This window comes from Sciurus carolinensis, chromosome 1 (assembly GCF_902686445.1).
Source record: "Sciurus carolinensis chromosome 1, mSciCar1.2, whole genome shotgun sequence".
NCBI lineage: Eukaryota > Metazoa > Chordata > Mammalia > Rodentia > Sciuridae > Sciurus > Sciurus carolinensis.
In genome coordinates this window covers 106,038,150-106,110,238 of record NC_062213.1, presented here as the reverse complement: position 1 = coordinate 106,110,238, position 72,089 = coordinate 106,038,150, and the positions used below count along the sequence as shown (strand labels likewise).

Here is a 72,089-nt window from a genome sequence, read left to right as displayed (position 1 = left end):
TGCAGGGACCTCCCTTCAGGGAAGAAGGGAGTTGCCATTTAGCTGCAAGGAGTGCCCTTAGCCAAATTCCTTCAACCCCAGTACCTTCAAGATCTGCCTCAGCTTTAGCTTAAATTGTGCGTTTCTGGGATAGCACCTATTAATGGGTGAGCATGGCAAGGGTCCTGGGGCCTTGTCCTTTGTGCCCAATGTGGGCAATCTTTGTCCCAGAGTTCCTTGTTCAGCTAAGACCATAAGATCTCCTTCACCATTTGGCAATCTCCCTGATCAATCTTTCTTCCTTTTCTCAGGTGTCTGCGGCATTGTAGTCAAAGCTTTTCACGTCTCTTTTTGCTTTTCCCATACACACCCTTTTAATTGTTTATAGGAGTTAAATCTAAACAATTTGCACTTCAAGCTCCGTTTCAGGATCTGCTTTCTGGTAGACTTGACTGATATAATCAAGGATTTCCCCAGGCATGTAAACTTTCTCAAACTTCCAGGTTTGCATATACCTCAGAATGGCTGAGTGGGCGCATGTAGGCATATCACATGACAAAGTCACAGAAACCCCAGCGAAGAGATTTGCAAGCTAGGCATTCAAAGCTAGGCATGTGCAATGCAGCTGTGGCCAGGTGCTATCCATTTATACCTGTGCCCGCTGGTTGCCTTAACAATGAGTTGTTGGGCTGAGAAGACGTGAAGTCAGAGATGAGGTGTCTGATACAACCAACCAGCCTTTGCACCACTCAGATTCAAGCCTGTCTCAAGTCCAAGCTGTTTCAGAGCTTTCCATGTGTGGTCTGAAATCACATAGAGTGTAATGTGCACTGCTACAGCTGGTGGCAAAGCTGTGGTCCCTATTCCTCATGCTTCTTCACCACTCCTAGGCTTCCCTTGGGCTCTATCTGGACCCTTGAGTAGGTCCAGGTGGCCTGCCTGGCGTGATGTGATGCTTCAGAACTTCTTCTCAGAGGGACATTTGCTGAGCCAAGAAAAGGACATCCCCTGTTTCCTGATGTGCTTCCATTGTGTCCCAGCAACTGAAGCCCTTCATGGTAACTAGGGCAATCACCCCACCAATATTGCAACCCCTTTCTTTGCCTGCTGCTCCACTGGCACGAGGATCCTGAAAAGACCAAGTAGGAGTTGTCGCCTCAATTTTAGTGGAGCCCTCACCATGTCACCTGGGGGAACACATATAACCCCGCTGCACCTTCTTAGTGAATAGAATTCCACACTAGAAAAATTTCTGCCTTCCCCCACCCACCCACATGTAAAGTACTTGACACTCATTTTCTAAGAATGACATTCTTTGGGCTCTTCATATCTCACTTGTCAGTAGGTTATGGCCCCACGTAGGGAAGGGCAGGAGGAACTGTGGCATTTCCCACTCCTGTTGGTTCCCTTGTAGGATCTCCTTCCTTCTTCACTGATCCACTGCTTTTTGTTTGTAGACCCATGGTGGATGGGGATCTCTGGACCGATTTGGCCACCCCTTAGTGCCAGGATAGATTCAACACCTTTCTTTAGAATGAGCTAGTATTTTTCATCTATTGGGTTTTTTTTTTTTTTTTTTTTTTTTTTTTTAGTTCCAAACTTTCAGCAGAAATCCTGAGATGACAAGAAATGTTCAGTTCAAAATGAAGAGATTCAACCTTTAGTAGTTATAGAAACAATAAAATATCACTTTTGACCCATAAGATTGGAAGAAATTAATAACAGCAATAATAATCTGTACCTAGAGCAATTCTGCAAGGGGTTCATGAGAATAGGGTTATAATTTTTTCTTTTTTTTTTTTTGTCCTATGGGAAATGGTGGCTTTCATACCTGTAAAGTATCAATTATAGTTCATTTTTCAAATCTAACACACAATATATTAAAGTTTTAATTTTTAAAACCTAGGTTTTCTTAAGCCTTTATGTTCAACCTACAAATCATCCTGTTCTACTTAAAAAACTAGCAGTTAAAAAGGATTCTAAAAATTATTTCTACTTGTTCTTTGATCAATGCTCAGCTAACTTAAGTTTAACAGACAAAATCCTTCCTAAATGTTTACTCCACTTATTTTTTAATTAATCACATTTCCTGAGACATTTAAAACTATAATACAAATTTAATATATCAGATTCTTCCAGGCAATTGAAATTCCTGTTGTGGCAGGCTTAAACAGCAAAATTATTCTCAGCAGTTATGCACTTTTGTTAATTAATAAATTGATCTTGTAAATGTGGTAAATCAGATCCTCTTATTTCAGAAATCTTAAAAACAGAAAAGCAAACAAAGCATATACAAAGTCACACAATGATTTAATAGTTTCAAGGCTTATTACAATCCCATTTAGTACAACCCAAAGGAAAGAATTCTGCATCCATTTTCTTTCATTATTTCTATACTTATTTACATACACATCCAGGATTATAAATTGCTCTCACGATCAAGGGGGAAAATCCACATTCTCATCAGAATGAACCTATCCTGGATGGAGGTTGGAAAGGTGCCAACTCTCTCTGAGGTGTGTCTGCATCCTCTCTCCACATTTCCTGCTTACATGTCTCATCGTCCTCTCAACAGTACTGTGTTAACACAGGCAGAGGTGATGAGTCTACCTGGGGTAGTAATATGAGCTAGCCAGGCCTCCTTCATAACCATGGTCTCGTGGGTTACACATCTTGAATTCAGAGTTAGAGCCTACACTTCTTCCACACCAAAGATGTAAGGGAAAATGACATGCTAGCCTACCCTCTAGAGTGCATCTGCTCACATACATGAATGTACTCCCATGAGAAGCTTTCTTCTTCATACAATTTCACTCGTAGTTCCAAAACAATGTTTTTATACCCCATCAGAGAGTAGCAGGGTAGTGATAATGTTAGGTAGTAATTAGTGATGAGCACTGAAATGCAAACCAAGAGTGTGGTAGGGTCACAAGTTTTCTATAAATTACTTTTAAGGCAAATGAATAATTGAGAAATTTATAGCAAAATAACAGGTGCATAAACCCTGAGAATAAACAGGAAGAAACAAAGGGAGCCCATTAAGAAAGACCAATGAGGTTAACTCCTGACAAGGTGTATTGAGGTTATCGTAAAGTTAGGATTTATGGCCATAGGTTTCTCAATGTATTTTAAAAGAGAAATTTACTCCAATCAGAATGCCAATTATCAAGAATACAAGCAACAATAAATGTTGAGCGAGGATGTGGGGGAAAAGGTTCATTCATACATCGCTGGTGGGGCTGCAAATTGGTGCAACCACTATAAAAAGCACTATGGAGATTCCTCAGAAAACTTGGAACGGAACCACCATTTGACCCAGTTATCCCATTCCTTGGCCTATACCCAAAGGATTTAAAATCAGCATACTACCATGCAGCCACATCAATGTTTATAGCAGCTCAATTCACAATAGCTAAACTCTGAAATCAACCTAGGTACCCTTCAATAGATGAATGGGTGAAGAAAATGTGGTATATATACACAATGCAAAACTACTCAGCCTTAAAGAAGAATGAAATTATGGCATTTTCTGGTAAATGGATAGAACTGCAGAATATTATGCTAAGCAAAATAAGTCAATCCCAAAGAACTAAAGGCCAAATGTGTTCTCTGATATGTGGACACTAATTCACAATAAGGTGGGAGGCTAGGAAAGAATAGAGGTACTTCGGATTAGACAGAGGAGGGTGAAAGGAGGGGAGGAGAGACGGGGACAGGAAGGAGAGTAGAATAAATCAGACATTATTACCCTTTGTGCATATATGATTACACAACTGGTATAACTCTACATCATGCCCAACCAGAAGAATGAAAAATTATACTCCATTTATATATGGTGTGTCAAAATGCATTTTATTGTCATGTATAAAAAATTTTAAAGAGGGAAATTTATTTAGGCACATTAAGGTAAAGTATGTTCAACCACTGACCCCAATATCCACATTAACATAGGATTGGCCTGTAGACAAAGCCCCTCTGAGTAGGACGGCCATCATGACAGTTCTGGAGAAGACCAAACTAGGGTCAAAAACTCAACCCCCAGATGTGAAGGAAGTGTTGAGCATCAGACTGGTAAAGAGTGCAGAAGGGAGACCCCAGTTCTCAAGGCAACCATAAAATAGCAATGAGTTTAGAAGTAGCACTGTTTTCTTTGTTGGTCTCTGCCTGGAGATGACCAATTCTCTTTCTTGACAGTGCACTCTGCTTGATCCTTACTATTCTTTCATTTATAATAAAATTCTCTTGCTTGTTTTTTTTGTGTCTGACTTTACATTTACTTTCATTGGAACATAAGAAGTAAGATTTGGAGCTTCGGCTGCCTGCTCTCCTGTGACAATAACACTCCTTTTAATGAATCCTCTGGAAACAAAGCCCTTTTGTGTCAGTTAGCCTTGGTTAAAATATGCACCCACTTCATAAATTATGTTGGCATACCATATAATTTAGGATGTTAGCTTATCATATAGTTTAGAAGTAGAATTTTCAGTTTCTACTTTTCCATTCATCCTAAATGGAGTCTTGAATATCCTCCTCCTGCCTCTACCTCTTCCTGTTCCTCCAATATCCTGTCTGCCATTGGAGGGTCTAAGCATATCTTGTATACATGGACTCAATACTTGAACACTAAAGGTGAGCCTACATAGACTCAATTAGCAACCTGATCCTACTGCTTCATTGCTGGCTTGCCTGAAGTTCTAGACTTTAGTGTCTACTGTCAGCAAAACACTGTTCTAAAACTAAAACCCTCCTCAAACCCTCAGCCTCCTTGACTGAGACCCTTCCCTCCTGTACCAGTGTTTCTTCAAGGGTGATCAATCAAACAGAATCACCTGAGGTGCTTGTTAAAATGCAGAATCCCAGGTTGCATTCTAGACACGCTGAATCTGGAGATAAATATAGCAATCTGCAGTTTTAAAAGGTGATTCTTAGACAAACAAGAGTCTGAGACCCATACCCTTAATCATTCTTATTTGTACCTTCCCTTGGACCAACACAGGTGGTGTGCTATTCCTGCTATAAATGTCCTGGGGCTAGAATTCACTATGGGTATAACTTTCCTACATAACTCACAGTGAACAACTTATTGGGTATAATTCGTAACCATTTTTACTGAAATCCCAGCATGCCCTGTATCCACAGCTTGCTTTACATTCTTGCTTAATTTGACTTTCCTGCTTTTGGTTTGTTAGTTATTCTGTAAGTCCCCCCTTTTGACAATTTGAAATTCCAGCAACATTCCTTGGTTTCTTTCTTGGTCAAATGAAGTTTCTACCTTATTGGAACACTGAAGTGCTCATGGTTCTTCAGGAAAAAACAGAATCAATGGGATATACATAGATGCTTAAGAGGAGATTTATTACGAGAATTTGTTCCTATAAATATGGAGGCCAGGAAGTCCTATGATGTGCTATCTGCATGCTAGAGAAGCAGAAAAGTCAGAGGTATGCTTCAAACTAAATCTGAAGGCCTGAGAACTGGGGAAGAAGGTTGTGGAGTGGGATAGAGAATGAGGAGTAAAAAAGGGCAGATGGATAGGAATGGGTAGGGGTTAAATCCTGGAGTCTGAAGGTCCAAGGGACAACACCTCTAATGTCTAAGGGTAGGAGATGAATGCCTTAGCTAAAAAAGAGAGAATTTTCTCTTCCTTTTCCCTTCTGTTCAGTGGAACCCTCAAGGAATTGGATGAGAGTGATCTTTGTTCAAACTAATCTTTTCTGGAAATACCCTCAAAGAAAAAAACCAGAAATAATGTCTTACCAACTATCTGGGCATCTCTTAGCCCAATCAAGTGGACACACAAAAGTAACCATTATGGTTACTCTTGAGGGGCTTCCAGTCAGATTGCTGGCTTTCCAGTCAAAGAACTATTTCCCTCAATTTGTCACAAAACTAGAAGCCTATACTGAATTCTGCAACAGTGGATGTGTTCGACATCCGTATTGGGATATAGCTCCAACTAGGAAAGGCAATGAATTCTCTTGGGAATATAGAGCTCTTAGGTTTGAGTTGATAAACAAAAAAAAAACTCCACATCTGCTGATGACCAAGTTCTTACACAGCCAGCCTGGGAAGCTGATTCTCAGAGAAGCCCTGGGAAGCCCATCTTTTGCCCTGCTTCCATTCTGAATAGCAAGACCCACATCCTTCCAGATGGATCCTCACTTACCCCACTTTAACATCTGCCTTTGTAAGGTCTAGCTCTCAGGATCTTCCCCATGCTTCCCCTTGGACAACTGACTAACAAATTCACACAAGTGATTGCTAGTTTGATGTTTTACCTCTTTTTCTAAGTATATCTGGATCTTCATGAGATTCCCACAGAACTATAGTATGTTCAACCTTAGAAGATCTTGTCCAATCCCTTCTCTGTGGACAAAGAAATGGGCTCAAAGTAGGGAAGTCAACAGGTGGAGTCCAAAGGAAAAAACAGAGCTCACAGCCCTGCACCTCATTTCCAGAGCCTTCTGTGTACTGCCTAACATTATACGTAAATGGCAAAAGAATGTATAGTCCCCCAAATACTGTCCTACCTCACCTCTCTGTTTTTAGTTGCAACCCTTCCCTCCACTCTGCATGGGGGACTCATCCGTCTGCATGGTGGTTCTTCTTGGGTGTCAAATCTAACATCCAAAATGAACAGGAATCTCGGCCCTCCCCAAACTTGCCCCGCTCACAGTCTTCCTCACTGAAGTAGAGGGCAAATCTGCTAGTTGCTCAAGCCAAATGTCCATCAGCACCTCTGTCAGCTCCATGTTCTATCTTGAATCTGATCTCTTCTCACTGCCTGATAGCGTTCATTTCCTTTATTGCTATAACTTCCTAAACAGTTTCCCTGTTTCGACACCATACTCTCCCTCCATGCCTTTATCCTCTCGCTCTACAGCACGGGCCCCTTGCCATGATCCTCTTCATACAGTTGTCTCATAAGAACATTCCTCCCCTGTACATCAGAAGCATTCTGAGGCAAAGAGAAGAGCACTGGATGTGCTTTCAGAACACCTGAATTCAAGTTCTTCTCTACAGCATACTCACAGAGACAAGATATGACACTCCTCTGAGCCCAGCCTTGCTTCTCCATTTCATAGGGTGGTGATGAGGCTCAAACAAGCACACTTGGCGAAATACTTGGCCAAGTGTTATCCCAGTTTGGGCTGTCACTCTTTCTCTGCTGTGATAACTGTCTGGCTGATAGCTAGACACTTTCGTCTTACCTAAAACATCAGTGCTGAGAGATGAGCTGCCTCTCTCCAAGGCTGCTCTGTCATTGCAATAAAATCAGCACTTCAGTTGTGTCTGGCTCTCCTCTCCTTTGATTGTCCTCTAACCCTGCTACTCATGCCTCTCCCATTCTTTCATTTCATACACATGATGCACATACATGCATGCACACACATACACTTACTTTCTCCCACTTCCTTAGCTTTGGGCTGGCAGCACCTTCCAGAGAGGGCAGCTTTCACCGAGAACATACCTCAGAGAAAGTCATCAAGGGCAGGAGAGAGAGGCATGTGTTGTAGAAATGGCTATTAGCCCAGGGTGTGTGCATTATGGATGGTGGGGTGGAAAGGGTCCAGGGAGTGCTGGGTACATACTGCTGTATAGGTAGGTAGAGGTGGTGGTATCCATCCTTGATCCTAATAGCCCTGGGAATTGGGTGGATGATTTCCTCAGTCATCCTAGTTCTCCTTCCCCACCCTGGCTGGGGCAATTCCTGATTAGTAATATCTTAGAAAACCACCCAGGCAGGCTTTTTGTTCTTGTTGGTTTCTGCATTAGTACTTTGAGAGAGATGTGAGTACTTGTGACCTCCCACCCCAAGTCTTTGTCTTCCCCTCACACACCCCAGTGAAGGTCTCACAGATCCTATTGCTTAGGAACCTGGCTTCATCACCTATCAGTCAAGGAAAATAACCTTTCCAAAAACTTAGTTTCCTGCATGTAAAATGGGGAACTAGTCACTTCCAGTCATTGAGAAAAAAGAATCCAGTGTTAAAAAACGAGTTCTCCTCTCAGGGTGAAGAAAGCTGGAAAGAATGTTGTTTTCACCCTAAAAAGGAGGAAAAGCCGGATACACTACAAAATTCTACATTTTATGGAGCCCCTGGGACAGCTGAGGTCACAAGGCTACCTATGTAAAGTGAATTGCAAGGAGAGACAGTGCCCTCAAAGGCTGGGCTGGAGACAAGTACATGTGTCTCCTCCAGCAGGGCATGGAGAAAGACATGGCCACCAAACAAGCAGGCAAGCTAAGTGTTGACAAACCCCAGAGGCCAAGGGTGGACCAGCATGTCAGTTTGGAATAACTAAGGGCCCCAGACACAGGAGAACTTTCTGCTCACTGGCAAGCTCTTCTTTCATGAGCCCCAAAAACTCAGTACAAGAAGGAAAATCAAAGAGAGTCACTTTGCTGGCACAGGAGGGAAAAAAGGAATGGATGCTGAGGGGGATAAAAAAAAGTTGTCCATCCAGAATTTTATAATTACAATAAATTAAATACCATTTAAATATATCTTACAAATGAAGGCAAGATAATAACTTCCTTAGACAAACAAAAGCTAGGAAAATAAATTTTTGGTAGACCTGTTCTACAAGAAATGTCCAAATTTAAATGTTTTATGTGAAAGGAATATGATACCAAATAGAAACTTAAATATAATCAAGGAATAGAAAAACACATAAAAGATAAATATCAAGATAAATATAAAACAGTATTCTACTTATTCTGAATTATCTGACTAAAGAAAAAAAGAATAACAATGCATTGATACAATTTGTAAAATATATTAAAGTAAAATGTATGATGAAATTTTTAAAAAGATTTAAGGGAGAAGATTGTAAGTATATTATAAGTTTCCTGTGCTCTCTATGAAATGGTATGATACCATTTAAGATGGATATAAGATAAAGATCTGTACTGTCAACCCAAGGCCAACTACTGAAAAAAATTAAGGAGTATAATTAAAGAACTAATAATAGGTTCAAAAATAAATGGCAAAGGAATAATTAATACAAATGAAGGCATGGAAAGAACAAGTCAAACAGAAAATAACAGCAACATGATAGATGTAAAACAAACCACATCAATAATTAAATTAAATGTAAATGATCTAGAACTTCTGCTTTTAACTTAGAGGGAATAACAGCGACCAGATTTACCTTCCTGCTTGAAACCAAGAGACTGGACAAAATACACAGAGTGATGGTCTTCCTGACACTGAATATGAGGCAACAGAGGACAGCAATCCCTGAGAGATATGGAAAAAACATGGTGAGACTTAGGTGAGATTGCCAGGCTACAACTCTGAGAAAGCAAATCTAGGAAAACACTAAGAGACTATCTGCTGAGTAGGTACAGCTAAGAGCCCAGGGAAACTACAATAGCTAGGGTTTCAGGAAAAAACTTCACAATCCATGGCCCACTGGGTCAAGTACTCAGAAAGTAGCCATCAGTGTCTAGAAGTCATTAGTCCTAGACTAAATACAACTGTAGTCTCCTCTAACATATCTTAAAAACAGTCCCTAGAAGGATCAAATTGTTGCCAAGTAATTTAACCCTATCCCAAAACAAAACTCAAAAAATCCAGCATCTAATAAGGTAAAACTCACAATGTTTAACATGCAATAAAAATTACCAGGCATGCAAAGAGACAGGAAAACCTGATCCACAATGAGAGAAAAAAATAATTATTTGAAAATGACACAGAATTGATGTGAATGTTCAAATTAACTGACAAGGACATTAAAATAGTTACTATGACTATAACCAATGTTTTCAAATATTTAAGTAGAAAAATGGATAATACAAAAGAGTCCCACATAAAATTTTAAGGATGGAAACTACAATGTCTACAATGGAAAAATACACTGATAGGGATTAACAACAACTTAGTCATTGCAGAAGAAAAGATTAGTGATCTTGCTGGTGACTAATTCTTTCAAATTGGGAAAATCTGAAAATTTCTATATTTTCTCTTCATTTTTGTTTTAGTCAGTTTTTTTGCCACTGTGACTAAATGACCTGAGCAGGACAACTATAGAGGAGTAAAGGTTTATTTGGGGGCTCACCATTTCAGAAGTCTCAATCCATAGACAGCAGGCTCCATTCCTCTGGGCTCAAGGTGAGGCTGAACATCACGTTGGCAGAAGAGTGTGGCAGAGGGAAGCAACTCACATCATGATCAGGAAGCAGAGAGAGAATCTTCACTCTCTGGGTACAAAATAAATACCCCAAAGTCACACCCCAATTCCTACCTCCTCCAGACACACCCTATGACTTCAATTACCACTCAGTTAATCCCTATCAGGGATTAATTCACCAATTAGGTTAAAGTTATAGCCCAGTCATTTCTCCTCCAAACCTTCTTGCATTGTCTCACATGTGAGCTTTTTGGGGAACAACATCTGAACCATAGTAAATTTTAAAGATATTTTTATTTGATATAGAAGTATATAGTTGTACAGAATTATAAGTTAACAATTTTTTCTTTCAGTGCTTTAAAGGTGTTCTTCCATTATTTTCATGTTTGCATTGTTTCTGATGATAGATTTGCTGTTATTCTTATCCTAGTTCTTCTGTATGTAAAGTATGTCCTTTTCCCCTGTTTGGCTGCATTTTCCTTTGCTACTGGTTTTAAGCAGTTTGATTTTGATGGGTCTCAGTGTAACTTTCTTTATGTTTCTTGTACTTGTAGTTTATTGGGCTCCATGGATCTAATAGTGTATACTTTTCATCATATTGGGGATTTTAGAAGTCATTATTTCTTCATTTATTTTCTTTTCTTTTGGGGAGGTAGCAGGGATTGAACTCAGGGGCACTCAACCACCGAGCCACATCCTCAGGCTGGTTCTGAACTAGTGATCCTCCTGCCTCAGTCTCCCAAGTCGCTGGGATTACAGTTGTGCCTGGCTTCTTCATTTATTTTCTCTGTTCCTCTCCAGGGACTGCCAGTATATGTACCTTACACCACTGGAAGTTGTCCATGACTTAACTGAGGCTCTATTTACTTTTTATTTTGATTCTTTTTTCTCTTTCTGTTTCATTCTACATAAGTCTTATTGCTAAATCTTCAAGTTTACTAATCTATTTTTGGAAGTGTCTTATTTATTAATTTAATCTGGTATAATTTTTATTTCAGAAATTGTAACTTTCACCATTAGAAGCTCTATTTGCCTTTCTTTTATATCTCCCATTTCTCCACTTATCATGTTTAATGTTTTCTCTGGCATTTTGAACATCTGAAACACAATTAAAATGACCAGTTTAGCATGTTTTTCTACTAATTCTATCACCTGTGTTAGTTCTGGTGAGTTTCAAGTGATATATTTTCCTCTTCATTATGGGTCTTGTTCTTCTGCTTCTTTACCTGTTTGGTAATTTAGTAAGATTCCATTCAGTGTATATTTATTTGTTGGATGCTAGGAATTTGTGTATTCCATAAATACTCTGAAATATCCTTCTGTAATACAAAGTTTCCTGGGAAGATTTTGTCACTTTCAGGTCTTGCGTCTAAGCTTTGTTTGGCACAACCAGAGCAGCATTTAATCTAGGGCTTTTTTGTCCTACTACTGAGGCAAGACCTTTCTGATTATACCACTCAATGCCCCATGGATTATGAGGTTTTTCAACCTGGCTGATGATAATCACTAGGTACTATTTAATGTCCTGTGTGAGTTTCTAGGTATTTTTCTCTCTTGTCTATTCAGGGGATACTTTCCTCTCATACTTGCATTGAGCAGTACTTGGTTGAATTCTTGAGGTGAGCTCTATAGGTTTCTAGGGTTCTCATTCCCTGAAGATATCTTCCCTGTCACTCTACCCTGCAGATTCTAGTGTCCTAGGCCTCCTTGGAGTCCTCATCCCATCTCTTCAACACAGGGGGGCCACCAGGCTCTGCTTGGATGGGTGTGCCCCCGCTGCAGCACAGCCTGAAAACTCTAGCAGCAAGCTGGGACAGCTGTAGGGATTACCTCATTTGCTCCTGTCTCAGGGATTGCTGTCTTCTGTTGCCTAATGTTCAATGACTGAATCCTATTGTTTTCTATATTTTGTCCTATCTTGTAGTTATTTCAGATGGGAGGGTGAATCTGGCCCTGTTACTCTTATCTTGGCCCGGTGTTTAAAGAACACTTAAAACACATATCTGAAGACTTTATTATTGAACTTAAAATGTAAAAGTAGCCATAACTTTAGAATTTAAAGTCTTTTATAATCAAAAAAGTTTTGTCATATCCTGGAATTTATAGTTTATTTGTCTTTCAGATTTTTCTCAGGATGGGCATGCATAGCTTTGCAAAGAAATGATTTATTTATTTATTTGAAGAAAGGAAAAGTAGAAGGAAAGAAAGAGATGGTGGGGAGGGGTAGGATAAGCAGTGATTACTGATTAGGGAAGTAATAGGTAAGAATAGAGTTACTTTATATTAGGTAGAGGGGAGTAAAGGGAGGGAAGGAACACTAGTCGAGTGAAACAGACATTATTACCTCACTTACATACATGACTGTGTGACCAATATGATCCTACAAAATGTATAATCAGAAAAATGAGAGATTACCATCCAATTATGTATTATCTATCAAAATGTATAAATGCAGTCTGTCATGTACAACTAATTAAGAACAGATAAAAAAATTAAAATAAAATAAAATCAGACTAAGGTAGAAAAAAACAACAATAACTAACTGATCTGTATTAGTTATCTATAACCTGTGTGGCAGGAAAGTTCTGGGCTTTGAATCAGAAAACCTGAGTTCAGCCTCAGCCTTATAACACTGTGAAAATTATGACCTATTCGAGATTTTGTAAACTATCTACTTGATGGTGTTTTCAGGAAAATGCTATTAAAATAGATAACATAAAAGATGGTCATTACAATGCCTGAAACATTGTAAGAACACAATAAATACTCACCTCCTCTCTCTGGCCAATTGGATAGTTCACAAATCAGCAAAGATTTGATGGAAACCCTATTTTGTTTTTAAGTTTCTCTTTTTTATTTATTTTTTAATTTGTTCTTTTTAGTTATGCATGAGAGTAGAGTGTATTTTGACATGTCATACATACATGGATACAACTTCCCATTTTTGTGGTTGTATATGAGGTGGAGTTAATATCATGTCTGATTCATTCTACCATCTTTTCCATTCCCATCTCCCCTATTTTAAAATGTAAATGTTATTATTACTCATAAATGGTGAAGCCAACAGATCAAGGGACAACGGCCATTGAAAAGATAGTCTGATACTCACAGTTCCCAAGAAAAGGAGGCATGCCATGCCATGAGGGCCACGTGGGGGAAGTCCCAGGGCTGGCAGGAGGCAGAGGCAGCAGAAGGAAAATGTGGGCAAGAAACTGTACTGTGGTATCTGTGGGAAGGGTCTAGTGAGGCGGGGTAGGACTAGCTAGTAGAAATGACTTCAGCAGGCTCTGGGGGTAGATACTGCATCTACTTGTCTGGTACCTGGCACTGGGATGATCAAGACAGGGGGATAATGTGCTCAGAGTGCATGGGCCCCACAAGAGCCCAATAAAAGAGGAATTGGGGTGTGGGCTTTTGCCTGGTTAATTTGTACATGGAAATTATGCTCACAGATATCTTTAATATTTCTAGGAATTAGCTTCCCCTGGGAGGGGCTGTCCAGGGTTAGCAAGGTGCCGATGTCAAAGAATCAGAAATATGGAAAATAAAAAGGCAGGATTAATACCGAGCCTGATTGCTAAGATGAGCTATTAGTGTTGACTTACCATGCCCAGACTCAGTGGTCTTCTCCTACAGCTTCCAGGAGACCATCTGTGACCCAGGGGAGAGAGTGGATCTGTTTGTAGGCCAGGGGCCCAGGCCTTCCTTCCATGCCTGCCTCTGCTTCACAGCCAGGAGTCTGAACCTGGGCCAGGAGATTCAGAGGCTGATTCACCCTTGGAAAACGATGCCACCTGGTGTTAGTCCAAATAGTTAGTTTAGTACCATATGTGGTGTGTTATTCAAGTGTTTCTCATAAATAGTTAATGAATTACTGGTGATGATGCCACAGATTAAAAAACAACATTAAAGGAGAAACTTCCAGTTCCCAGAAGGTATCATTAGCATAGTCCAGCTCTGCCCACAATCAGCTCTGAGTACCATCCTTTGCACTCCCCAGCAAGTGGAATCATTTTGGGATTACCGAGGAGCCCAAGGTCATGTGCGCTGACTAGTGTCTTTATTGGGCGCTCTGCCTGGCAGCTTAGCTTATATCCCTTTCACTGATAACAAGGCTGCCCAAGTGCAGGGCTTGATTGGAGGCTTGGCAGGATCCTGAGATCTGCGCTCTCTACTACCTGCCTGCCTGCCTGCTTGCCCCAGTCTGCAGAAAATTGTGGGGGGAGACCCCAGGGACTGGCCCATCTGGGGAATTAATGTACTTGGTCCGTAGTCCATGACTGCTTATTTAGGCCTCCAGGAGCCTGGTGACACAGAGCACACTCATGTCCAGTCCCCAAAACGTACTTCCAAGCTCCCAGAATGTACTTCCAAGCCCAGGTTAAGCTATTTAATGGAAAATATGACCATTTCAACTGCCTTTTTCAAGTTACCACTTGGATATCCCACCTTTATCCTAACTCACAGAAGATAAAATTCTTAGACATAGAAGATACTTTAGAGAGCACTGTGCCTGGAATCCTTGGGAGGACCTCAGGGTCTTTGGGCCCATTCAAATTGCTTGCAAAAAATTGACAATTGTGTAGTTGAGAATCTGGCAATCAGATTCTCAAAGGATCCTTGGGAGTCACCAGACATATCTCCTCACCTGGCCTGACTCCATCTCCCGGGCTCCCTGGTTCCATCAGATCCATTGACTTCCTAATGCACGGAGAATGCTGAGGCTCCTGATCTGCTGCCTAGTAGGCTGCACCTGTGCAATCCTAGACTTTCCACCTGTGCACGTCTTTTTTTTCTTTTTATTTGTTCTAATTATTTGTACCTGACAGTGGAACGCATTTACACATTTTGATAGATCATACATAAATGGCATATAATCTCTCATTTTTCTGATTATACATATTATAGGGTCACATCGTCTTGGAGTTGTATATGTACATGAGGTAATAATGTCTGTTTCACTCTACTGTCTTTTCTAACCCCCATACCCCTTCCCCTCCCTTCACTCCCCTCTATCTAATATAAAGTAACTCTATTCTTCCATATCCCCTACCCCTTATTGTGAATTAGCATCTGCATATCAGAGAAAACATTTGACCTTTGGTTTTTTGGGTTTGGCTTATTTTGCTTAGCAAGATATTCTCCAACTCCATCCATTTACCAGCAAATGCCATAATTTCATTCTTTTTTAAAACTGAGTAATATTTCATCATATACACATATACCACATATTCTTTATCTACTCATCTGTTGAAGGGCATCTAGGTTGGTTCCATATTTTAGCTATGGTGAATTGAGCTGCTATAAACATTGATGTGACTGCGTCCCTGTAGTATGTTGATTTTAAGTCCTTAGGGTATAAACCTAGGAGTGGGATAACTGGGTCAAATGGTGGTTCCATTCCAAGTTTTCTGAGGATTCTCCATACTACTTTCCATAATGGTTGCACCATTTTGTATTCTCACCAGCAATGTATGAGGGTACCTTTTGATCACATGTCCTCCGTGTCCTCCAAATTACTATTTTTTTCTAAAACTTTGGACTTCTCTATGGTTATTTCTCCCTTCTCTATAAGAAGGCTTAGGACTTCCTATCTTGAAACAAAATGACAACTGTCTCACCTCCACATGTCCCTACCTTATCTCTCTGCTTCATATAATCTGTGTTTGTGTCCTCTCCGCTTTTCTGTACTGCATTGCCAGCTATGTGGAATATCCAAAACCTATATTCACTATTGTCAGCCTATCTCATCCTGAGTTCTAAACCCACTGCCAAAAGACAGAATAGCTTATGAATTAAACATGAGGAATTTGTGCTCAGTTAACTTGGGGTTCAAAGCCTGGTGCCACCAGATAGCAGTGTGTGATCTTAGGCAAATTATCTAACTTTCCTTCTCTGTAGAATATAGATGATATAATAGCTACTTAATGGTTGTATCAAGAAATAAATAAGACCTGTAAAATACTTAGCATGGTGCCTGACATACTACAAATGCTCAATAAATGTAAACTACTATTCTTTGCAACTGCACAGGTACTTCATACTCTACATACCTCAAACTGAACTTACCTTTCTTCCTTGAACTTCTTCCTCATTTGTGATTGAGGTTTGCCTGCAATGGCTGCATTAACTCAAGCCCATTCATCACCTTGGGCTTCTTCTGTTTCATGTAACCCTCCCAGCAAACCACCTGCCACCTCAGTTAAGTTTGCTCATCTTATTCCTCCCCATACACACCCCTTCAATGGTTCCCCATTGCCTACTACATGAAATTGACACTTCTAAGCTTGCCATTTAGGACGCCCTGAAGTCTGGTTTCTGCCTCTCTCTTCCAGGCCTGTGCTTACCCTCCCACCCATCCTAGCCCTGCTTCCTCCTTTATGTTCTCCTCAGGTCAGACAGGTGTCCTAAGGAGGCCTCCTGCTTCAACACCTGCTGCCTCCTTTTCCTTTCTCTGAAACACCATCAGTATTTCCAACACTTACACCTCCAGACCTGCAATTCTACAGCAGCCTCTGGGGTAATGCCCCTGCCCCTTCCCTTCACCAGCTCATCTGCATTGGGGCTGTCAGATGAACCTGGAAATATACTGTCACAGGTCTGCGCCTTTGCCAGAATGCCCCTTCCTCTTTATCCAACAAATACTCAAGGTATCAGGGTCACAGCCAAGAGAAGCCATACTGCTTCTGCAGGCTGAGCTGGGTCTTCTGTCTCTTTGCTCCCACAATGTTCCTATTCTGCCCCTGGCTTCTGTCACAGCACTATCATATTCCACTGCAAGTCTCTGTTTACATAGCAGCTTCTCCCAGGAATGCCTGAGCTCCTCCAGGAGGGGGGTTGTACACACCCTCACTGGCCCCTCTCCTGTCCTCTTTTCTGCTTTGCTTTCTCCTTAGGACTCCTGCTGCTAAGGAGAACATGTTTATACTGCTCATCTATCCATCTCTCCCCACTAGAATGTAAACTCTATGAGTGCAGAAGCTTTTGTTTGTTTTGATGTGTCCCCAGAGACTAGAATAGTGACTGGTACAAAGTAAGTGCCCAATAAATATTTGCTGAATAAAGTGTTGAGTCACTGATCAATGTTACTTTACCTAACTTTATATCCCTAGTAGCTTACATTTTGCCTGGCACATAGTACATACTAAGCATGGATGTTCCTGATGTATGATGGGGTTACATTCTGATAAACCCACTATATGTTGAAAATATGGGAGGTCCAAAAATGCATTTAATACGCTTAAACTGCCAGACATCACAGCTTAGCCGAGCTTACCTTAAACATGCTCAGAACATTTAAGTTATACTACAGTTGGGAAAAAGCATCTGACACAAAATCCATTTTAGAATATCGACTATTCTATGTGATTTATTAGGTATATGTATCAAAAATACTGTGGCCACACAATACACTGTTCAGCTGTTCACTCTCCTGATCATGGGGCTCACTAAGGTTACCCATGATTGCTAGCCGAGGAAAAGATCAAAATCCAAAATTCCAAGTATGATTTCTATGAAAAGGGTATTGCTTTCACACCACTGCAAAGTTGAAAAATTCCAAGTAGAACTTAAGTCAAGTTAAGACCCTCTATCTGTTCTTGGATGAACGAATACTTTATCATGTTGCTAGCCTGTTTTAAAAAGTTCAAACACTCATACTTTGTAATCCTAGTCATTCAATTTGATGGCTCTGTGTCTCAGGATAAGCCCTTATCTTGACTCTGACTGTTCTGCTCCCTGCCCTGGAGTATATCCCAAATATTTCTCTCTCCACACCCTCACCCACACTTCAAACAGAACTACTACTGACCCATTTACTCAACATGAAGACACTGAGTGCTTGGGATAGGCATTCGCTTTTCCAGGCCCAGTTCTCCATTGATGAATATTTCATTTCTCTCTTTCCTCAAGGTGAGGACAAACTGATCCTCCCCTAGGAATCTTTACCTGACCATTCAGGCCTGTGTGGACCTCTTTGGTCACTCATGACCCATATGGTAGCATCTCATCACTGCCATCATTAACCAATAAACAGACATTACATATATGTAGATTTTACATACAATGACTCTTTAAAGGATCATCACTTTTTATCATGTCAAACATTTTGGATAGAAATCTTTCTAATGTTTGCTTCATATGTCCCCTGTTTTCTGAAACATAATACTGCATAGAGAACATCTATCTAGGCTTTTATAATGCAGGCTCATTCCTGTGTAGACTAAATATTTTCCTGTGGTATGGTCTTCCACCAGGAGGAATATGTGGTAAAAGGAAAGACCGTGAGCTTTGGAATCAAATGATCTTCATAATGGCCCCCTTTGCAGTCTCTGGTGTCCCTCTGAGATCACTTCTGACTCTCTCCCTCTCTCCTGTTTTTTTTTTTTTTTTTTTTTTCTGGTATGGGGGATTGAACCCAGGGGCACTTAACCATTGAGCAACATCCCCAAACCTTTTTATATTTTATTTAGAAACAGGGTCTTACTAAATTGCTTAGGACCTCACTAAGTTACTGAGGCTGACCTTGAACTCCTCCTGCCTCAGCTTCCAATGCACTACTGGACCCAGCTTCTCACTCTCTCCTAATGTGTTTCTAATCTATAATGGACTTAGGAATTAGATAATGAAGCTTATTAGAATTGCCTGCAAACTCAGTGTACAAGAAATTTAAGTGTAGGCAAAAGTCTCCTGTTGATAAGTCTGCTTTAAAGCATAGACTTCTACAAGTTAATTTGTTGATCAGAGGTTTTTCTCACCAAACTCCCATTTTGGGGTTTTACTTAGAATTCCCCAGGTTGGATGTCTAACTTTTCAAGAAGTATGCTTGTAGAGCACTTAGCCTTTTAAGTTTTCTGTTGTTAGCTATCTTATGTGCAGATGTCAGGATTTTTCAATTAGATTGTTCCCCTGGGTAGCTTATTAACTTCCCAAGGGCAAGAAGTCTTTGATAGTCATTCATTCTTTTGCTAAGTATATTTTAAAGCAACTGCTATGTGAAAAGATGTGTGATACAAAAAAGGAGTAGCAAATAAAACATGATATTTACATATTATTGAAGAGATAAGATGCAAATAGCCAATACAATGTTAGAAAGTAAGCAGAAAAATTCAGAGTGCTTTGAGAATTCAAATGGAGGAAAATACTCCATTCTGACTGGAAGAACTGAGGAAGGTTTTGTGTAACAGGTGACATTTGAGTTGGGTCTTGGTAATGTGAATAATTTTAGTAGGCAGCACTCTAGGCTTTGGGAAATCTATGAGAATGGCAAAGAGAATGAAATATTCACATGCATGCATGGGATGTGGTCATGCTGAAGACTTGAGAGCACCCATTACATAGGACCTCTCTTCCTCAATTTAGTTTCCAGTAAATGGATTAGTGAGACAAAGGAGTGGCAGATGGTTTCACAATATTAACTTTATTATTGGCTTAGCCTTAATTGGAGGACTGGGGAAAGCCAACTAAGGCTAAACGGCTGCAGGCAACTTGCTCCGGGAAGGTCTCTAGGTAATACCCGACAATGACTTAGTGCCCCAGAATGTTTCACTGCAAACCTTCTCCACTCTAAAATTCAAGATTGTTGGATAAAAATGAATAGTAAATAGTTTTTAAAGGTGAATTTCCTATCTTAAAATAGTTTATTTGAGACTGCCTTTCCCACAAAAACATTGTATGGGAAGGTGACTAGACATAATCTAAAATAAACTGGAATTTGTTTTCATGAAAATTCACCTAGGATCTCTAAATTACATGGGGGCTATTGAGCAGCATCACAACTTGAGTTGGAAAACCCTGACCTGCTTAACTTACAGATTCTTAATGTCAAAATGAAAGAGATACTTTTGCAAAGCTCCACAATTTTGCACCCAATCATAGTGAAAAAACAACTGGTCTTACCTGGGGGAATCTGGCTCTGCTGGAGTCTGCAGCACCTTCCTCAGGAGCCCACTGAGAGGATCAGGGCTGGGTCTGTGGGTGCAAATGGTCTGGGCCACCAAGGGGGGCAATGAATTCTGATGGCTGGGAGTGGTGAATATCAATGTTTAACATCTGGATGTCCCCTTAGGAAGTGTAATATATAAGGGGAAAAAATGAGTGCAAGAGGGGATAAGGAAGAAGTGATGGGGATTAAGGGCTTCTTGGGGCTAAAGGTCTCTTAAGATAGTTCAGGTTGTGCCTGAATTTCCCCGCCCAAATGTTCACAATACTCCTGTAGACAACATTTGCAAATTCAGCACTTCATTATACACTGCCTCGCCTAGAAAATGTTGTCACAGCAGTAGCTCTGGGTCCAGCTAGATCTAACATATTCAACCTGGATCTCTAACCCTAACAAAGCAAGGCAAGTAAAAGTGCAAATATTCCCGAAAATAGTTGCCAACTGCTGGCGCCTTTTGGGCATTTCCACTTTCCATAAACTGCACCACGATCCTGCAAGTTCCATATTAGCATCCTTGTCATTTTTCAGACAGGGAAACAAAGGTGCAGAAAGAAAGTAGACCTGGTTGAATCAGCCAGAACAGAACCTGAGGCTACCTGCCTTCAGAAATGTGCTGTATCAGCAATTTCTAGGAGATTTGGGAAGGGGGAGGGAGTGCCTGCTCTGTTAGGGGAGGAGCAGGGAGGGAGCGTCTGTAGGTCTGTAGTAGTGTGAGTGTGTATGGCTGGTTATTTGTGGAATCATTTCTTAGGCTATCAATGCATTTAAGTGTGGATGCTATGTGGATTGAGGCATGGGTGTATATGAATGCTTGTGGGGTCAGTTATTGTAATGTGTGTAATTGAGTGTGTGTGGGGGGGTGTGGAAGTTAGTTTTTGAGCCTTGTAAATATGTGGATGGGGTTTAGGTGAAAGCAAACGTTTGGATTTTGTGCATAATTCTAAGTAAGTGTGCGTTCGTGTGTGTGCATGAGCTTGAGAGTGCAAGTATGTCGGGGTCCTGGAGTGGAGGGTAAATCCCTGGGTCGTGTATTCATGATGTATGTGCGTGTTTGCCAAAAGAGGGTGGGTTGCTGGATGTGTGTCTGTGTTCGAGTGTGTGTACATGAGGTGAATGTGTGTAAGAGGGGGACGTCCCCAGCCCCGTGTGTACGCGAGTGTGACTGCACTCTAGTCCGCCCCGCCCCCCGCTGCAGGTGGGCCGGGCCCGCCGCGGGGCCCGCAGCGCTCGCAGCTCTTGGCTCGCGGCCGCGCTGGGCTTGCAGGGTTGGGCTGGGGCTGCGGGGCGGCGCCGGGACAGGAAGCGGAAAGCAGCAGTGCAGCGGCGGCGGCGGCGGCGGGGCTCTGCCTCTACAGGAGCCCAGCGCAGGCCGCAGAGCCGCGGCCGCTGTGAGCCGAGACCGCGGGTCACTGAGCCCCGCCGGCCGGCGCAGAGGTGAGTCCCGCGGGAGGTCGAGCGCTGCGGTGCGGCGGCCTGTGGGCAGACCTCGGGTGGGGATGCCCCATCCCGACTCAGCGCGCCCCTGCGCCCTCCACCCGCACTCCCACCGCCGGACTCAGATCGCGGTTCGCGGGCCTCCCTCCTGTGGCTCCGAGCTCTCGGGGCTTCCTCCAGACCGCACCCGAATCGTGTTTCCCGGGACTCCACTCCTATCCCTGCACGGGGCGCCTTCCTGCCCCTGCCCTGCGCTCTCCATCGCACCCGACTCCCTCGGGTCCCCGGCGCGTATACCGGACGCCCCCCTTCGCCCCTGGCTGGCCTTTGGGGTGCGCCCCTTGGGTGCGCGTGCCGGCCGCTAGGGAGTGCGGAGCATCGTTTGGGGCAGCTATCTGGGCCAAGCGGGTGGGGACTCAGCGGCCCTGCGCTCCCCAGGATCCCGGCGCGCTCCGGGGTTCCCACCCCGCTGCGGGACTGGACCCTTGTAATCGCTAGCGCCCGGCTGCCACCTGGCCAATTGCCAGGTACCGGGACAGAGCTGGCCTGTGTTTCACACCTCCCTAGCAAAATTGAGCCGGCCCTGAGGCCTAGGGGGGCGCGTCCGGTTGCGCATCAGAGAGCGCAACAGGCAGGTAGGAGTTTACTTTCAAAAAAGCCGGGGTGGAGCAGAGGCGTGCGGCCAGTCTCTGCCCAGAATGTCCCTACTCTGGGAAATCTCACTGCGCTAGGGTAGTCTTCACTACTGGTAGGACCTCATTTCCTCCTGCAGTCTTTGAACTGCCCCAAGTAACGCGCCCAGAAAAGTGTGAAGCTTTATAAAAATTTCAACGCGTCGGTGGTGGAGGTAGAAGTGGGGCGGAGCCGCGGCCTGGCGGTTCGGCGAGAAGCTGGTGAGACTTGCAGCCCAAGAAATCTGTTGCTCAGCTTTTACGCTTCCAAACCAGGTATAATGCCCACGCTGTGAAAGAGCTCCTTTCCATGCTCATGGGGTGGTGTTAGGGCGGGTTTTGATTGTATGACTGGTATATGCAGTTAGTTAAAGCCCTTTTGAGGGGGCTGTGGTTAGAGATGGATGTATTCTTAGACACTTATTCCAAAAGCTAGCAAACTGTAAAGAATCTGGTGTTTCCACTGACATGTTTATAAATTTTACAGGGTTGCTGAAAAATATTACAACTTGTGTCACCAATCAACAATGCTAATTAGCATTCTCCTTCCTGTGGGTGGGTTGTTTGATTACACAGCTCCCAGGCTCTTTAAGTGAGATGGCAGAAACTGTCTGAATCCAGGGAGACATAATTAGCTATTTTATGTAACCACTAATTAGAGTTTTTTGAATTAAATCAATGTGATATGGTTGGGGCTTTGATTTGTTGGGAGGAAACTGTTTTATTCTGCAGTTCAAAGAAATAACACCCTTCACCTATCCGTGAGCATTTAGCACTTCCAAATGTTGGTGACTGTTAATATGATTGGTGAAAATACCCAGTGTGAAATTTGCACTGTTACAGTGTTGGCAGTGTGACTTGGTTGCAACTTAATTTGTAAGTAAAATGGGAGAATTCCGAGAGTGGCGTATTTGCAAGGACTCTGTGCAGTGCGGTTTATTGTTTTATATATTAAGCAATAGGCAAACACCATAAAGGAAATTTAAAGTTTCCTTACAAAGTAACAATTCCAATGTCATCCTTGTCTGTTGAAGAATTAATAAGTGTTGAATACGGAAAGTACCTTTCTTTTATCCTCCTAATACATACACATACCCTGTTGGCTTCATCTGCTGCTGACCTGGAGGGCCCTCATCACCCTGGATTTTAATTGTGTCTGCCTTTGTGTTTGGAGCTCCTTAAGAACTAGAACTGTTCCAGATTCATTTCTTTTCTCCTGAACCTGCCCCCCCCCCCAAATGCTTAGGACACTGAACCTGTGAGTAGGAGTTGAAATTGCAAAATTCTTTGAGAGGTTATGTGTGGTTTGGAACAATTTATGATTGTTGCCTACCTTCCTCTATATAAATAAACAGTTCTGGTAATTGCTACATTGCTATAAATTTTCCATAGCAAAGAACACAGGTTCTGGAATTAGTCTCCCCAAAGTTCAAGCCCTGGCTGGAGCACATACCAGGTGTGTGACCTTGGTTTCCTTAACTGTGCCATGAAATTAATATTTTATCTCCCCTTAAAGACTTGTTATGAGAAGTGAGATACTACATGCAAATACTTAAAACAGTCTTACATATAGTAAGCACTTGATAAATGTAAGCTGTTCGATTATTGTTGCCGTCATCTCTCTGTAAAGTGAACTGGGGGCCAAGCAGTATATGGCAGGTGATTTGGGCATGGTGCTCTGTTATTCTCCGTAGGTGGCTTGCTGACTGGGCTGTGTTTCTATAAGCATTCTTATTGGTCTCACTGAAGCCTGCTGAAAAGGTGTCTGCAAGTTCTACTACTGTCTGTTCCGGCCCGTTTTCTCCTGAATCCCAGTTATTGGACCGCTCTCATTGGACCTGACACCATGGAACTAAGAGAGGAGCTAGTTCTCATGAAATTGTGTTTCTTTTTGTTGTCGTCGTGGCTTCTTCTGAAGCTTTAAAGTCTAGCAGGGGTAGGGGGTTGCTTACAAAAAAAATCATCGTAGAGCCTCGATGCATTTACCTTTCACAGCTCTTAGAAATCTATATCCAGCAGCTGGAGGCATTTCAGAAGTAATTAATGATTTAAGCCAAGAGCAGTTATTCTGGGAAGGTGAGTTGAAATTGTTGGCAAGACAGGTAAAAGGAGTTTGATATTTTCTCTCCTTCTGAGTAGTGACCCAGAATCATTCATTTATAAGAGCTTTATTGACATAAAAGGATTATTAAGTATGTCACAAGTGCCATGGGCCGTGTAGATCCTCATGTCAGTGACCTGGATGATGTTATATGATTTATAGAACACAGGTTCAGAAACTAGTTCTCATCGTCCTTCTCTCAACCTTGTGGTCCTCCAGATAAACCCACACCATGTTCTCTAATCTCTTTGATATTCACTTCCAACCGGAGGAACAGTAACTGAGGCCTGCAAGGGACAGAGTAGAAATTATTAAATTACTTAGCCACAGTTAATAATAGTTGTTAAAAGTAGACTATCAAAGCAAAACGATACATGTAAGTTCAATAAAAATGATATGTTAAGTCATATGCCACACAAAGGTATTCTTTCTGACCAAGGAATTTCACTTTACTGAAAAATTATAGTTAACAGTTGTGCTTACCATGTCCTTGGCAGTATTCTAAATGATTTTCTTGCATCCTTTCATTTAATACTCACAATAAGTTTATAAAGTAAGTAAAAATATAATTCTGTTACTATAGTAGGGAAACTGAGGACGAGAGAAGTAACTTGCTCTGAGCTCACACAGCTAAGGAGTACCCTGAACCAGGATTTAAATGGCGATGGTCTAACTCCAGAATCTGGGCTCATATGTTAGTCCTCTTTAGAGGAAAAGTTGACTCTAAACAAAATTATTTAAATTATAATTTTCCCCATGAAGGTTATATAATTAAAAGTGGGTGCTTGGAGCAAAATATTAACTTCAAAATATAAACAATAAATAATGGAGTAAACCCTTAGAATTCTATATATGGTAAAAATAAAATATTCAAAGTAATGCACATAGTCTATATAAATAGTTCATATATAAACAGTTTATATATAAGCCATGTTTTATGCTTTCCCTTGGAAGTGCATCCATTGAAGAAGGAGCAGGATGACTCTTGAAGTTCCGTGTGCATCTCTGTGCCTCTTGCACAGTATGTTCTACTCCCCCATCCAGAGCCCCCTTAATTATTTAATAGCTCTAGGCAAAACTGTTGATGTTTTATAATTTGCTTTTCATGAAGATTAACTTATGTTTACCACTGTCATTACCATAACCTATTATTTCCCTCATGATTTTCTGAGCACTGTTTTTCTTTTAAGTCAGAAGTCAGGTGAATTTTATATGAGTGAACATGATTTTAGGGAAAGATTCTATTTGAGGCCACTGACCTTCACTTGCTCTTAATAAAGAGTGGTGAAAGAGGTTCTTTGGGCATTTTTACCTGGAAATTCCAGAATTGAAGACACTGCCACTTAGACAAAAGCACCGTATGCACCTGTCCAGACAGTGTTCCTGTTGCTGGCATGCAGTGTAGCTTGAGGAGTTCCCTTCCTGTCCTGATGTGGGCCTCTACCCCTCACCAAGCAGTGCCTGTAGCTTCGAGAGGGTGGGTGACAGGAGGGTCAGGGTTCTTTTGGTCAGCAGCTGAAAGAGGTTGCTGCCAATTTTTGCTCAGCACATCTAGAACATGAACTCTGTTGTGAGCCAATGGTGTGGCTACAACTAGTTCTAACACCACTGCTGTATCTACTTTCTGCAAGGTTTCTTCCACAGTGAATGTATGCTGCTGTGTCCTGAGATCTGCTGCAGAACCCTTTATTCATTTAGCAAACATTTATTGGATGCCAGTTATATTCTAGGAACTGGAGAGAGAATACTGAAAGTGGTTCCTGTCCTGTGGAATTCATAGTCCATACAGGAGCCAGACACTGAATGATCATACAAGCAAATGTAGTTTGGAAATTGGGACAGGAAGAGTGCTGGGTGTTGAGAAGGGCCTGATTTAGACTGGAGGATCAGAAAGGCCCCTTGAAAGAAGCTGTGTTTAAGAGGAATTGGGCAAAACATGGCATGTGAAGAGTGAACGATGCACTCTGCCAAAGTCGGGAGACTGGAAAGAGCCAGTGCCTTAGAGGAGCCTAGTGGGCAGGACATTGCAGAGCAAATGTAAGATTTTGTATTTTATTCAGAATTCAGAGAGAGACCATGGAGGAGTCTTAAACAGGGGAGTGATGTCTGCATTGTAATTTTAAAGGTCACTCTGGCCTCTGCTTGCTGCCCAACCTGGACCAAACAAAATAGGTCATTTGAGGGGTATGATAAGGAGGCAGTTCCAAGTTCTAGGGTCCCCTAGAACTATTTTCCCCTTTGCATGACTCCATCTATTCAGGCCAGTGCAACAGCCTGTAAGCTTATTACCCAGGGAACCTGATTCCTTTTTATACTTTACTATCTTCCCTGGTAATGGAATCCCTTCTGACTTTGCATAAGTGCTGTCAATTCCTGGTGCATGCAGGGAACTGTCTCATAAATATGTCTTTGCAGGTATCAGCTTTAGGATACGCTTCTTTATTAACTGGATCGAAACTCTTAACCTGAGCTCAAACCCTCTTAAAATGAGTACACTGTGAATTTTATTAGTTTGCTACCTGTTGCTTCTCCTTAATCCTTACTCAGATCTTTGATAGAACAAGAGTTGGTAACCACAGTAGCAACAGTCTGACTTAGAAGAAGGCCTGGGCTCTGCACTGATGAATTAGCTGAGGACACCCAGAGGTCTTACTAAGGTTAGCTTGGCATTGCTGTGAATCAGCAGCATAAGGGCAGGACCTGGGACCAGCAGAGCTTAGCAATGGTCAGATTTGTGGGGAAAAGGGAAGCAAGTGTTCAAAATGGTGCATGGTTGGATCCGTAAGATTAATGGGGTGATGGTATCATCACAGCAGAGGAAATTAGAAAGATTAGGCCAAGAGGTGAGAGAGTAGCAGGGGGTGGTGATAATCCCAAGTAGAGCAATAGGTATCCAAGCAGGAAATGTTCATCTGGGCTTTGTTCTTCAGTCATTATTTGTTGGGGACCTACTATGGTTAAAGTGTCTTGCGGGTAGGGAAGCCATAGCTGCTGCCTTCAAGGAGCATACACCACAGTAAATCAAATGGAGAATAACAGTGGTGCGTGTTTTTGAATGTTAAGGGATGACCTAATGGGAGAAGGAAGGACATGCTGGAGAGGTCGTAGAGACACAGGTGCCGTCAAATCAGAAGATAGTCAGCTGCAGAGCCCCAAAGGACAGGCAGCATGCCTCTGTCATTGCTGTGCACCTAGTCTTGCTGGGTATGGTCTCTGATGGCTACTCTTTAAATACAGAGGAGAATGAATGAATCACCTGGGTAAGAAGGACTTGGAGAAGGAGGACAAGGATGTGACCTTTGGCTTTTGCTCAGAGCAGTCTTGGGGCAACTCCAGTGAGTTGTTTTATTGGAGAGTTGAGGATGGAAGATTTGGTGATGATAGAGAGCAACAGTGTGTACAGATCCCCCTTTGGCAAGTATGGTCAGGAAGCATGGGAGAGAAACTGGGCAAGGGTGGTTGGTAGGGTTAGGAAAAGCCTTTCCCCAGAGGGCACTTGGGGGCTGTGATTTCCTTTGAGAGACATGCCTGAAGTTGCCCTAATGGGTCGTAGAGGTTTTAATGAGGATGAAAAATGATGACCTTTGGCAGAGGTTGGGGGAAGGAAATGAAACTTGGGTTCTCAGAGCTGGAGGCTCTACATTGGGAATTTTGGATCCTCACTAGTTTGGTACTCACCAGCAACCTTTGGAAGAGAATATTAAATAAACCTCATTTTCCTGGGGGGCCTTTGTGGATGGGTGGAACTTCAAAAACTCAGAGAGGTTAACATCTGTCCTGTGGTGTCACAGCTGGGAGGCATGAAGACAGGATCACCACTGGTGTGCAGTGCCTAGGCCCCTGCCTCTTAGATACCCTTCAATATTTAGCAAGAAATAACTAGAGGTTAGAGAGGAACAAGGAACTAAGAGTTATGGGTTAGAAGGCAGAAACAAGTGTAGGAATTATGAAGGGTTAATTATGAATCTGAAAAAGCGTGGTCAGTTTTCTGAGTGAAGGATCCAAACTTTGACACGTGCCGGTCAGTAGGGAACTGGGCGATGGGCTCTCAGGGAAAGAGGCTCAGCTCATGCCAGGCTACACATCTTGGCTGCATCTCCCAAGGTCGGTGTCTGCCGGGTATGAAGCTGGTGAGAAAGCAGCAAAGCCTGCAGCAGAAAGGAAGTGAGACTCTAAGATGCTGACAGCTCACTGAAATTGCTGGTGATAATGGTGGGAAATGGAACTGGGAGAGAAAGACGAGCTCTTGAATTTCCTAGAAAGGTGGACCTTAGTCCAGGAGCCAAATTAGCATCTTCTTAATACCCATTGTATTTCACATTTAATCTTAACAGTTACCCCTGCAAATAGGCTACTTATTTATGTATTTATTTTGGTCTGGGATAGGAAACCTGTGACTCCAAGGTTAAGCAGAAGTGCAAAACTAAGTGGTTAGTAAGTGGTAGACTGCCGGTGAGCCTCAGGGTGGGAAGCCTCCACCCCAGCTCCTTTCCACGCTTTTCTCTCACTGAGGACAAGGGGAACTTGGAGTTTGGAACCACTGAAGGGAGTGCTGATGGCCTCCAATTTTTATTCACTTGGTGCTTGGCCAGGTTTGGTCATTACAGCCATCCTGCCATTTGTAAGTTCAAAGGATTAATCATTTGACTGAGATCCTGTAGCTAGGAAGTTTGTCAAGTGTGAGGTTGGAACCCAGCTTTGGATACTACAGTATCTGCTTGTGTCTTCATATTAACCCTGTGAGGTTGGTGGCTGCTTAATTTATCCCTGTTTAGCAAAACAAGGCTCAAGAAGGCTAGTGGCTTATCCCAGGTTGTTCTACTTGGTGGCTGAGCTTGGGCTGGAACCTAGGCTTCACCATGGGGCTAGCCTTGGACTTCTTGGCTGAGGAGCAGTGAAATGATGAGTTGGGATACTCTGGGTAAAGGGGGTTCACCCTGGGTAGCAGGCAGACCTTGCACAATTGTTCAGAAGAGTCTCATTCTAACCAGTATTTGAAGCTCTGGGGACTGTGTTGGTGTGTGATGATGTGACATGCAGGCTCAATTCGTGCCTCAGCCTGCCCAGTTCCCTCAGACACTTGTTGCTGGGGTCAGGGAGACAGGGCATCCTCTCAGTAGGGGCAGGGGTATGGCATTTGCCACTCCTTTGTGTTTTCTTCACACTTATCTCACTGGCTGTGTTTGCAGTTTCAGCTTCCAGGGGCGATGGAAGGAGGAGCCCTGTTGGGTGGAGTCCAGCTCTGGGCGAAGGGTGCTGGGAGAGACAGAATTTGCTAGAAGTAAAGCTTTAGCAAGTGGGAACTCAGGAATGTACTTGGAAACATTTGCAATTTATTTTTATTGCAAAGCAGTTCTTAATGAAAGTGTGGAGAAGGACCCAGGAGCCTGCAACCAGTAAATCACCTGCTTTCATTTTCTGATATCCCCTTTTAATTCTTTTTCTTACATAAGCTATTTTATGTGATTGTAATGTTTGGATTCAGGATGTGTCTACAATCCTGTGTCTTGCTTTTTGAATTTGTCATTCATTATAAAAATCTCCATTCTTTATAATTATCACTTTATACAGGCATGTGATATTTCTTTGGTTAGGTGAACCATGAGTTTCCTTACTGATTCCTTTGTTTTGGGGATCGTTCAGATTGTTTCTAGCTTTTTGGTATTATAGACAGTCCGGGAATAATAATTATTCCTTAAGAATTAGTTCTGTAAGGTGAATTTTTAAGTGTTTGGAGTCTTGAATTTAAGAGACAAAATTTGTTTTTTAAATTGACTTTTGGAAATTATGACAGAAATCCTCAAAAGCTACTTTCCTGAGTATTGTTTTTGTAACCAGCAAACTGGCAGTGGGGGGCTGGGCATTCTGTCAAGCACTGGTGTGAGAACCCACTTCCTACAGCTAAAGCCAGGAAATGGACCACTGTCCCCGCTCTGCCACCACCCATCTTCCTGCTGTTGGGATCGGGTTGGGCCCAATTGGCACCCATCCCAGGCACCTGGGAAGCTTTTTCTACATGAGTTGAGCATTTAGAGGTTTGTACATCACCCTTACTCCCTCCTTCCATAATAGAGATGTTTGCTGCTTTTGAGAGGCAACTGCTGTCCGTTATCCTTCAGCCCAGTTAAGATTGGCTTTGAAGATTGATCTCTCTTTTGTTCACCTTTCCCAGAATTTGTTCCTGGTGAAGAGAAGCTGCTCCTCTGGTTCCCAGACTCCTTGAGGCTTCAGGAACCAGTGGGTGAAATTCTTTACCTTGAAGGAGAAACAGTGCCTGCTCCTTCATCAAGACGAAGCTCTCCATTGCTATGGATACCGAATCCACATATTCTGGATATTCGTACTATTCAAGCCATTCAAAAAAATCTCACAGACAAGGGTACGTAAGCTATCAGTTGTTCCACTCTTCTATTTGGGGAAAACAGTAGGCTGGTGGAACTTTCTAGACTCAGTTTTCAAACCACTTGCTTGCAGGGCTGTTTGTGCTGGAGATTCAGTCCACTGGTGCGTGAGAAGCTGAGCTCTGAGAGCAGTTGACATGTGTTGGAAGTGGCTATGTGACCAATTTACATTTTATAGCCACCATTACAGTTGATGACCTTCATTTCTCACAATTGGTTTTAAATTAAAGTTTCCCCCTGCAGTGGAAACGGTCTTCATTTCTAAGCACTTCTAGATGTCAGTTCTCCCAAACCTTTACCAATAATGCAAATGAAAGTTTAAAAATGAGTGCTAATTTGCTGGTTTCACCCCAAACTGCTGACTCATTGTCCACGATGCATTTGCCGTGGGGCTCACGTGAACCAGCGTGATTGGCCAGGTGCCTTATTTCTTTTTGACGAATCTTCCAAGTGAACAAGCCTGGGTTTTGAACGCTGTCCTGGGTGATGGGGCCAGATTTTCCCTTTACAGAGTGAGCACGTCTGCACTGGTATTCACAGGGCCTGCTGTGTTACTGAAATGCAGAGGGCTTGCTGAGTAGAGGAACGAGGGAATGACTGAAGAAATAAATGAATAAATAGGCGGTGCTGTACTGGTTAAGAGTACAGCTGATGAAATCGCAGTGCTGCCACTTAACCTGATCTCCTGATTTGTGAAATGTGTCCAGCAATCCCCTCCTTAAAGGGTTCTTAAGCAGATTAAACAAGATTTAATCTTAGTTTATGTAAAGCATTTAAACTAGCAACATAGTAGGAGGTTGCTAACCAGCGACTGTGTTGAAGCTCCTACTGGCCTTGACATTGTATCACCATGTTCAAAGGTACCTATTGACCCCAGCCCAAGGGCCCGCCATGGCCACAGTTCTGCACTGGCGTGGGAATGGTGACTCATGGTGTTTGTTTCCCTCGCTGAGCGGTTCTCCACACAAGCAGCTGTTGTAGAGTGAGCTTTTGTTTTGTGCATCTCAAATTTGCTAATTTATTTATGAGCCTGTGTGGATGTACACACACAGAAAGAGGTCTGTAAGCATAGTCTCCAAGCTGCCAGGAGTGGCCATTCCAAGGGGAGGGACTCAGCCATAGACAGTGACTGATGAGAGCTTCAATTATACTGTCTTTCTGTAGTTGTTCAATTTTTCATAAATGTGTCTTGTAATTTAAAAAAATGAATAAGAGAGTATAAAGGGAAGGTTTTCAAAGATGGTTTGCTGATATGAGAAAAATGTCCATGAGACCATGTTACTTAAAAAATGGGATTCAAGCAAGGCCTAAGCAACTCAGCGAGAACCTATCTCTAAATAAAATATTTTTAAAAAAGGAATTCAAAACTTGGTATATTACAATAGTTATATCTACACATAATAAGATCAGCATTGATTGTGCCTGTCTCTGAGTATAGGATTATGGGTGAGTGGTACTTTTTTTTAAACTTTGATTATTTTCTGAATTTTCTTATATTGCTCTTATATCCTACATATTTGGCTCTTTGCACTGGAGTCCAGGTGGGCCTTTCCAGTTAGGAAACAAAGCCGAAGTGCTCAAGTGTGGGTGCTGCTGGGGTGGGCCGAGGGAGCTTGGAGTCACCTGCCGGAGCCCAGGTCCTGAAAAAGTTAGAAACCTCTGGTGATAAGAATCCAGTCACAAATTTCAACCAGCAGGTGAATTTACCAGATTAGTTATACCAGAAACAGCTGTTTTAAAATAGCAACTCTTTGGACCTAAGTAGGAAAAGCACCTCCCTTATCAGCATTCCAGGCTTTCCTTTTCCCTGCCACAATGATGGAAGTAGGAATTGGAGGCTCTCTTGAAGTTCAGGGATGAGTAGGGTGACAGCTTGCAGGATGGGAACCAGCTCTGGCCCCCTTTGCCTACACTTGAATTCTGACTTCTGTGCTTCGGGGCTCATTGCTGCTCTCTGCTGTTTCTCATGCCTCTTGGAGGCCCTGGAAATTGATACCCCAGTGCAGTTGTGGGAACTTTAAGGAACTGTAACTTTCTATTAAAACAACACAGTGCCTTCTTGGACCCATGTGGAAAGTACTTGGCAAATGTTAATACAAGCTGGGGCTTCTCATCAGTTACTCAAGGAATGTTACTGATGCTGCTCTGAGAGAAGTTCTGAGTGAAGGATATGAGCACAAGGGTTTGGAGGTGCATGCCGTAGTTTTTTACAAAACACCATTACCCCTGGGTGGTGAATTGTCTGATTGTAGGCAAAGCAGAGTACAGAAACAGGGGCTGGGGGTTGTGACCTGTAGATAGTATTATGTGCTATGGAGGCTTTGTTGGGGCATAAAGAATGTTAAGCAGTACTAGTACCCTCCACAGGCATGAGAGCAGGCCTGAGATGCAGCCAAGGGCATTTATTTTGTTCCAGGAGCTTCCCTATGCAGGCTGTCCTGCTCTGTGACTGTCAGGTGTTTGAATGAAAGAGCAGGAAAGGGGAGGGACTTTGCTCTTTGATAATTTTAGTTCAACTTCAACTCAGAGAGGAATAATGAAGTGTACCAAACACAGTTTGCTTGATGACATTGTGAGAACTGGCCAATGACAAATGACTCTTTGGTAGCAAAGAGGTTGTTGGCCTGGTTTGGTGATGCCTGCAGTCTCCAGAGAGTGTCCAGTTAACTTCAGCCTACCTCACCTAACCTGGGGGTTCAGAGCATGAATCCTGATTTCAATGCAGCAGCTGCCAACAATATGAACAACCACTTTGGGAGTCTCTGCTGGTTCCTCCCTAACATGTTCACAGCCATCCTAGAAGGGTGGGAGGTGGTAACCCATGTTACAGATGATGAAACCAAGGCTCTGGGACAGCATTGTTGCTGGAAGTTACAAGGTTTGTAGAGGCGCTGTGCAGGTTTCAGGCTCATCCGTCTCTTGGAAGGGAAATGCCACTTTTGCAAGGGAAGTGAAGGGTAGCTGGTGTGACTAATGTACTAAAGTGTATTGTCCAAAAGAGGGCTGCCTGGACAGTGGAGGAATTGGTGCTTTTGTTCCAAGGCCACTTCAGCTCCAGTTTGCCTTGTGCTCAGCCCTCCTACCCCAGGCAGGGCCCAGAGGAAGCAGCCAGCCAGGCCCAGCAGTCGGTAGAGAAAGGATAGGTAGTGGGTGGTGGTAGAGAAGGAAAGGGAGGAGTAACCGGTGGGGCTGGCTTTCCCCAAATAGAAATAGGCAAACAACAGAAACAGGAGTAAATAATCTTCCCAGGAAATTCCGACTGTAAGTGGAAACAGTATGGGACCTACAGGAATTCTGGCTATATAGTGAGGAGGCTACAACAGCCCCCAAGAGCTCAACTCCAGAATTGGCCTGTGTAGATGCATTTACATACACACAGACATAAGTAGGTACCTCCCGCACACTGCTGCTTGCTCTTCCCACCATCTCATGCACATTAGTATACACACACACATATACACACAGAGAAATATACTTATCTTTGCTCATATGGGCAAGAGTGTGGGGAGATACATTTAGAGACGAAGATATGAAGATTCCCTTGGATGACACAACTACTCAGCAAAAACCCACAGGTGATCCCAACTAATTAGGTGGAGTTGGAAAAATATGTTAGTATGTATTTATTTCTAACACCTCATTCTTTGGTTTGGTAGACTATTTACTCCTCTGATCGCCTATTTCCATACTCATAGACATGTGGACCCATTGTCTGCATGAATGGGAAAGCTATTCCAGAGGAAACTTGGAAGCTACATTTGTTCCTTGGAGTGACAGCATCTGGAGCATTTGGGCCACTTGTACTTCTGCAGACTGGAAAGCACTAGATGGATGGCCGTAATTCTGTTGAACATCACTCTTAAGTCCTGCTCTGACTTAGTACCTGAGTAGTAGTGATTTTTGTAAAAGCTGTATGGCAGGTTGTGCTTCCTCCACAACAGGACCAGTACAAGGAACAGCCCCCTGGCACAGACTTGGTGCAGTGATAGGAGCTGCTCTATGTTCCCCTCAATTGACCTGTGTTATCATCCTTGTGTCATTGTGACCAGAATACCTGACAGGAATGACTTAGAGGAGGAAAAATTTATTTTGGCTCCTGGTTTCATAGGTTTAGTCCATCGTGGGCCAATTCCACTGCTCTGGGCCCAAGGTGAGGCAGAACATCATGGTGGAAGGGCGTGGTGGAGGGAAGCTGCTCAGGACATGATGGGTAGGAAGCAGAGAGAGAGAGAGAAGCCAGGAAGGGGGCTAGGAAGCAGAGAGAGAGAGAAGTCAGGAAGGGGCCGCAGGGAAGGTACACCCTTCCAGGGCATGCCCCTAGTGACCCACCTCTTCCAGCCATGCCCCACCTGCCCACAGTAAAACCATTAGTCCATTTAGTCTAGTATGGACTGATTGGGTAATGACTTTCACAACTTAATCATTTCACTTCTGGATATTCTTGCATTAACACAGGAGCTTTGTAGGGGACACCTCATATCCAAACCATAACATCCTGTGTTGGAAGATTCTCAGCTCTGGGCAGCCTTCATTCACGATGGCACACTGTGTCCTTCACCTACTTAGCACTATTTGAATAAGGAAGCACTGTGCATTGTATCATGGTACAGCTGAGCATACCCTCATACTACCAGTACGGAGCCCCTACCGTGTGCAAGGCATTTCACACAGGAGCATACTCTCTGAGCAGTCACTCCAACAGCCCCCTTTCTGAGGACCAGTTGGTGGGAGAATCTTGTGGACAATTTCTTAAGACTGTCTACATCCCGAACACCTGGGAAGCTGGTGAGAAATATGGCTTCCTATTAACTCCCTTCCAGATAAATCCCTTGATGGTGGGGCCTGCCAATCTACCTATATCTGCACCCCATGTGACTTTTCTGCACACTGGGGTTTGAGAAGCACTGGTTTCTGGCTCTGGAGGATGGGGAACTTCTCTCAAATTATCAGGTTAAAGGTTTTTATCTATTTCTCCTCAAGTGTTACCAGGGTAGTTTAGACTGTTGTTCCATATCTGGTGATCTTGGCCCTGTATGAGCCAGGCTGGGTGGGTTGGGGGTTGGGAGAGAGCAGAGAGTCTTTCCAGCCCTGGGTGGTTCCCCACCTGCTTTCTGCCCTGGTGGTGTTCAGGATTCAGGAGTTGGCACTTAGTGAAAGATTTTGATGTCCAGTGGAATTTGTGCTGTCACAGGATTTGACCCTTGGGACTTGTGAATAGAGAGATGGGTTAGGTAAGCATGTGACTTGGCTGATGGCCGAGACAGTGATAAATGTGACAGCAGTAAGGGAAAATGGAAATGGAGTAAGATAGAAAGGAAGCTGTCTGGCTGCAGATGGGACCTACCAGAAAAATGGTTCTGGCCCTCATCTGACAACTCATTCTGAAAACTGGCCATACATGAGGGATTTCTCCTACATTGTTTATTGCTTCTCAAAGGAGTAACTTTTGAAATGATCGTATTAGACAACTCAGAGTGTTAGACACACAACTTGGTGCTATCTACGGTAACAGTACAATCAGGACTCTTAGTAGTATCTTCAAAGGCATAGTTCATAGTTTTGACAAGTGTTGAGAGTGTGAAGATAAGCATTAGGAATTTTATGCTATAAAATCTTCCAGTTGTTTTTTAAAACACTGTAGCATTGTGGGTTTGAATAGAGGTAGTGGCAACAGACCTGGATTCAGAAACTACTCTGTCACTTCCTACCCCTTTGGGAAGTCACTTAACATCTGTGAACCTCAGTTTCCTCATCTGTAAAATGGAATCAGTAATAGTTGCCTCAGAGAGTTATTGCTGGGATTGAGTGAAACTATTGAGCACTTAGCAAAGTGCTTTGAAATTGGAATGGGGAAAAAGATGATTGGCATTCCATTGTTACATCTTTGGGTGAACAAACAAATTCTCCACTTATTTGGCTTTTTCCTAGTTGCCTGGTTGAAACAAGGAGTTGACCAGAATCTGCCTATTCCTAGTTATATTCTAGGGATAGAACTGTGGTCATTGAAAGATCCTCCATAGCCCTGGGAGCCTCTTGGCTCTTAGAAAGAATTATCCAATGCTTATGATAAGGTACAAGTTTGACATGAAATCTACATGTGGCAGTTTTTGCTTTTTAGTGTTTTTTTGTTTTGTTTTGTTATTGTTGTTGCTAAATGGTAGGTTAATAGAAGATCTGTATGTGGAAAAGACAGGAGTTAGATGGTATGTTGATGGTTGTCTTTCTCCTAGGTAACATACTGTGCTTCACAAAGTCAAGATACCATTCTTGGTCTTTAATCATAGTAATGATATAATTATAACAGTAATCAATAATGGCTACTATGTACTAATAAGGTACTATGTACATTATCTACATGGTATTTTCATTGTTTCCATTTCCAACATGAGGAGACTAAGGTTTTAGAGGTTGTGCAAGATTGCACATCTGGTAGGGGCAGATCAAGATTTGACTGTTTGCACAACCTGAATGTGCAATGCTGTCCTTGTCTTGCCTGGAAGACCTTGGGAATGAGGGCAAGTGGTCATAGGAAGGAGAACTGATGTCATGTGACCTATTGGGACTGGAGGCTAAGGGAACGTATTGACCATTGACCACTAAGGGGTTTCTTTGCTGGTGGCTCCTGGATTCACCATTGGCAGCTGGAGGTTAGAGTGCTACTTTCCATAGGTGGTTGTTGACCAGATTGTGACCTCTGGGCTTGACCACAGTGAATGATTCATTTTGTAACTTCAAGATTGACCCATACAGCAGGGTACCCTTTCAGTCAGTGTGGAAGACCAACCAGAAAAGTTCATCTGGGTTGAAAGTATGCAGCAGCCTGCTCTACTTAGGAGGTCTGAACACACACACACACACACACACACACACACACCCCAGGGTGTCATGTGTCCTAGCTTTCTTTGTTTCTGTGGGTGTCTTCGAGTTTAGCTAGAATCTGTGGGGTTAACTTTTAGTTTTGAATTTGTAAGAATTAGAAGAAAATGATTCTCTGTCCTGGTTTAGAGTTTCCTTTCTTCTCTTGTCCAAAAAGTGTAGGGTGACGATGTGTCCCAGATTTTTGGGGGGATAGAACAAAGCTTAGATATACTGCAGTGGTGTCCCAGTAAAACCTGAGAAAATTAGTTCAGGAAAATTATAACCAAGTAACCAAGTACAGTGAGTAATTATTACAATAAAATGTGCCTTAGTTTCAGGAATTAAAAAATTACAATTTGAGGCTCTGGAAAATTAAGATCACTGTTGATAGAGGAGATGTGACATTCTTTGTTTTGGGTCTTGGAATGGCAGAAAGAAAATACTAGGTAGGGGGTAAAGGTCACTTTACTCCTTGCAGTGGTGGGGATGGATGGGTATTGGTGCTGTGTGTGTGTGTGTGTGTGTGTGTGTGTGTGTGTGTATGTGTGTATACAGTTTTCCTAAATTCACAATGAAATGTATAGGGTTAGGTTTGTGGCTCAGTAGTAGAGCACTTGCCTGGCATGTGTGAGGCACTGGATTTGATTTTCAACACCACATATAAATAAATAGGTAAAATAAAGATTTGAAAAAAAATTTTAATGAACTGTATAATGTATTTTGATGAATCAGAAGTTAATTAACATGGTCTGAATGTGCTTGCTGTTATCATTCTCTCTCTCTCTCTCTCTCTTTTTTTCCCCCAGGGAGAGAACTAGAGAGAGACACAAATCACCCCGAAATAAAGATGGCAGAGGGTCTGAAAAATCTGTCACCATTCAAGCTCCCACCGGAGAGCCCCTGTTGGCAAATGATTCTACTCGGACGGAGGAAGTTCAGGTAAGGCTCAAAGGTGGTCTGTAAGCACACTGCTGCCCCTTGACCACGTCTCCTTTCTATAAATGTTTTCCTAAGTCTTGTTGCAATAGGTTCTCTTGGGGTTTTAATCTTTATTTTTCTAGCATGTTAATTAGTTTATCTATGTCCTGTGGTTTCTTGTTGGTCTAAGGACAGCCTGTCCTGCCATTGGGTAGCTCTGGGACTATTCTGAAGTGTGATTGGTTGGCCTGCTTTGAATGGTGTTGGACAAAAGCCAGAACTGCTGACGACAGGGCAGGGGAGGGAAAAGTTACAGGCTAGAGTCTCTGAAGACTCATTCCAAAATGGAGAGGAAACTCCCTCTCCATCAAGCCTAAGTAGTGTTGGGAAGATGAGAAAAGAAATTAGGACAGCCCAGATGGACTCCTGGACCTGTGAAACAATCCAGGGGCCAGATGCTCAGGCCTGGTAGCAAAACAGCCATGAGTGAGATACCCCCTGGATCAAAGAGCAGGGACAGAAATATCTCAAGCAGGCGTTGGGAGGTAGTGGCCTTTGTGGTACCTCAGCATGAAGGTCTTGGGATGGAGTAAAGGAGCTGTGACAAACCGGAGAGGGTGTTTCCTCTAATAAGGGACAGCAGCTCCCTCAACTACAGATACTTCCTGCTGCTCAGAAATGCAGGGACTATGTGTTGCAGGGTTTTACTGTGTCTAAGAAAGGCCAGGCATTAGGGTGATTAGGAAATCACCCAATTTTGAAATATTGTCAGTTTATTACTTTTTTGAAAACATTATGTAGGTTTTTCTGTGGGTCCCTGTCTGGCAGCCTGCTTGACTTAAATCAACATGTGAGCTAGACTCAGAAGCATGCTTGCACAACCTCTGCACCTCCTGGAATACATACGTGTCCAGCCTTGTCTCACATAAACAAAACAAAGTGTGCATACACAACTGTAAAGATAGAGGGCTACAGATCAGCATGTATCTGAACACACCTGTAGGTACACAGAGATAAGTGTTTTTAAAGTCACATATGTGGATGGAACTGGCAGTTCCTTAGAGCACACATGGTACGCTGGGATCCCAAATGCAGCTGTGGGTTGAATGTGGGGTTTGTTCAGTGATGAGCAGGTGCTTTTAGAAGTGTTGCACTGCTTGCCTTGGCTCTGGAAAGGTGGTTGGGTGGATGGATGGATGGACAGACAGATGAACCTTCCTTAAGTGCTTCAGGAGTTAGCTTCCTCCTAGAAGTAGATGCTAAATGCCATGAAGGCATCTCTTTGTTTGTAGCTTCTGTGCACCGTGTGTTCGCTGGGAAGCTGTTGATGTTTATAGCAGGATGATGTGGTGGGGGAAGCATTCAGAGGTTGTATATCTCAATAGCTATATTACCCTGGGCAACCAAGTGGAGTGGGCCTCTGCTTTCCTCATTGAAAATCTGGAGGATTGGATTAGAGGAGTTAGTTCCTTTTTGTGCTAAAAACCTCAGGCTCCAGAGAAATATTTGTATACCTATATTTTGTTTTAGACACAGATGTGTACAAATTCTTAAATTGGACAGGAGATTTAGTAACTCTTTGGCAGGAAAAAAAATGAGCAGCTAAATCAGAGCAGTGTGGTTGGCAACAAATGATCACAAGGTACTACTACTAATGATTTCAGCATTGATTTGCAACTTTGTATTAACCCTGATACAAATATGGAAGCCAGTGTTTGCCTTTATTAAGAGTGTTACAAAATAGTTGCTTCCTGTAACCTACAAACTAACCTTCAATGAAGCAAAATTTGTTCATCTTTGAATTTGTGACTTTTTCCCTGGCTGATGTGTGTTTTTTTTTTTTTTTTTTTTTTTTTCCTTTTAAAAAATTAACCTAAATTTATACGAAGAGAAAACAGATCTTAAACATTTTAATGAGTCTTAACAGATGAATTCACCTCTACAACCACACTTCTCACCACAGAAAATAATTCTCCTAGACCTTTCCTGGTCAATCCCTATCCCCATCCCCACCTCTCCAAGGCAACCACTGTTTTGATTTCTATCTCTGTTGGATTAGTTTTGTCTGTTTTAGAATTTAATGTAATTGGAATCATATGATTTGTTTTCCCAGTCAGCATGATTTTGACATTTATCCACGGTTTGGTATGTTTCAACAGTTCATTCTTTTTCATTTTTGCTGAGTAGTAGTCTATTGTATGAATTTACCACATTTTTTTTTTTTTTATCTGTTCTTCCGGTGGGTGGACATTGGAGTTGCATCATTTTGGCTGTTCACGAACAAAGCAGTTAAGAACATTCTTGTACAAACCTTCTGTAGACATACATTCTAATTGAGGGTAGAGCTTAGGCATGGAGTTGCTGGGTCATCTAGTTAAGGGTATACTCAGATTTCTGTGAAACTGCCAGGCCAGTTCTCCAAAGGTGTTTTGCCATCTTATACTTGCACCAGTGATGTCCAAGTGTCCTGGCTGCTTCTGGCTGTTCATAGTAATGGCCTTCATGTTCTGTGGTACTTCTGACTTCCCAAGATGAAGGTCTGTTTATTCATATAGGTTGGGACCTTTACCATCACTGCTGTCTCTGAACCTAGCCTGCACATTTCATGCATCATGGGTGATTTCGTTTTGTTTTTTAATCATTATTAGATTTGGAGTTATTTAGTTATGAGAGATCTGTATAGCTGATTCACCTAGATTTCAAGTTGATATCCTCATTTTACCCATCTTCTGTTGCAGCTCACTGCTTTTTGTGAGTTAAATCATATGCACAAATCTCTGAGGCAAAACCTCTTTGAGTTTCTTGTAACTTTTTGGTCCCTTCTTGCTTTATTGTGCTTTGGAATGAAGTCATAGCTGCCAGTGAAATAGCAGGCATGTTTGAGACCCTAACTACGGGATCTTGTTAAATGAATAGACTGATTGCTCTGGCTAGCAACTACCTAGAAGTTTAAAAAGAGAGAGAAAGCAAGAGAGTAAAACTCCGTGATAATAATGCTGGTTATTTGTATGTGTTAGGTATTTAGTTTGCTCTGAAAGCATGCTTTGGAAAGAATTTCTGAGCTGTTCTGGCCATAGATAGATCCTTGAATTTGCTTACTTTGATCACTGAAAAATGTTGTCAACAAGTGCTTGATACTGCTGCTTCCTGAGTGGGTCTTGCAGACATCATACAGAGCTTAAAACAAACAAAAAATGCATGTACACAGCTACAGGTGAGCTTGGATTTGTATAGTGATATAAGTTCCCTTCTTATGCCCTTTGCTCCCAGAGCTGTTGGAGTGTACAGTGACATTCCCCACTTCCAGAATTTGGACTTTGTAAGCCTTTAGAACTCCTCTCGCATTAGGAGGAAAACACAGGGACTTCTATAAGTGATCTTTCACAAGGTTAATCTAACAGCTGGGTCCTTTATTGCAAGGCAAATAGCCCCAGACCCAGAGCTTCTTGGAACTTTCCAACAGTGGAGGATGGTAATCAGTTTTATGCTAATGAATCACCCAAATAATACAAAGATTTAATTATGTTTTTCTGTGTTTGAAAATGTACATAGAAGTCAGCAGAGCTGGGAAAGCTGAGGCAGGAGGATCACAAGTTTGAAGCCAGCCTTCCAACTTAGGGAGGCCCTAAGCAATTTAGCAAGACTCTGTCTCAGAATACAAAATAAAAAGGACTGGGGATGTGACTCATTAGTTAAGTGCCCCTGGGTTCAATCCCTGGTACCAAAACATAAATAAATAAAATAAATAAATGATATAAAATAAAATTTTAAAAAAGAAAAAGCAAATACATAATTCATGTTGAAAATTTCAATGAAAATTGTTAAAGTTAAGAAAAAAAATTCCTGTATTCCATGTTTATTCAGTTCCCATTTTCTATAAAGCCCAGTGTGTAGATTTGGGTAAATGGGGTGCATCCTCCACATACACTGTCTTCTCGTATCTTTTACAAATGACCTGCTTCTTTGGACTTGTTGTCCTCATTGTCACCTCTCCCATCAGGATGACAACTGGGGAGAGACCACCACGGCCATCACAGGCACCTCAGAGCACAGCATATCCCAAGAGGACATTGCCAGGATCAGCAAGGACATGGAGGACAGCGTGGGGCTGGATTGTAAACGCTACCTGGGCCTCACCATCGCCTCGTTTCTGGGACTTCTAGTTTTCCTCACCCCCATTGCCTTCATCCTGTTACCCCCAATCCTGTGGAGGGATGAGCTGGAACCTTGTGGCACAATTTGTGAGGGACTCTTTATTTCTGTGTCATTCAAACTCCTCATTCTGCTCATCGGAACCTGGGCCCTTTTCTTCCGCAAGCAGAGAGCCGACGTGCCACGGGTGTTTGTGTTTCGAGCCTTGTTATTGGTCCTCATCTTTCTTTTTGTGGTTTCCTATTGGCTTTTTTATGGAGTCCGGATTTTGGACTCTCGGGACCGAAACTACCAGGGCATTGTGCAATACGCGGTCTCCCTCGTGGACGCCCTCCTCTTCATCCATTACCTGGCCATCGTCCTGCTGGAGCTCAGGCAGCTGCAGCCCATGTTCACGCTGCAGGTGGTTCGCTCCACTGATGGAGAGTCCCGCTTCTACAGCTTGGGACACCTGAGGTAAGGACTGGGGGCATTCAGGAGGCAGAAAAGACAACTGGCACCTCAGGAAGATAGCTGTTCATCAGTATGACAGATGCACGTGCCAGGACCAGGGCTGGATTCCTTTCTGGTTTCAGGAGGAGCTGTGTGCATGCAGGTGTGTGTAGGTGGTGGGGGTGTCCATGTGCATTGGATTGCTGGATTTTTGGATGGGGTCAATCAGGTCAGGTTTTATTGTAGTCAGCTTTTTCACTGCTGCAACTAAAAGACCCAAACAGAATAATATTAAAGGAGTAAAAGTTTATTTGAGGGCTCATGGTTTCAGAGGTCTCGGTCCTTAGGCAACTGGCTCCATTCCTCAGGGCTGGAGGTAATGATGCACAACATCATGGTGGAAGAGTGTGCTGGAGGGAAGCAGCTCACATGATGATCAGAAAGCAGAGAGAGAGAGAGAGAGAGAGAGACTCCACTTGCCAGATACAAATATATACCCCTAGAGCCACAGCCTCAATGCCCACCTCCTCCAATCATAACTTACCTGCCTTCAGTAACCACTCCGTAATTTCTGCTAGGGAATTCATTCACTGATTGGGTTAAGGCTCTCATAACCCACTTATTTCACCTCTGAATGTTCTTGCATTATCTCACACATGAGCTTTTCTGGGGACACCTCACATCCAAACTGTAACAGGTTTTGTCAGGACTATTCCCAAAACTTGTTGGCAGCTCCCTAAAGTGGTGCAGAAAGGATGTGCCTGGTGATGACTTCCTTCCTTGACCCTGAAATTGTCTTCTGGGCAATGCACAAAGTGACTATTAATTCCATTTTGCCCCAGATTATACATCTGCTTCACCCTGGTGTTCCAGTGGAGTTACTAATCATTCCCTTTTTTCCACACTCAAGAGATATCCTGGTTTGGGCAGTAAATTATATGATCACTCTACTGAATCTATAATAAAGAATCAAAAACAGGTTAAAGACTCCCAGATGTGTAAGGGTTGAGTGTTTTGAAAACATATGCATGAGAAAAAGTTAGAAATCAACTAGGGTGTCATAGATTAAACCTATGCATAAAATCCAGTGATTTTATGTTAACTAAAAGAGTGAGAATCATCACTTGTTTCATAGATAAATAAAGATAAGGCTTCATATGAATTACATAGTCTTCACAGAACCCTGTGATACAGGTATTATTTATCCCATTGTTACAGATAAACTGAAGTTTAGGAAATTTAAGTAATTTGTACAAAATTATCTGTCTAGTATTGTTAGAATTCACTCAGATGTCACGAAGCTGGGACTGAGTTAATGGCCCCATTGTGGCATCTCCCACTTTGTGTTAATAGCTTATTTTTCCATCTGTTTTCCTCTACAATGAACTCTGTGAGGACAGGACCTAGTTCTTACTCTCCTGGCCTCCTCACTGCCCAGCATGGAGCATGGTACATGGTCAGATGGTCCCTGAGATATCTGACTTCAAACCTCTCTCCCCTGGGCTCTTCTGTCTCCTGGACACAATGTGCTGATGTGTGTAATTTGCAGTAGTGAAGCTGGCCAAGTGGCCAAGGTCAGCAAGGGCACCTTGGTGAGAACCAGAACAATTGACTTTGAAATAGTTTTGGTGGGAGCTCAGGTAGGTGGCCCAGCCCTGGTTTGGAGTCAGGTCACACTTGTTAAGCCATCGAGTTGGTTTCACCTCTTTCATCCCTCTGGTTCAGCTCGTACCACTTGAGGACTGGGTGATTTAGTGTTCAAGGTTGCTTGCCACCCTAATTGATCCTCAGAAGGAACTGGTGTCTGATTTACATGCTCTGCACAGCAAATCTGGTGGTTTGAACCTTTTGAAGATGCCTGTAGGCTCTGAAGACAAGTAAGTCATGCTACATATTAATTGCAGTTTTCTTTCCATTTTGGAAAATGACCAGAAGATTTGTGTTAAGCACTTGCTGTGTGCAGAGCCCAGAACCTGGGGCTCTAGAGACACTTAGGTGACTGCCTTCTTTGTATCAGGACTCTGGGAGCTTACAGTCACTTGGAGAGAGACTAGCGCACTGCTATGTGTTACATAGTTGGTGAAGCAGGTCTGTAGACAGGTGATGGGGACAATGGATAGATTTTAGGTAGTGACCAAGCCAGGAAACAATCTGTCTCAGGACAGGTTTTACAGAAGTTGAAGCAATGGAGAGAAATTCTGCTGTGGGCAAATGGAGATAAGTAGCATTTGGGACTGTTTGTGAATGTGAGCAGCAAGCATGCTGGCCAGGAGTGGGGCCTACCTCGGTTTGAGTTTTTGGCTTTCATCCCTAGTAGGTGCTGATCTCACCTGTGATGGGAAGAGTGATACCTTTCTCACACCTTAGGTTAGTCCAGGGTACTTTGACTGACTGCCTCTCCATCAATTCTCACATTGCTCCTCACTGTAAGGCTGGTCAAGCTGATCTGCACCCCAAATCTGGATAGGGTCAAGAGGGGAACAACAGCCCCTAAAATGTATAAAATCATAACTGATGGCAGTCCTAGGATCTCACCACATAGCTATAGTGGTCAGGGTAGAACTGAGTGGGAGAAGCCAGACCAGTGGTGCTACTTGGCCCGCAGGCTTGCTACTCTCACTGTGACCAACTACTGCCCCTTTTTACTTTCTAAAGTGAAGCCAGTCACCCCAGCTCCCCAGGGAGACTTAAGGGGTAGCAAATGTCCAGCAGCCGAGGTGGAGAGAGCATTCTGAGTGGTTCTCATTATCTTCTTTTCAGCCCTTCTTCCTCTTCCTGCCCTGTGTATGGTCCCTTTTGTCCCTCACGTGGAGACCCTGAATTATGAGGTAGAAAAACTGGCTGGGGAAGGAGAGATGTCGTTCCTCACAAATAGAGCCCTCGGCAGGGTTGGTTGCCCTCTGACAGCCAGTCTGCAAGAGCTGCAGCAGACTTGGCATTTCTTCTGCCACTGTGTGGGCCCGGTCACCCACTGATCCTTGGGCTAAATCTGATCCAAACCCAGCGGTGGTTGGAAGAGTCACTGGGCTGGAAATACAACTTCTAAGCCTTTTTGTAAAGTATAGAGACAGGAGGAAGGGCACATGGGAATGCACAGAGCCAACCTCAGACATTAGAATAGCAGGTCTTCATCAGACCGGACCAGAAGGACAGGCCGTTCCATTTTCCCTTTATGCAAAGCCTTCGCTGCACCAGCAACCTACTGGGCTTAGGTGCAGAGTGATGGGGAGTTCTTTTTTCCTGTTTTCAAAGATGGCTTCATTGAATGGGCCGAGCTATTTTTGAGAGTTGTCAAAAGAATGCCTACTCTTTAGTTTCTTAAGGAAAATAGGCTTCTCGTTAGCTCTCATAAAAGCTGTGGCCCAGCTTGTTGGCAAGAGTAGAATTTGGGGCTTATTTGAAATCTTTTTTTTTTTTTTTTTTAAATGCAAAAGGTTACTGTTATAGGATGTAAAGTGCCATAAATAGATCAAGATAATTCTGAACCTGCCTTAGAAGTTACAAAGGTTTTTCAATACGTTTGGTCTTAATTTTACCCCACCTCAGGAGTCAGAGCAGGTCAGGTAACAGTGTCTCCCTGTTGTAGTTGAGGGTCTGAGCCACAGGTTAAGGGACCTGCTCAAGATCACAAGGAGCCAGCGCCTTGCTGTGCATCACATCCCTGTACTTTCTGAAGCACTCTGAGGTCTTGGCATAGTTGGTTTGTATCTTTCCGTACACTCCCCCCCACCATCTTACCCCATTTTCACAATAGTTTGCTAACTTTTCTACCATTTCACCGAGAACTAGAGAATTTTGATTTGACTGTATTTGAAGAGAAATCCAGATGAATAGAGAAGAGACTAAAAATGAAGTGTAATTATTCTAATTAAGAAATTCTGGGGCTGGGGAGATAGCTCAGCTGGTAGAGTGCTTGCCTTGCAAGCACAAGGTCCTGAGTTCGATCCCCAGTACCACAAAAAAAAAAAAAAAAAAAAAAGAATTTCCCAGTTTTGAAATCTTTAAAGGAAAGGACTATGAATATTGGAGTGTAGACACTGGTGTCATTGCTTGAACCAGAGATGAAGACCAACAGAGACAAAGAAAACCTCAACAGTGAACAGTTCCACAGTTCTGACTCTGCCAGGTGCCTTCTCAGCTCCTAATGTACAACTCAATCTTCATAATAATCCTGAGGGGAAGGCACTGTTATCCTCATTTTTGAGAGGAAATTGAGGCATGGTGAGTTAAGTAAGTTGTCTTGCAAGGCCCCAAGTGGTTCGTAATGGAGGAGCCAGGTTTTGAGCCCTCAGTGATCTGGCTGCAGAATGACCCCAACTGGCCACCATTCTGCCTGTGAATGGAGGGCTCACATTCATACCACAGCACATGAGCAAACTCCGGTAGCATTGTTGGAGTGCTACTGTGTTCCAGGCTGGGTGCTATCTATTGTACACATTATCTTTTTTCTTTCAACTTTTAGCTTCAGGGTTGGTGTGGACAGAATAAAGAGGATGGTCAGGGCTGGCATCTGCTCTATGTGGTCCATTCCTTAGCTCATTGGTGCTTTTATTTGTTATGTTGAGAAAAAAGCCTGGGACCACAGCAGTATGTTTGAGCCTTGGTCGGACCTTTTTACTGTCTCTGCTTCATACATCTCAAGGAAGATGTCTTCTCCATTGTGTGTAACAACTACCTCACAATATAATAGCTTAAAACAACCACCATTTTATTATTTCTCATGTTCTGCAATGTGGATTGAGCTCAGCCAGGAGGTTCTTCTGCTGGTCTTGCTGGTGGTCCCTGTGTGGTTGCACTTCATGGTGACTCAGCTGGGTCATGCTTCTTTTCCTTCCCTTATATTTTGAGGGGCTTTTCTCTCCATGTAGCCTCTCTTTGTTGCTTCTACATTAGGACGCTCACACTTCTTAAATGGCAGCTCAGGGTTCCCACTAACACAAATTAGAAGTTCCCAGACCCCTTAAGGCTGAAGTCTGGAATTGACTGAGTATTACTCCTACTACATTCTCTCGTTAGAGCAAGCCCCAGTCTAACCCACATTTCAGGAGTGACAACTACACAGGTGGGGACTAGTAAGAATCCTGTTTCAATGTAGCAGACACTCACCACCTTAGGCTGACATTCCCCATCTATTTATTCTTCTTTTGCATATAATTCTAACAGATTTAATTACTGGTTTCTATACCTTATAAAGGCCAGAAGTAACATGTTAGGAGTAGGATCTGCTTTCAGGAGACTCATGGACATCACTGGAAAGGGATTACTGATAGTCACCAGCAAGAAGAGGCAGAGAACCCACAAAAGTATACACAATGTGCTGCACTCTGGGGAACCCCTATTCACAATGACCTACTCTATAGGGTTTTCATATTGCTAAGTTCCATTGTACCTAATTCAGCCAGCAGGTTTTAACTGTTTCTTGTTGTTGTTTTTTAGGGCCTTGCACTTGCTAAGCAAGCATTCTACCACTGAGCTACATTCTGAGCCCCAGTGAATGCTCCATTCATTGAGACCAAGTATATCTCATAAATTGTCCTTGAACATGAACCTCTTTTATCAAAGTTCTAGTAACTAGTCACAGAACCTTCTGTGCTTTAGAGTGATTCTTGGAGTGCTTTCAAGTTGTGGAAGTTTTGGATTGTGCATGATTGTTTTATTACTCTGTTAAAAAGGGACTGTTATGGACTGAATATGTTCCTCACCCCCAAGTTTATATGCACTCTAACCTCCAGTGTGGCTGTATTTAGAAATGGGGACTTCTAAGGGCATATTCATGATTAAATGAGGTCAGTGAGACCCTAATTGAAGATTAGTGTCCTTGTATCAAAGAGACACCAGAGAGCTTGCTCTATTTCCATACACCCCACACACATCCCCTTACAGACGCAAAAGGTCACATGAGGTCATAGAAAGAAGGTGTCCATCTGAAAGCCAGGAAGGGAGCCAAATGGCTTGACCTTGATCTTGGCCTTCTAGCCCTCAAAACTATGAGAACATAAATTTCTGTTGTGTAAGCCACCCCATCTTTTATATTTTGTTATGACAGCTCAAGCTAAAACAGGAATATTTGCACACTAGAAATTTTTGAACCTGGAGCCCCAGGAAACGGTGGGATCCATAAGTGCAGCTCAGCCCTTCTTGTCTTTTCTCCAACTCGTGCATACATCCTCCCAGCTTGAGTGGGGGCCTTACTTCTCAGGCTTGCACTTTGGTTTCCTAGTTAAAAATGAAGAAGGGCAGGTCTCCCAGGGAAGATAAAGTTACTGTAGTAATTCCAGGACATTCCAGCTCCCTGTGAAATCTTATGTTTATGATTCTGAGTGGAAGGTCTCCAAGCTGGCAATCACATGGTTGATCAGACCTGACTGTCACGCTGGGCCAGGCCCCTCCTTCCATCTTAGAACTGGTACCAATAGTCTTGGGAGGGATCTCGGAGGACCCAGAACCATTGGCTGTGACAGCAGAAAGTGTCTTAAAATGACCATCAGAGCTTCTGGCTCATGTTTCTGTGAACATGGTTTCATATACAGTGTTGCTTTTAGAAATGTGTTTTTTTACTTCTCTAACTACTTTTCAATAAAGATATTTCAGCAGTTGGCAGTCATTGCCCCCACTCCCTAAAAAAGCAGAAGGATAAAAATGAATGCAAGCTTAAAGATGGAGCTTAAAGGTTTCTGCTCAGATTCTGCTTTGCCGTTGAGCCGGGGGCAGGGGGGTGTTGGAAGGCAGGGACGGAGCTGCCGTTTGTGGTTTGGTGCTGTGGTGCCTGTTTGAAAGTGGCTTTAATGAGCGTGTAAGGTGCTGGACACTGAAGCCCTGTGTTTATATAGCTGCTTACTGGCAGTGGCCACAGCTAGATGGCTTGTCGCACTCATGGCATCTGCTTCCTCTGCGCGCTAAGGCCTGGAGGACTCACCTCCATGGAGCATGGCTGCCCTTGAAGGGGAAGCTGGTGTAGATGGCCCTCCTGGGGGCAGATGGTCGTGTCCCTGAACCAGATGCTGCTCTTTCCCTCAAGGACTTTCTCCACAGGCAGGGCCCAGGCTGCACACACTGACCCACAGATCAGTGGGTGTGATGTGACACTGTGCATGGTGGGCTGCTGACACTCAGGAAGGCTGATGGCCTGGGGCCTCCATTCCCTGTCCTGTCAGGCTGCCACCCAGCTCTGCTCTGGTTCTGGCTTGGCCCTGTCTCTGTGAGCTGAGATCCAATTGAGCAGGTTGGTGGTCCTCCAACTCTGGACCTGTCACCTGTGTCCCTGCAGTCTTCCAGGACCAGAGGTGCTAAAGTTGAGGAAGGTAAGGTAGGAAAGTGAGGCCAACTGAACACCCACGTGGATCTGGGAGGTGCTCTTAGTCTGTATCTAGATAGACTTGTTAGAGCACTCTGAGCAGACGCTTATCTTTGATCCTTGGATCTCTGCTGTTTATCTTGGTGTGATTCAGCACAGTAATTTAAGACACTGAGAAAGCTGAGTTCCCATCCCAGGTGGAAGGCACGGTCCAGGCTGGACCATGCAGGGAGGTGGCAGTGTGGCAGGGTCTGTGCTGAGGCCTGCAAGCCAGCCTGCCAAGCAGACCAAGGCAGAGCCAAGCCTGCCACCTGTGGGGATGTGTCTCCTAGGTACTGAGTGGAGCAGGGCTCTGGCATCTCTGTGCTGTGGGAAGGGTAACTAGAGCTGCTCAGGAGGAGGATGTCTGCTCAACAGGGCTGTCACCTCACTCAGTACCCATGGTGGGATCATGACAGCTTTGTGTTGTTTCGTTCCTGAGACCCACAGAAACAGGTTTTCTCACAGACTGCTCCCACTGTGGAAAGAGTGGTCACCCCTGCACATGCTTTGGGTGTGATTTTACTAGTATTAAAGTGAGTATTTTCCAGGGCTATACTATATCATCAGAAAGTTTAAATGGGGACAATAAAGAGTATGGAGCAGTGCCATGGGTGTCCCCAGCCCACACTTGGAGGCCATTCCATGATGACTAAGTTCTGTTGATTCTCCCCCCTTCAAGCTCTGGGATGAGGTAGCTCAGGCTTCCACTCTGCTTGCTGTTTTTCCAGAGGGGATGCTTTGCAAGGCTTGTGTACAACCTGATGTTCAGAGCAGAGACCTGCACACTTTCCAGCTTGCAATTGTTGATTCAAAGAACCTGGTTGTTAAAACTTCCACCTGCCTGAGAAGCTTGCAGGCCTGGGGCACCTATGAACCCAGGTAGCCAGGATAAGGGGCTTCCTGCAGGCCTTGCTTGCTGGACGGAGCCATTGATGTGCATCCTTTCTCGGGATAGGCATTGTGCCTGCTGTCTGAAGATCTCAAGCAGCGTGTCCTGCTTGCTGTGTCCTGACAGAGTCCCAGAAAACCTAACCTTTCTCCCAGGTCAGTAAATGAGCCAGTTGCAGTTTGTCCCCTCAAGTTCTAAGGTGATCATTGCCTGTTATCTGTGTGAGACTGGGGTATGCTGACTTCCCAGAAGCAGCTGCAAGACTAACATTTTAATTAAAAGGCAGAGGGTCAGGAGACGTAAACACTCATGTGTCTGGTTGTCAGCAGAGGCAGCAGCACTCAGGGGCTAATTATATTTGCTTCTCTGGGACTTGGAGGAATATTTCTACAAGGGGTCCTCAACTGTCAGTTTGACTTCATGTCTGGGGAGCAGTGAAGCCCAGGCATGCAGGTAGACTCAGCTTTCATAGACTTTTCTGGGGAGAAGTTGTAGATAGGTAACCATAGGGTACTGGCTATCTTGCCCTGGCTGGGGACTTTCACAAAAAGCTGAATTAACTTTTAAGTCAGGGTCCTGAATTTTAGCGTGTTCTAAGACCTAGGTTTGGGCACTAATGTACAGCTACCAGAGCAGGCACACTGTAAAGGGTAGGAGACAGTGGCTTAGTATCCAGGCAGCCTTTGGCATTGGTGTGCTTGGGCTTCCCGCTGCCCACTCTCTCACCTGCCCACACTCTGTCCCACTGTCTCATGCCTTATCCTTTCTCACCTTTGCATTTGTTCAGAGCCTAAGTGGGTAGTGATTTAGCCCATTCTTCCCCTCTACCTGCTTCCATTCCTCTTTCCGTAAATATACGTGTATTAGCTTCCTGAGGCTAACATAATAAATTACCACCAATGGATGTCTTAAAACAGTTTCCTCTCTCGGTTTCTCAGAAATGTGAAATCTAGCTGTTGGCTGGTCCATGTTCCCTCTGAGGAGTCTCAGGAAGAATCCTGACGTGCTTCTTCCAAGCTCCCAGTGGCTACTGACTGCCCTTGGTGTTGCTGACCTGCAGCAGCATCACTGTAGGCTCTGCTTCCTTCTCCCCGTGTGTCCTCTTTTCTTCTAACCACACCGATATGACCCTACTTTAATTAATTATAATAACATCTATTACCAAATAAGGTCACATTCTGAGGCCCTGGGTGGATAAGACACTTCCCTGTGATAGGTTTCTCAAAGCTGTCCTGTGACTGAACTTTGACCCCACCGCTCCCATTGTAGATGTCCCGGCTGCTTAACCCTGCTTCTGCTCACACCGCTTCCTCTGCCTGGAATTTGCCTCCTAGCCTGTGGTCCACACAGTTCATCTCTTCAGACTTAACGGAGGAACTCTACTCTGCCTCCTGCGTGGACATCAGCTAAAACCCCCCTTCCTTCTCCTCCCCACACACATGTCCTGCCACAGCCTCTGAATCTCTTGATTGTACTTACTGCTTGGGTGGTTGTCACCACTGATTGGAGTGGAAACCTTTTTGAAGGTCTGACTCACATCCGTATCTCAGTACTTGGGACCTAGCAGGTGCTCATAATTCATAATTGCTTGGGATGGAGCAGGAGAGACTGGTTATTAGGGTTTTTCTGAATGTCAGCATCCTTAGTTGGCTCACAGGATAATGACTACATACCCTAAAAGGAAGTCTTTCTAGATTTTACCGTGTGATAAGAAACTGTTTGGTGCTTTTCCCATCAGCACATACCTAGGTAATCAGAATAATGGCCTGGCATTGATGTGGAGCGTTAGCACGCAAGACGGGTTTTCACGTTTTCCACACATGAAGAGAGCTATTTTTAACAGAGCTAAGGGGATCTAGTTAATGTTTAAGAAGTGGCTAAAGCTTGAAAGGGCTTTTCCACTTGGCCCTGTCCTCTCCTCTTCTCCCTGCTCGGGGAGAAGTTGGAGGCTGTGCAGTGTGAGGGCTTCATCCTGGATGAGCTCCAAAGCTCAGTGCTAATTTCTGATTTTAATAACGTGTGCTAATTTGATTGCAAAGGCCGTAGTAAAGTCCAGGAAAAAGCGAACGAATAGGCTATAGTTCCCAGGAACCCTGTGGGTGTGGGTGTGTGTATGTGTTTATCTACAGGTGCATTTACGTGTGTGTGGACACCCACTGATCTAGGCCTGGGTGCCTTTATCTGCAAAATAAAGGGGTTAAAAGGGGATGATTTATGGCCATAGTGATTACCTTCAAGTATCTGATGGACTTTAACAAGAAAGGGACTTGGGCCCAGAGGAAGTGGTGGGTAGACCAACAGAAGAAAGAGTACTTTAGATCCGTGCGACAGAGAACGTTGTTTTCAGTCCGAGGCAGGATGTTGTCCAAGGTGTTATCAGTAAGCTTGGTATACAGCGGGATTAGGAGATTGAACCTGATGGACTCCAGTATCCTCAATTCTTGACTCTCTGGGTAAACTAAGATTCCCTCTATTTCTGTGAATTCTGTGACAAAATACCGGAGATCATCAACTTGTAAGGAGAAAAGGTAGATTTTAGCTCTCAGTTTCACGCCTTGGTCATTTGGTCCCATTCCTTTGGACCCAAGGTGAGGTGAAACATGGCAGGGAGCATGTGGCAGACAGAGCAAAGCTGCTCACCTCATGGCAACCAGGAAGCAGAGTCAGATAGGAAGGGGCTGGTGTCCCAAGTTCCCCAGCAAGGACATGCTCCAGTGACCTAACTTCCTTCCACTAGGCCACTCCTCTTATAGGTTTTCACAAGTCCCAGTAACATCACAGGTTGGTGACCAAGCCTTTAACACTGGCCTTTGGGATCCACTTAAGATCCAGACCACAACAGTGACTCAAAATAAGTAGAAGCTGGATGGTGCTTTTATGCCCAGGCACTGCCAACCAACCAGCCCCATTCCTGTTACACAATGCTCATGCTCATTATTAGTAATACGATAGCATTTTGTATTTGTATACTGCTTTATGAAGTTATAAATGCTTTCACTGGCATGATTGTATTTGCTCTTTTCAATAACCACATGCAGTGGTTGATACTCTCTCTCCATCAGAGACCAAGAAAGGGAAATGATTTCTATAAGGTTGTAGTATAGCAAGATCAGGTCTGGAATCCAGACCTTCTGACTCAAAGATCAGTGCTATTTCAACCTTGTGTACCATGGACGTCTCCCTGTAGGTAGTTTTCTATTTCCAGGAGGCTTAGAGTTGAGAGGAAATACTGAAACAAAGAGTAACCTAACTTTATGGTCCCTGTTCCTAAGGAAAACCATGCAGAAGGACCCACCATGGCTCATGTCCTGTGGCAGTCCCTTGCCAGTGGGGCTTCGGTGGCAAGGTTGATGCAGGTGTATATGGGGAACAGATCAGCCTCCATGACTTACGATGACTTATTAGCTTATGATGGTGACCATTTATGAGGCATTTACTTTGGGCCAAGCACTTTAAAATATATTATCTTACTTAATGTTTAGAACAAACCTAAATTAGGTAAGCAGCTCTTCTTTAGGAAGCAGGAAAATAGATGGTGAACTCCCAAGCCTCCAGTATTTTCCTGGTTTAAATGCCAATTAAATTTGAAGTCTTGGGAAGTACTAGAATTCAGAATTCCCTAGTAATAATTAAGCTCATGAACACTGCTCCATGCTGATGCCAGCCATAACCAGTGTCTGGTACACTTGGATCCTGTCATCTCTCACTAGAATATCCAGCTGTGTTGTCCTGTCCCCATCATTTCATTAGCCTTTTGGGAATATATTTTATACCAGTGAATATTTTGGAGCCCATTTACTATAGCATAGGAGGGTAGTCAGGGTTACTGTTCCTGTCCTGCTGGTGAAGAATCTGAGGTTTGGAGAAATTAATAACTTTTTTTAAGTTCAAAGAATAGGTGAACGAGCCAGTCTTGTCGTTATCTGCACCATTCCTTCCATTGTCTGTACCAGCACTCAAGTAGGGTCAGAGCTTTGGGGAGGCAGGGGAAGGTACAGGTATGTGAAACGTGTGTGCGTGTGTGTGTGTGTGTGTGTGTGTGTCTGTGTGTGCTTGTTTTCTTAGGAATTTATCTCCCACAGATAGATCTTTCAGATTTTATGAGCTACAATTTGAACTGTCCTTCCAGGTGCTTGCTTCTCTCCAGGTCTGGTTCAAAGGTGAGCCTCTTCCCTGTCACCACTGTGGTTGGTTAGTTAGTGTAACAGTCATCAACACTGGAAGGGTTATGGTTATATAGATACAAAAATCCATATCCTTTCATATTCCACTTTCTTTGTTCTGCAAAGAAAATAGGCCATTTACTGGCAAATGCCATAATTTCATTCTTCTTTATGACTGAGTAATATTCTATTGTGTATATATATACTACATTTTCTTTATTCATCTGTTACAGGGCACCCTATCCCAAAAAAACAGAGACTGAATGGTTTCTCTGATATTTGAGTGCTAACTCACAATGGGGGTATGATAGGGAAGAATAGAAGTACTTTGGATTAGACAAAGGGGAATGAAGGGAAAGGAGGAGAATGGGAATAGGAAAGATAGTAGAATGAATCGAATCGGACTTTACTATCCTATGTGCATGTATGAATACAAGACCACTGTAATTCTTTTTTCCATTTGTTTGGTCCTAATTAGTCATACATGACAGCAGAATGTATTTTGACTTATTGTACACAAATGGAGCACATCTTTTCATTTCTCTGGTTGTACATGATACATAGTCACACCATTTGTGCAATCATACATGTACATAGGGTAATAATGTCTGTCTCATTCCACCAACTCCCCCATCCCTCTCCCCTTCTCTCACTCTCCTCTGCTCAATTTAAAGTTCCTCCATTCTTCCCTTGCCCCACCCCCATTATGGATCAGATTCCACTTTTCAGAGAAAATTTTTGACCTTTGGTGTTTTGGGGATTGGCTTACTTTGCTTAGCATGATATTCTCCAACTCCATCCATTTACTTGCAAGCCTATGTGTAACTTGCCAATGCCATAATTTCATTCTTAAGACTGAGTAATATTCCCTAGTGTATATATTCCACAGTTTGACCAGTGTAATTTACATCATGTACAACCAGAAGAATGAGAAGTTATACTCTCCATATGTATAATATGTCAAAATACATTCTACTGTCATATATAACTAATTAGAACAAATTTTTTAAAAAAGTAAAAGAAAGTAGACCAGTAAGGCAAACTGGTCAACAGTGAGTTTTAAGTGAAGACATAGCTGTCAGATTCCTTCAGGCATTTGCACTGACCCCTTAATGCCTCATCCCATCCCTTGATGTGTTCCAGTTTTGGCCTCAGCCCAGCAAAGGAGCTTCCTTTCTACCGATGACACCACCAACCTCTTCGGTCTTGTGTGTGCCATCATCCATGTTGTCTTTTCATATATGTATCTGGGGTTCTGTGTTTGTATTTTTACATGTAGGTGTCAACTGAATTTCTGCTATGACTAGGCATGCTCTGCATGCTATTTTCCACAAATGTGTGTGGTCTGAGAAGGTGTACTTCCTTGGAGAATGGCAGAGGAGGATATATTGGCAAGTAGTATTGATTGAACTCTGGGTTCTCCATGATTGAGCTCAGGGTCCGCTCTCTTGGGAGAAGGATTCTTGCTTTAGGCTTGATGGAGTCATTTCCACAGTCTGGCTCCACCTGACTGTAGTTCAGGCCTGCATGGGGACTATTGAGCCAGGTCACTGCCTTTTGTCTCTGGCAGCAATTTCTCACCAACTTGATTTTTCTCGGCTCTCTCCTTCCCCAGAGATGACCTGGTCTCAAGATTGGGATTAGTTGAAGGATATGCCTTTGTTCATCTTTGAGGCCTTTTCTGTCTCTGAAATTCTATGGTTTTTATGAAATGTATTCTTAGGACTGATGCTAGACCTTTGGGAATTCTAGGGTTTCAGGAAACAACTATTGTGTCCCATGGAAAAATCAAAGGCAATATCCCTTATGGGTGAGGGACTTCTGCAGACAGCTGTTGAAGAGGTGAGGCTAGCATACTTGACTCCCTGGGGAATGTCACAGGTCATGAGTGGTGGTGGCTGGGGATGGTAGGAGTTTAGCCCAGGGGGGACTAGAAAGTGTGAAAAGACTCCCTGAAAGAAGTTGGCCTGCTCTCATCCTCTGCCGTACCATGTTTGGAGGAGGCAGAGGAATAGAGAATCCTGAGCCCTGCTGCTGGCTGAGGAAGTAGGTGCTGCCTGCTTCCTGGCCTTGTGGGCTGTGACTGAGGCCAGTGCCAGGGCACAGCAACTGGAGTGACTTTGGTACCTTTGGTAAGGGAGAACATAGAAAAAAGCATATACCAAAGAACATTGGCATTCAGACTGTAGCCTGGGGCACAGAGCATGGGGACAGGTAGCCTCTGCCTGCTGTTGGACCCCCATCTTCATTGTGTGATGAACACAATGCAGCTCAGTGACAAAGTCACCCAATCATCTTCCTGAGACTCAACAACACTTAAATTGTGTATTTTGTGGTTTATTCTCTAAACATGTGAAGGGTGGCACACTGGATTTTAATCCTAAAGATCACAATTTTTTTTTTATTGGGCACATTGGTGAAGTATTATCTTTAGTTCTGTGGAAGTTCTCATTCCCTAATATTGCTGGATTTGTCGAGTGTCAGACAGACCATTCTCTGTAGGTGAGAGTGTGCCCAGCTCTTGGAGGCATCTATGAGCTTGGCGCTGCCAGTCCTTCAGTGCCGGCCTTAGCTTGTCAGTTTGGGCAGCCAGCCAGGTCCACTGCTGTCTCTGAGTCATTCTGAGGAAGTGCAGGAGGGAGAGGAGGATGCCTGCACTTCTCCCCTTGTGTGGTTTTTCAGAGCAGAGGATCTAGGGCTTGGGGAGACTGAGACCCATGCTTTAACATTGGGTCTGTGTCAGACGGTACTTGTCCCATCCCTGTGCACTTTCCAGGGGATGCCTAAGGCTTTGCTCCACAGTGTGCTGCCAGGGACAGTAGACTTGCCCCAGTTTGGAGGGTGTCTGCTGGAAGGCTGCAGGATGGAAGGTCCTGCTGGAGCAGAACAGGGACAGAAGTCAGTTCCCCAGGCAGTGCAAGGCTCTTGTCTGTGGTCATGGGATGGTGGTATTGCAAATCGCAGCTATTCCCTTACAGCCTGACTTAGTGGGATTCCCTGGGCTCCTCCTTGTGGCCTTGCTGAATAGAAATGCAAAACCCATAACCACTGGAGAATTTACTTTGACACTAAGCCTCAGGAAAACCTTTAAAATGGCCTTTTAATTTGAAAATTTTGATCAGGGAAATAATTTTCTGCTAGAATCCTAGCACCTAGTTCTGTGTCATTGTAGGGGCCTGGGATGAAATAGCTTGATCCCCAGTATCTGTTTGTGTGACCAAGGCTCATTTCTGTGCAGAAGAGCTTCCTGTTTCCCAAAAGCCCAAAGACTCTGGAAAATCAGCATAGGGGCAGGGCCAGGAGTGAAAAGCCTAGGGGTGCAAGGGGATGGAGTATGCGCGTGCACTACCCAGGGAGGGGCCATGGTAAACCTCTGGGTGCAGTAGGCATGGAGAAGTACTTGCCCTTCTGGGGAGAATGCCACAGGCCGAGGGTCAGGAAGAAGGGTGGGACCACAGTGAACTGGAGACCCACCAAGAGCTCAGAGCAAGCAGGGTGGACTTCTGCACAAAAATCCATAATGACACAAAACTCAGCTCAAGGACCGCTTCCCCAGGAAAGCTGTTTTTGCACCCTCATTGTCCTGGGAGACAATGCCCTGGGAGGTTTTGAAGCTCTTTCTTGTGCTGCTTCAGTCCCCACGCATTCCAGAATGATAGCATGCTCATTGCCACATTGCCACATTCCATGCACCTGTCTAAGGAGAAGCTCCTTCCATCTACCCTTGTAGTCCCAGCACTGGCAGGTGCAGTTACCTAAGTGTGAGAATGGCGAGTGAGCTGGGCATAGTGACGCATGCCTGTAATTCCAGCAACTCAGGAGGTGGAGGCAGAAGAATCTCAAGTTTGAGGCCAGCCATAGCAACTTAGTGAGGCTCTAAACAACTTGAGAGACCCTGTCTCTAAACAAATGGGGCTGGGGATGTGGCTCAGTGATTAGGCACCCTGGGTTCAATCCCCAGTACCCCTGCCCTGCCTCCAAAGTGGTGAGTGACTGACCGAATGATGGGATGACTAGGACTTTCAAAATAGGAATTGGCTTTTAGGAATCTTAGATTTCCAAAACACAAAGTTGATCTCACCAAATTTCCTCTGACAGCGTTCCATTGGTTTGCATGACTCTTGTGTGTGTGTGTGTCTATGTGTATTATTAAGCACCAACTGAATGCAGATCACTGAGGCACTGCTGAGGATATAATTAAGATAACATTGCCCTCTCAAGGAGGTTAGCTGACTGATTTCTAGATCATCTTTAGGCTCTGTGTTAAACTCTTAAAGCAGAGCCCCCAAGGGGACAGGGAAGTTTGCTGGCTTTCCAGCTGGTAGGATAGGGACCTCATTGTTTTGGTGTGAAGTGAAGATCCCTGAGCTACCCTGAGAGTGTTGGAATGCAGCTTGGTCATCCAGGAATTGAAGGCAGCCCTCCAGGTGCTCTGGCTATTGTAAATTATCCTCATAAGACCATCACTCAGCAGAGTACTAGAGATGAGAATCAAAAGGGCAAGACAAAAATATAGTTGTGGTATTTAGTACCCTGATGTTTGGTGAAGGGCTTAGAGTTCTGCAGATGTTAGGACACACGTGCTTAGGGGCTACATCTTATAGCAGAAAGAGCCCACGTAGGAGGTTTGTGAATCTGCATCAGAATCCCAGCTCTCCTGTGTGTCAGATGCATGCTCTTTTGCAGATCCTAAATTTTCTAACTTTAGTGTTCGTACCTTGAATGATCAAATGGTCCAAGTAAAATGGGGTATGTAAACCTCTTTGTTTTATCTTTGCAAGCTGCACTTCAAGGTCATGTTTATCCTGCATCTGGCAACAGGAGTGTGTTTTTGTGTCGCCCCTGCTCATTACTGAGTATGGGTGCCCTCCCTCATCTTCATGCCTACCTCTGGACATTACCTGTCTCCTGCTTCTCTGTGGCTCACTCATGATCCAAGCAGATAAAAGCTTAGAGACCTTGGGCACTGGGACAGAGATGGCCCCCTCCTCTTCATACCCTCTGTGGAGAGCCAGAGACAGCAGTTCAAGGGACAGGAAGCCTTGTGGACCATAAATCTCAAATGATCTCAGGTGACACCTTCTTTTAAGTGGGCTCTGCACTATGTGACTGCCATTGTTCTGATCTGTATAGACCTAAACCCCAGGTTTCCTTACTCCCAGGGGCAGTGTGCTGTATGAGACAAAATACTCAACTAGGTCCTCAGAAACCTGAATCTGTACTTGTTCTTTTGCTCCTGAGCTCTGTTACCATCAGTACGTCTCTTGCCCTTTTGGGGATCCTCAGTTTCCTTTGTTGTAAACCCAGAAAAAATAAGAAAATTTCTATGCAACCCAAGTCTAAACGTCAGTTACAGTTTGTCACTTCTTCCTCTTCCAACTGTTGACCAGACAGAATACAGCTAGTCACACAGCCTGGGAAAAGACAAGGAAGCCATATGTCAATTAGACTTAGTTTGGCCTTTCAATTCTCATCCTGGAGGCACAGGGTGTGTGAAACTCATCCGACTCTGGAGGGAAATTATCCTTGATGTTTTGTGACTTAACCTGACTCAGAAAGAGGATTTTTCACTGAGGGCCTGCTTATCCCTTGAAAAGCCTTCCTATTAATTTCACCTTCTTTTTGCAGTATCCAGCGAGCAGCTTTGGTGGTTCTGGAAAATTACTACAAAGATTTCACCATCTATAACCCAAACCTCCTAACAGCCTCCAAATTCCGAGCAGCCAAGCACATGGCCGGGCTTAAAGTCTACAACGTAGATGGTACGTACTTGGAAACACCATCTGGTGCACGCAGGGCCACAGTTGGGTGATTGTATAGTTTAAACGTCATGGTACATTTGATTCTACCTTCTCTTTGTGCTTACCTTGTGTACTTTCTCATTCCAGAACAATTTCTTTCTTTTTTTTTTTTTTTTTTTTTTTTTAATGTAGGCAAACATTTGCAGAGGAATGTTGATTTACTGTCTACCTATGTGGGAAGTTTATTCATTTTGTGATTTTATGATTGAAAACAACAGCAGTGTGTTTCCTGCCTCCTGCTGGGAATACTTTATATTAAAGGCCGTTAGGAAAGGGCAACTTTTCAAAATTTGAATAAGTTATTCAAAGACTCAGAAAGCTTCCAAATCCATTCAGATTAGAAATCTCAGTGATTCAGGCACCTGGTGAAATGCTTAGGGAACATTTCTTAGTCCTGGCTAGGAGGTGGGTGGCAGGAGGTTGGTAGCCAGGCTGGGGAAGTCCAAGTTGTGTTTCAGGATATCAGATGGTTAAGTGAAGAAACAAGACACAGTGTCATTTCTTGCAGGGCACCTTGGGTCAGGGCAAGATCGTTGCAAACTCTAGAGGAGGATTATGCTGCCAACAAGTGAACTGATTTATATATATCAATTTTTAGTGGCAATATCTCTCCCCCCTTACTTTTGGGGGGGGAGTAATATGAAATATGAGCTTCCTGGTAAATCCTAAAGGTCTGGTAATTTAATCCCTGTGATCTAAAAACTTAGATAGGCTCTCATTAGTGAAACCAAGTCACCAGCCAAGTAAGCCATATAACAAAGCCTGAAATCTGCCTTGTCTTTCTGATAAATTCATGGTCAGCGGTTAGAGAACGAGATGGTTCTAAGTTTGAATTAATAGAGGGGTCATTTTGCATGTCCTTAAGCATTGGTATTTTTTGTAAACGTGGCTGCCATGACGTTCCAGCTTAGCTTGTCTTCCTGTGTGTGACCAGTGTCTCATGTCCCTTGACTTTCTTTTTTCTCTGTCTGTCCTTGTTCTCCCATCCCGCTCATTCTCTCTCATTGTTTGCTGAAATGTGATGTCCCAGCTGCCCTTATGGCCAAACTGAAACTTTGTGTAACAGATGGTAAGTGACATCTTCAACACACTCTGGGTGTTGTTTCTGGCCAATGTTTCAAGTGTTGAGCATTCTGAGATCTTTCTCCATTTCCCCTGATCAGATTGGGGTTATATTTCCTTGCTCTCATGCCTTGGCCATAGTGAAAGTGGAGCCAGGGTCCTGTTCCCCCTCTCGGGAAGTTACTTTTAGGGATTGTGTGAATGCTTCTTGGGGGCGGGTGGACTGCACTGGCAGACCACAGTTCTAGTTATCTGCTAGTTATCTAGTTATCTTTCCCCTTGGTAGTAAAGCTGTTCTTCATCGTCCTTTCCCCAAAGGCCCCAGTAACAACGCCACAGGTCAGTCCCGGGCAATGATCGCTGCAGCTGCACGGCGCAGGGACTCCAGCCACAATGAATTGTATTACGAAGAGGCCGAGCATGAACGGCGGGTGAAGAAGCGGAGAGCAAGGTATGTGGCCCTCCCTACATCAAGCCCCTTTGTTATGGATTTCTTTCCCCTTTCTTTTTATACTGCCCAAATGAAGTTTCTCTTTATAAACAATCTGTATGAGCCCTTGAAGTGTACCTGGTTCCCATGTTTCCTAGACTTCATAGCCATCACCAGGAGGCTGCTTAACACAGATCACAGGGGAGGGCACCACTATGCACTCAGTAGGTTTAGGGTGGGACCTGGAAGTTTGCATTTCTGAGGATTGCCAGGTGATGCTCCCCTGACTGTGTCACATTATTTTCTAGGCTGGTGGTGGCAGTAGAAGAGGCCTTCATCCATATCCAGCGTCTCCAGGCTGAGGAGCAGCAGAAAGCCCCAGGGGAGGTGATGGACCCTAGGGAGGCAGCACAGGCCATCTTCCCCTCCATGGCCAGGGCACTGCAGAAGTATCTACGCACCACTCGGCAGCAGCACTACCACAGCATGGAGAGCATCCTGCAGCACCTGGCCTTCTGCATCACCAATAGCATGACCCCCAAGGTACGCTGTTCAGTTGGTGTTCCTGTCAGCCGAATATGTCACCAAACATGACGGGTCACAATTTAGGGTATTAGTTGAGTATCCCTTATCTAAAATACTTGGAACCAGAAGTGTTTCAGATTTGGGTTTTTTTCCTCCAAATTTTGGAAGATTTACATGAGCTTAATGAGATATCTTGAGCATAATACCCAAGTCTAACTAGGAAAGTCATTTATGCTTCATAACAACTCATACACATAGCTTAGAGGTAATTTTATGTGATATTTTAAATTATTTTGTGCATGAAGCAGAGTCTCTGTATATTGACCATCAGGCTTGTGGCATTGTGGCAGTGCTCAGAAAGTTTTGGGTTTTGGAGCATTTTAGCTTTTGAATATTTGGATTAGAGATACTCAGCCTAATCCAGAAGGTAAAAGGAATGATAAAATAAGAGACTTCTCTAAAACCCCAAGGGATAAGAATTAGTGATTCTCATTTATTTTATATTACCTCAGTATAATTTTTTTTTTAAAAATATGCCTTTCAAAGGCCTCTAGAGCCTAGAAGAGGAAAGAACTTCTACCCAGAGACAGGCTAGATTGGTGGTCAGGGGTACTCTGTGGGTGCTGGAGCTGAATTGACTCATTCTAACCTGGCTCCTCCTCAGCTAGCTATGCAACCTTGGGCAAATAGCCACATGGCTCTGCATCTCAGTTTCCTAACCTGAAAACTGGAGATAATAGTAATAGCTACCTCATTTAGTCACTTGGGGAGCTGAAAGAGTTAATTTCTATAAAGTGCTTAAAATAGCACCTGTCATGATAAGGACAACAAAATAGCCATTGCTGTTGATCAAAATAATGCCATCACTTTGTTAGGCATTTTGGATATTGTAGAATTCATTTTACTGAATGGTCTTTTGGGTTATGAATTAATATACTTTTAGAGATATTAAAGAAACATCCATGTATCTGATAGAGGGTTGTGGACAAGGAGGCAAAGTAGAGTTAGAGGGTAGTATGTGCCATCTCTTCAGAGAGCAGTGGCTTCCAATTCTGGCCCCACCACCAGATTGGTTTGTGGCTGTGCACAAGTTATTCTACACTTGTGTTCTGTTTTGTAAAATGGGGATGATAATAATAATATCTACCTCAAAGTGTTGTATAAGAATGATATTAAGTATGGTGATATATAAATGTTAATCACATGGTACAGAGTGAATGAGCTTGGCATCATGTACATGTAACATTTGGAAGCTATTTATAATAAGGAGCATATTGCACCATATGAAGATCCTGCTGGTTACATTAGCAGTCGTACAGCCTGTAGGAAAGCAATACTGAAATATTCAGTAAGAAATAAGGTTTTCCATATTCTTAGATTCACTAATTCCTTTTCCCAGAAAAATACTCAGCACAGCACAATCAGATAAGCCATTAGCTCTCCACGTCTTTGAGTTCCACATCCTACAAATTCCACTATACATGGAAAATATTCAGGAAAAAAAATTGCATCTTTACTGAACATGCACACAGTTTTTTCTTATCATTAATCCCAGAACAATACAGAATAACAACTATCCAAACAGCACTTACATTGTATTAGATATTGTAAGTAATCTAGTGGTAATTTAAAGAATAAAGAATATAGGAGGGTGTGTGTGACTTACATGCAAATACTATTTCCCTCGACTTGAGCTTACTCTGATTCTGATATCTGAAAAGGACCTGAAACTGGAACCAGTCCTTCAGTGGATACCCTGGGATGACTATATACAAGAATATACATGAAGGTTTTGGTTTTTTTGCAAAATAACTTGTAATAACTACGAACTGGAAATAATATAAAAACAGAACAGTGATTTACAAATTATGGTATATCACCTGTTGAAATGTAGGGGAAATTTTTGTTAACAATATAAAGTTACAAAAAGGCAGAATGCAGCAAAGTACCTACACTGGTTGCAAATGAGGAAAATAAGTCTGCACTTGCGGAGCCTTGGCTTGAATCCTGTAGAAAAAGCAGTTGTTCTTCTGTTTTCAAGAATTTTTTTTAGTTTCCTGATTGCTTCCTATTTCACTGTTAAAAAGTATACTTCTCTGAATTAAAAATAATAGGTTTCTTGTATAAAAATCCAAACACTCAGGAAAAGTCTAATATAAAAATTGACATTTTCATCCCCCACCTCCAACAGGCCTTTCTGTTCATTTGGTGTGTATTCATTCAGGTGGAGGGGTGTGTGTGTGCGTTTATTTTTAAGGCAGAAATAAAAAACCAGAAATGGGATCATACTCCATGTATATATTTTGAAAACCTGCTTTTTTCACGTAAAGCTCTTTGATTTTTTTCCCAGATACCATGATCTGTTTAACTGATTACCTGTTGATGCACATTTGGATTAAGAGGTTCATTAGTCAAAGCCAGAGGCTGCCTGTTCCTGTGAATCAGATTTTATGGGACAGAGCACGCCCTTTATGTATATATCTTTGTGGCTGCTCTTGCTCTATCAGCAGAGTTGAGTAGTTAGGACAGAGTGTTGCTGGAAGAGCTGCAAATGTTGACATTTGTAGAAAAGTCTCTACACCCCTGGCCTAACAGTATTGTAGTGAGTCTTTTTTTACATATGTATCTCTGTAAGCATTTCATTTCTGAAGGATAAATTTCTAGTAGAAAAACAGCTGAATCAAAGTTACAGATTCTGCTAAATTGTCTTCACAAGGGTGTTTTCTTTTCCTATATTTGCCTCTGGCATCTGTGACTTTGTATTTTCCCACATTCTTGGCAGCACAAAGCATTATCATTCTTTTTAATCATTGCCCATCTAAGAGGAGGAAATAGTTTTATTATTTTAGATTTCTTTTGTTATTAATGTGATATAAAATTTTTCATATTAGTTTTCCATTAATATAAATTCTTCTACAAATTATTGGTATCATTTCTTTATGATCTAATTATTTAATCATCTCTTTAATTATTATAAATTGCTAGTATCATTTCTTTTTCCTATGATTCATAAGAGGTACTTTTATATTAGAAGTGTAAAAGTAGGCTGGACCCCACTTTCTGCCTTAGGATAACCCACCACAGCCTGTCAGTAGCAAGGAGGTATGGATGGAAGCAGATAGCACTTAAAAAATGGTCCTTGACCTCTGTCTAGAACTAGATTGATATATCCCAATATTTTTCTATATGTATTTCTGCCTACTTCTCACAGATAAGTTAATGTGTATACTTGATTTCATATAGATGCCATTGAGCTCCTAGTCCATGCCACACACATTGGAAATTCAAATGTAAAAAGAAAGAAAAGGAAACAGTTCCTGCCCTCCAATACAGTGAAGTCTACTGTGGGAAGGAAACAAGCAAGTCAGCAATAATTGTCCAGAAAGTGAATGTCGCATGGAACCATGCCAGTGATTACAGGAGCTTTGAGAAGTGCATGTGAATCCATTTGAGAGGTTAAGGGAAATGGTTTGAGGAGATTTGGAGGACAGGGAGGACTTTTTGAACAACAGTGTTTAGCCGGAGGAATGATACATATGAAGATGGAGTTCAGCCAGAAAACTCAGGGAGCTAGGTTTCTCTGGAGCAAGCGCTCTTGAGAGGGAGGGAGACATTGGTTGGCTATATGTGCACTCAGTTCAATGTACAATAACCAGTGCTCACACTGATTGTGCTCATTACGTGCCAGGCAGGGCTCTGAGTACTTTCTGAGAGCTAACCCTCCCATTCTCATGACAGTCCTGTTAACTCCCCCTGCAGAGAAGGGAAATAACTGGAGGAAGGTCATGCTATCAGTAAGTCATAAAACACACACACTGGTTCATGCTAGAATGTTTGTCTGTTTATTCAGTATAATATTCATATTTATTGAGTACTTCTCTGGACCTGCTATTTCCTCTGACCCAAAGGAATGCTTGGTTTAGCTGGAAGAGGTAGAGGAGTATAAACAATGGCGTCCAGCCCTTTGAGTCACAGTGACTTCCAGGTAACCGTGGATACCAGCCACCCCACATTCCCTCACCTTTGTGGGTACCACCACCTCACCCTCTGATTGGAGTTTGGCAAAGGAGAATGAAGAAGTTCAAGAAGTCTTCCCTCCCCAGTAATGACTCAGTTGTGAGGATCTGGTGAGAATTCACTGTGAACAGAGGAGCTCTGGTGTAAGGTCTTGGTGTATTTGGAAAACATATTCCTAAGTGTGCTACTGGCAGGACTTCCCTTGGATTGCTTTTCCTCCCTAACAGTCTTTCTCTTCTTTCAGGCCTTCCTGGAACGATACCTCAGTGCGGGCCCCACCTTGCAGTATGACAAGGAGCGTTGGCTCTCTACACAGTGGAGACTTATTAGTGATGAGGCTGTGACTAATGGATTACGGGATGGAATCGTTTTTGTCCTTAAATGCTTGGACTTCAGCCTCGTAGTCAATGTGAAGAAAATTCCATTCATTGTACTCTCTGAAGAGTTCATAGACCCCAAATCTCACAAATTTGTTCTTCGCCTACAATCTGAGACATCAGTTTAAAAGTTCTATATTTGTGTCTTTATATAAAAAGAAGAATATATAAAGAGATATATATGTCCAGAGGGGTGTCTTTTAAGAAAAAAAATTTTTTTATTCTTCATTGATGACTGAAACTGGCAGATGATAGACCAGTATCCTTTGACCATCTGCACTTTATTTGTAAAGAAACAAGGGATGTCCACCCTGACAAAAAGTGACTGGTGGCCCCTGACATTCATAGATGGGACTTCTCAAAAGCCGTCCTCTGGAGTTTCTGTGACGGCTGTAAACCAAAGCGGAGCTGCTGTGTCCTTGGGAGCCTCGCCTTACAACTAGTCCCTGCCTCTTGTCCAGTACCACGTCCCCCGTTGCTTCTGGTCAACCCCCTCCTGGATTCTAGGGGACCCATCTTTATTCTGTTTCACCAGACACTGCACGTCCACGTGTGTGTGTGTGTATGTAATTGTCCGCATCACCCACAGGAGTCATGGGCGGTTCTGGAGACACCTGCCTTCATCTTTGTTCTTTGTTGCCTTAGATTCCTCAGAGAAAGGTATACACACAGAAAATGTGCACTGTCAGGTTACAGCTATTAAGTGATTTACTTTTTTCTTTCAAAGAGAAAACCTTCCTGCTGTTTCTGATCCCACTCCTCTGTTAGTTAAACCAGGTAGCCCTTTCCTGTCCCTGGAATCGCCCACCTGGACTTCACTCCATCTGACCCTCTGTAGCTACACACCATGGCCCCATCTGGCAGGCAACCCTGGCCCGTCAAGCTCAGCCCTCCAAAGATCTCCATGTGTGCCCACAGGTTCTTTGCACGGCCTCAGCCCCACCCCACAGCTTGGTTCCACAGGGACGTATGGCCCACCAGGTAGAACACAGGAAAGCAGACCTGCTGGCATGCCCCTCGTATGCTGAGCAGAAGCTCCACCCCATCCTACCTAGTCCTTCTCCCCACTGTTCCATACCAATCAGGGGAGACTCACACTGTGACTCTGGGGTTGGCATGTGCCACTTGGAGCCATCTGATTTCCGAGGGCAATAAATTCTTATGTAGCTCAAACTGCCCTGCCAAGGGAGACCAAACAATGCCTACCATTCTGGCAACTACTGTTGGCCAGTTCCTGTGTCTTCTGACCACCGTCACTGTGCAACTTATCACCTCAGCCACTTGCTTGGGGCTTGGTTGGTTCCTGATGTATCAGTTGTTCATAGTTATTGGTCACATGGAGAGAAGAAAAGTGGAGGCTGCAGAGCTTGGGGAAAGGGGAATAGGGAGCCAATCTTCTAGTCCAGAATGGTGGCTCTGTGATCTGCTTCTTAAATGCAGCTGGCTTCAGAGGGCTGTCCCCAAGCTGCCTACACTGGGGGCAGAGCTTGTCTTGGCAAAGCTCTGCTGCAGGGGAGTGCCTTCAGGAGCCCCATCTGGACACCTTGCAGTGGTCTGTCTTTGCCTCTGTTTGCCCTCCCTTATCTGCAGCAAATCTGTAAAAAGGATTCATTCTTCCTTTCCCCCAATATTTAGGGTGACCAGTTATCTTGTCTTGGTGGAGGATGGCGGTGTTAAAATGTATGTCTGAGTATGCACTTGCTATTCCATGCATTCTGCAAGTAGCATGGTATTTTGCGCGTCCTTTTGTAAAATTAAAATAGGCTTTGGATATCTGTAATACAGCTGTACCTGAAAAAGTGAACATTGTTCTTGATTCAACAGCCTTCAGCTCAAGAAGATGTGTTGAAGAAGGAAGGAGGAGAAACCAGTGGGTGTGTACGATTCAACAGCATGGTTCTGTTTAAGAAAAACACATACCATGTAACCATGGTGCTTTGTTCTTAGTTTTGCCTCTAGGTCCCTTCAAACTGGAAGTTCCTTATGATGTCTTTCTCAGGAAATATTTTGTAGGTAGGATAAGAGAGGGTGAATATATGTGAGACTTTGGCTGTGTAAAGAGAACATCTCAGACCAGCCGCTACGCCATGAATACGGTGCAGTTGGGAAGTGCCATAAACCTATGTACCTAGAATCAGTAATGATACTGTTCGTTAGCATTTGAAAATACTGTGCTTTTAACCGCATCTTAAATTACCAGTCTGGAAGGAGTTAAGTTGGATTCATTCACTTTGGCATGTACATTCCCAGCAGGGGGAAGAAAGGTTTAAATTAAGGAATTTATTTTCTCTCTCCTTCTCTCCCCTTCGTCTCCCTCTTCCAGTCTTTGTACAGGAGAATGTCAGACTTTCTGAAATTATTGTTTCTGTTTTAAATTGAATATCGATTTTTTTTTACACTAACTTTGTATTGAGTCCTTCTTGAAAGAATAACAAAATCAAATACAGGATCTTATAAAGCCTTTGTACTTTCAACATCTTAATAGCTAGAGTTACTGGTGCAATGGGAACCATGTAAATGGCATTAAAAATGTAAGGTTGCAGAAAACTACATCACACAATTGAACACAATAAATTTTTATTTCAGTTCTTGGAACCAGTGGGCTGTTCTTTCTAATGGGGCTAAACGGTGCCCCAAGGCTAGTAGAATGTATGTTTCTATTAGAGGAGATAGGATTTCATTTACCTTAAATGTTTATAGATTTTCTATAACTTTCAACCTAAGTTATTAAAATCTAACATTAAATGTGAAAGAAGAATTTAATGAGGAGTGTAGGTCTCAGAATGCTGGCTTCCCTGGTGGAGTTTTAACCAATCGGGAACTTTTGGTCATAGTGTGTGCTTTCGAAAATATGACAATTTTTAATAGTCCATGAATTCAATGTTAGATTTTTTTAAAAGCCTGCATTCTGGGACTTGGAAGAGAGAAAGTTGGGTAGTTATCCGTTCTTTGCACTATCCATTAAGTCAAAATGCGTAATCATTTTGCTAAAGTTCATAAAGTAAGCTGTAGAGAAAGTGCTTGCCCACCAATTTTTGGCTGAACTATTATTATCTCCCTTTCTTCCTCTGTCCTTCCCTCTTGAAATCTACAAAGAGGACAAATTCTTAATAGCACAGGGTGAGAGGCAGGTGGCCCTGGTGTGTTTGCCTCATGGCTGTTCATTGCCAGGAACTAGGGACTCCTTTTTTGAGACTGGCCTTGCTGGTGTGTGTTGGGAGAGGGATGAGGTGCTCACCCTGCCCCTCCAGGGCAGTCCATGGTGGCAGTCAGTTCCCTTTTTTGCCAGTTGTCTTCTCAAGTGCATGTATTTACACAACAGCTGTAGCTCTGGGATGCCACTAGCACCTTGCATGATAGGAACTCATTGCCTGTGTCCCCTCTCCACCATCGCACGGACTGAGTGAGCATTCCAGACACCCAGGGAAACCAACGAAGTCGAGCCCTTGGTTTACCCTCCTTCTCCTGGGCCCTGCTGAGGAAGGCCCCCTACACGAGGTGTATATCTATGCATGGGTGGGTTTTTTTCCCCGTATATGTGAGCATTTCTCTGAGTAACAGGCAGATGGCATCTGTGCACATAGCCATCTTAACTTCGTATTACCTGTGGCAGGTGGGTGTGTGAATGTGTATATGGCTGAGTGCATGAGGGTGGATGTGTTGCTATAGATGCCCTGTTTGAGAGATTTCCTAGTAGCTAAATTCTTGCTCTGGGATCCTACAACCTGAAAATAGCAAGAAATGAAGAAAGGTCAAGCTCTATGAGAATTACTCCTCAAACTTCACTACCTTGGAAGCCTTACTATATATTTCTTAATATAACTTACCAAAAGAAAGAAAAAAATAACCAGTGATTGGTCACTAAAAGGAGCACAAAAATATTAGTATATTTATTTAAATAATCCTGCAGCAGAGACCCTGCTAGAATAAAGTGATTTAAGTATGTCTAGGTAGTGTTTGTGCTTTATGGATCTTGTTACATACAGAAAATAAATCACGACTGTGAATTTACTACTATGTCACCATGTCATATTCCATTATAAATAAAATGCGGATTGTTCTTAAGCCCGTAGTGTAGTTTTTGAATAGTTGGACCCTCCATCAGAACCACTGTTCTCAGCCTTAATATTAGATTTTGGATTGCTTTTAGACAAAACGTATGTTGGTCACAGAAGGAACGGAAGTGCACTGACATGAATTTATCAGGTATTATATAGCAGATCCTGCTCTACGTAGCCTTGCAATCCCCACATTCTTTTAAGATAAGGATTATTCAATTTTACAGGTGAGAAAAAGGAAGGTCAGACAGGAAGGGACTTGCCCAAGGACTCATGGCTAGTAGGTGGAATTTCAAAGAGGTGTTTGATACCAGTCCCTCTTGTTCACTGTACCCTGAAGCATGATCTAAGTGGCTTGGCATTTCTGAATGTGGAGGAGGGACCTAGAGACACACCTTGCATCAGAAC

The 72,089-nt window shown here is 43.2% G+C and overlaps 1 protein-coding gene across 3 annotated transcripts; it reads left to right on the top strand.

The window, feature by feature from the left end:
- Positions 1-21,354: 21,354 nt before the first annotated feature.
- On the top strand, positions 21,355-70,218 carry Vangl1 (VANGL planar cell polarity protein 1). 3 transcript variants are annotated; one of them, XM_047519721.1, is made up of 9 exons: positions 21,355-21,490; positions 30,435-30,641; positions 38,328-38,460; positions 42,440-43,047; positions 61,040-61,173; positions 62,243-62,281; positions 62,593-62,725; positions 63,013-63,247; positions 67,491-70,218. In XM_047519721.1, exons 2-9 carry the CDS (start codon positions 30,571-30,573, stop codon positions 67,749-67,751), a joined length of 1,614 nt encoding a protein of 537 aa, XP_047375677.1. In that variant the 5' UTR covers positions 21,355-21,490; positions 30,435-30,570; the 3' UTR covers positions 67,752-70,218. The 3 variants fall into 3 exon arrangements, with proteins under 3 accessions (XP_047375677.1, XP_047375679.1, XP_047375678.1); XM_047519722.1 differs by lacking the exon at positions 21,355-21,490 and adding an exon at positions 22,318-22,437; XM_047519723.1 differs by lacking the exon at positions 62,243-62,281.
- The last annotated feature ends 1,871 nt before the right edge of the window (positions 70,219-72,089 follow it).

Excerpts from the sequence above, each read along its gene's own strand:
- Vangl1 (XM_047519721.1), top strand. The coding sequence starts at position 30,571 with ATGGATACCGAATCCACATATTCTGGATATTCGTACTATTCAAGCCAT. Across the intron at positions 62,282-62,592 it reads GAAACTTTGTGTAACAGATG|GCCCCAGTAACAACGCCACA; the intron begins GTAAGTGACATC and ends CTTTCCCCAAAG. Across the intron at positions 62,726-63,012 it reads GTGAAGAAGCGGAGAGCAAG|GCTGGTGGTGGCAGTAGAAG; the intron begins GTATGTGGCCCT and ends ATTATTTTCTAG.